General features: G+C 42.5%; 3 protein-coding genes across 4 annotated transcripts; 1 reads left to right on the plus strand and 2 right to left on the minus strand.

The window, feature by feature from the left end:
* Positions 1 to 4,972: 4,972 nt before the first annotated feature.
* Positions 4,973 to 35,961, minus strand: CKAP2L (cytoskeleton associated protein 2 like). 2 transcript variants are annotated; one of them, XM_079941621.1, is made up of 9 exons: positions 35,895 to 35,961; positions 33,945 to 34,011; positions 32,408 to 32,459; positions 24,610 to 25,856; positions 20,561 to 20,768; positions 15,260 to 15,415; positions 9,647 to 9,710; positions 7,726 to 7,915; positions 4,973 to 6,300 (listed from the first exon to the last, which is right to left on the minus strand). In XM_079941621.1, the coding sequence occupies exons 1-9, from the start codon at positions 35,923 to 35,925 to the stop codon at positions 6,075 to 6,077; spliced, it is 2,241 nt and encodes a 746-aa protein (XP_079797747.1). In that variant the 5' UTR covers positions 35,926 to 35,961; the 3' UTR covers positions 4,973 to 6,074. The 2 variants fall into 2 exon arrangements, with proteins under 2 accessions (XP_079797747.1, XP_079797748.1); XM_079941622.1 differs by lacking the exons at positions 4,973 to 6,300; positions 7,726 to 7,915; positions 9,647 to 9,710; positions 15,260 to 15,415 and having other exon boundaries at positions 20,566 to 20,768; positions 25,094 to 25,856.
* Positions 35,962 to 42,174: 6,213 nt separating this feature from the next.
* Positions 42,175 to 53,146, minus strand: IL1A (interleukin 1 alpha). Its single transcript, XM_079941341.1, has 7 exons — positions 53,108 to 53,146; positions 52,411 to 52,465; positions 50,985 to 51,033; positions 49,428 to 49,650; positions 46,890 to 47,063; positions 44,727 to 44,848; positions 42,175 to 42,439 (listed from the first exon to the last, which is right to left on the minus strand). The coding sequence occupies exons 2-7, from the start codon at positions 52,455 to 52,457 to the stop codon at positions 42,257 to 42,259; spliced, it is 798 nt and encodes a 265-aa protein (XP_079797467.1). The 5' UTR covers positions 52,458 to 52,465; positions 53,108 to 53,146; the 3' UTR covers positions 42,175 to 42,256.
* A 4,982-nt stretch (positions 53,147 to 58,128) lies between these two features.
* Positions 58,129 to 58,731, plus strand: LOC307196157 (5'-deoxynucleotidase HDDC2-like; the record flags this gene model as incomplete). Its single annotated transcript, XM_079940908.1, is given in 2 exon segments — positions 58,129 to 58,158; positions 58,162 to 58,731. Coding segments are annotated over 2 exon segments (600 nt in total).
* Between the last annotated feature and the right edge of the window lie 12,570 nt (positions 58,732 to 71,301).

Consider the following 71,301-nt stretch of genomic DNA (forward strand, 5'->3'; position numbering starts at 1 on the left):
AAGCACATCAATACTTTAATCAGTGCTTTGCAACTATTTTTCCCTCCCAGACCACCAGAGGGCTGGACCCACTCCCATCTGCAACTGCGTGTTCTCTGGGGATGTGTTGGTTTCTCTACCCCCTCATCTCCATCCCAGCCCAGGCTAGGGCATTTTGACACATTTTCTACCCCTGGTTGAGAGTCACTGTGTGAACCTGGGAAGGCTCCATGACCAGCTTTCTTTGTTTCTTAGAAGGCTGAGGGCAAAGAGAGAGGCAAGGACCAGGAGGGCTGCACGGAGGCAGACTGAACCCAGGACACAGGCTGGCATCACGGTCGTCTTCCACTTGAAATATTCTTCAGATAACGGGAAAAATATGGAAGAGAGAAAAAGCAACCATATTGAAGTCTCCTAAATATAACAGGTTTGGAGCCCAAGAGCACTTCTTTTAGGTAGGAGGAAGGTGTCTTGCTCTCATCCTGGAAGGCAACCCTCCCTGGCCTCTGGGCCATTTGTGTGTAACAAGTGGAATTATTTTGCCCAGTTCCCCTGAGTGTATCATTTCACATCCCATTTTATTTCTATCCATTTCTTTTTAAAAATAGTATTTCCGGGACTTCCCTGGCGGTCCAGTGGTTAAGACTCTGCACTTCCAATGCAGGGGGTGTGGGTTCGATCCCTGGTCGGGGAGCTGTGATCCCACATGCCTTGCGGCCAAAAAACCAAAACATAAAATAGTAGCAATAGTGTAACAAATTCAATAAAGACTTAAAAAAAAATGGTCCACATCAAAAAATAAATAAAAATAATATTTCTGTGCACTTTTGATTCCGTCACTAGTAACAATACCTAATCGGCTATAGATGACCTCATTAATGTTCTTTCCAGGTCACTATGAAAGACAGCGAGATGCCCAGACATCTTTGAACTTGATGTATACATGCATTAAAAACTGTAAGTCCTACTCATGATTTAAAAACTTGATTCTTTATTTTAGTCGGAGCTCCTCCGTGGTGTTAAGCCCTGGCCTTTCTTGTTCTGTCATTAATTTGAGTTCACTTTTCGTGTTAGTGTATCATCTGGCATTAATATTGGAGGCTCAGAAGGAATATATTTACATGTTTGAAATGACAAAACAAACTCTTGAAGAAATTGGTCTGTGGCACAGTTCACTAGTTTTATTTTCTGTGGATAAACAAGGGAAACATTTGGAATATCTGAGGATAAATAAGGGACAACAGGCTGCGTGCTCAGAGAGTTCACAGTCATTTTTTAAAATCTGTTTATTTCAGAAGTTTCCAGGCCTTTCACTCTTCTTCCTGGGTTGACTTTTGGGCCTCAGAGTCCGGCAGGGGTAGGTTCTCCAGGCAAGAACCGGGTATCCCTGGCCTTTTGTCTTTAAACACTAGATTTTTATTCAAGAGGTAGACGATAGTATTTTACCGGGAAAACTGCTCAGACCCTAGGGTCCATGCTTTTCTGGAAAGGTGCTGAAATACAGTAGTATTACAAAAAGTATTTTGTAATGCTACAAAACTGAACCCTTAGAATTCCCTCCCAGGGTGGAGAGAATGCAGAAGGGCCTGGGGGTAATCGGCCTGGCAGCAGACCCCTAAGGGGTGTGAGGAAGAGAGTGAGGGAGAGGGAGAGGGGAAGGGGGGAAGGGACAGGGAGGGGAGAGAGACCTGCAAAAGGAAGAGGTGGCCAAAGGGCCCTTCCCGTGTTTTTCCTTCTGCCTGAAGCACCCCCATCTCTGCCCCCCACCTCACATCTCCGGGGGCCTCCCCACCTCCCTGACTGGATCAGTTCCTTCTTTTAGTCCCTCCCCCAGGGACCTCTTTCTCAGAATCATCACACTTCCCCCCCCCCCCCCCGCCCCCGGTACGCGGGCCTCTCACTGCTGTGGCCCCTCCCCTTGCAGAGCACAGGCTCCGGACGCGCAGGCTCAGCGGCCATGGCTCACGGGCCCAGCCGCTCGCTCCGCGGCATGTGGGATCTTCTCGGACCGGGACACGAACCGGTGTCCCCTGCATCGGCAGGCGGACTCTCAACCACTGCGCCACCAGGGAAGCCCAGGATCATCACACTTTGACACTTGTGATTCTTTAACATGTGTCCCCTCCGGACTTGACGCTCCTTAGTGACAGGTCGTTTGGGTCATTATATCTCTGGCTTCCAGTGTCCTGTATGTTTTATTGAGTGAACCGTGTAACCTGATTTATTATTACTCTGGGTCAGCTTGTAGAACTGCAGGGGAAAGGGTGGGGCTAAAGACCTATCATGAGACGGACGAGAGGAAGTGGGGAAGGGCTATACAACTTTGGATTAGAACCCTCCTCAACTCTTAGGAGCTCATCTGAGGCAGGGTAGGGTGGGAGATATTTCTAGCTCGGGGTTGTTCATTTGATGCAGTATATATATTTTTAATCCTGTGTCACCTCTGTCCTCATTTATCTGCACCTTAGAGATGTACTCCATTACCCCTAAGACTGTGGTAGACACCGAGAGTCATATCCCGTTTCTGGAAGAAGTTTTAGTTGGGCATGTGGCCACCCAGAAGACATTTCCCAGCCTTCTTTGAAGATGAGTGGGGACACGTGAGCAAGCTGTGGTCCCTCTCACCCTAAGCAGAAATAATGCATCCAGCTTCCAGGTCGTGACCTTAAAAGGAGAGGGTGTGCCTTCCGCCCCCTCTCTTGCCCGTTCCCACTGGCTGCCATGTGAAACTGCTCGGGAGCCACGCTTGTCCATATGGGTGAGGCTGCACCCTGGGGATGGCAGAGCCCCGAGACAGGTGTGCTGTGGGCCTGGCACAGCTGAGCATTGGCTGTTTCACCAGGGTTGCTGATGGGAGAGAGGTGCATTTCTAGTTGTGACTAGTCACACCGGCTGAATCGGGGTCTGAATTCCGGCACCCAGTCCCGAGCGGGCAGAAATGACGAGAAGCACCATCCCTGGGGCGGCGCTCTTGTGGTAAAAATGTGATCGATCACCTCATCTGGAGGATAAATGACAGCACTTTGGCTATCACAGTGATTCTTATTTGGTAAGTTGGGAACCGTTCAAGAATGTCTTTCTCAGATTTGCTCTTTCCTTGTCACCGTCCTAGTTCTCATTTCCATACTTGAGAGACAGGAGTTAAAAGCTCTGCACTTGGAGCCAGGCAGCTCTGAGTTTGAAACTTCAGTCCTGCCTGTCATTTACTGTCTCACTCTGTTTCCATACCTATGCCATAGGGCTACTGTGAGAATGTAGTGAGACAATATGCCTGGAAGGCAGCCAGAGCAAACATGAAATAGGAGTTTCCTCTACTACTGTATATATGTGTACTAGTCAGGATTTTTCCCTAGCACCTGACAGAAACCTAAATGAAACTGGCTTAAGAATAAGGGAATCAATTGTCTCACATCACTGAAAAGTACAGGGCTTGGCCAGCTCCAGGCTTTAGCCAGGGATCAAATGATGTCACTGGATGTAAGCTTACTCTCCAGCTCTCAGGCTTATTCTGTGTTGGTGCCATTCTCTAGGAGGTTTTTTTCTCCATGGTTATAGGAAGGTTTACAGATTTCCATCCTCTTTGCAGCAACTCTACCAGGAAAAGAGTCTCTCTAACAAAAGTCTGGGAAACGAGTCTCACTGGTTTTGAGTGAGAAATAACCCCATCGTCCAGTCAATGCCGCTGGCCAGGATATTGGGCTCTGGTTGGCCTAGCCTGGGTCACATGCTCATGTGGGTGGAGTCCGTTCCTGTTAAGCGACAGATTGTGAGTGGGAAAGAGGTGGTCCTAAGGAAATTAGGGCACTCTTACTAGAAGAAGGACTACACGCCAAGCAGGCACAACAGATGTCTTTTATAGCATGAGTACCTGTACCTAGTAAACAGTCATAAATGTGAACTGTCATGCCTCCTCCTCTCCTCGTCTTCTGGGTCATGGTCATTCTGCACCAGGATGCCAGTATGTAGCCATCCTTATTTATCTTCCTTTAACACTCCCTTTACACTCCCCCCTTCAAAGAAGTTGGACGTTAGACTTAATTTCTGCCGAGGCCCATATCTCCCCTGCAATTCCCTAAGAATCTTCCTCCCAAGTGATTAAGGGCCTGCTTCTTACCTTGCCTCTCTCCCTCCCTCCTGCTCCAGGTATCTAGGAACCGCTATTTACTAAACAAGAGGGTTACTAAGAATCTACAAAGAGCTCCAGAATCACGGTGCAGTTTCCTGTAGTTGCTATACCATCCCCATCACTTCCACATCCTTTTATATCCTGAAGATGCTACCTAGTCCAATCAGGCTGTTTAAAACCTCCAATTTGTCAGTTTGAAATCTACACGTTATTCAGTGCCAGTGGTTCAGCCGACATTGTTAGTACCCAGGGTGGTACTGTGAGAAGTCCTGCTGGGAACTGGCAATAGCGAAGGTGTTCTTTTGAGAACTGAGCTGTAATACTGAGACGATGTTCTGAGGAGAGAGAGACGTAACATCACCATAGACAGCTGAGTCCCAGTCTGGGTGGGGGGATGGGCATTAGGTGGCAAGGATGAACCGTCTGAAGCCAAAGAACAGGTAATGCACAAAGGACAGCAGTGCAGGCCCAGCCAGAGGACTGGTCCACGGACGTGAGCTGGAGGGCCTGAGGTCTGAGGCAAGGGCGTTCCTAACAAGGAGGGGCGTGCTTCAGGCTCTTTCTGTCTCGTGATTTTGAATATTTGATTTCCCCAAGTCCCATTTTCAGCTGCCAGGACTTCTAAGCAACCCCTCGGGCATGATTTGGCTTTAGAGGTAAAGTGAGTCTGTCTAAAGGGAAGGGAACGCCTAGCTGTGTGGATTCCTGCGTTTTGGTTGTGGTGACAATCTATTTCTCATCCAAAGTTAGTCTATGAGCATTATGGGTTTATACCTCAGCTTTATGAACCTCGTTTTTGTAAATCAGACTTGGAGAGATGGATCTGCTTCCCTCACAATGGAAAAATCCACATGAAGGTGAGCTCTCCAGGGTAGTGGGTGTTCCCTGTGAGGCCTCTTGGGATAGCCTATTGGCGTTCCCCAGACAGACCCCTAATTCTCTAGGCCAAGCCACCAGCACTGTTTTCTGTAATAAATATGATAAATGAATACGCAGGAATGAATAAAAGTCAATTGTTTTTTAGATGATACATAAGTATTAAGAAAACTAAAATCTCAAATACATCGACTAGGTTTTCCTATACATTATATTTACACAACGATTCTGATTTTACCTTTCCACAGGCAGTTGCCCAGGAGGAAGGAAAGGCGACCTATGATAGTCTCTGGGGCTCAGATGTCTTCTCAGGCCAGGTGTCCCCTAGCAGAGCAAAGAACTGAAGAGGCAAGGGTCCTTTCCCCGCCCCTGTCTGCTGCTCCCTTTTGTTTTTATTTGAAGCATTTCTCAATAACAAATGCAAAATTAGGTTTGAATATAAAAAGCTAGATGACCACTCCAGTGCAGGATTGTGTATCATTAAGGAGGCCAGGCCCAGAAAGGATGTGAATTACCTCTCATCTCCAAGGATCTGTGACGGAAGTCAAAGATCACACATAAAAGTCATCTGTGATCTCTGAGCGAAAGGCACAGCCAGCATAAACTCAGCTGCAGAATGAGAGGATCTGACCAGATGGTCTGTCACGTCCCACCTAGCGGGGAAGGCTAGTTTCTACACTCAGATCTTCCATGCTGGAAGGATTTGCCCTCTCTGCTAAGGTGGATGCAGGAAGGAAAGTCTATCATATTGTGGAATTGACCTCCTGATATAAAAAATAACTATGTTGGGATTAAGGCAGGTCAATAAAATTCAAATTGTTACCATACTTGTGGGGTAAGTTAATTTTCAAAGTTTGAGATTTCTGTGTGCTGTAAAGCTGAGGCAAACTACAGTCTTAAGTAACCAGACTTTCCCATGGGGGTGTAAATCTGAGAGTAAGCCCAGGGAATTACTTCCCAGGCCCTGGGCCCACAGTCTGCACCCACGATGCCCCTCTATTACAGTTTCTCCCAGGCCACCCAGGTAAGTGCATTTCTTGTCTTGTGGAGGCTCTGAAATGTCTCTCTTTTTTAAAAAAAAAAAATCAAGAAATTACGACTCAAGGACTTGAAACCCTAATGTTACCGGCAAAGCCTCATTTTTGCGGAATATAAAACACTCTGTCTCTTCCACTTCTAACAGTTCGTTGAGAGAAGCCACCACTAGGTCATGTTCCTGCAGCATTTCCGGGTAGCGGGACACTGCTCGCTCGATCCTGGCTGAACGCCGTACAGGAGTGATAAGCTTCATGTCTTGCACTTCCGGCATTCCGTTTATTCTGAGAGACAGCAAGAGATGCATTCAAAACCTTCTAACTTCTTTCAAAATTCTACTTGTTAGTCTTTATTTTTTTCTTATTCCCTAATAAAACACAAGAGAAATGTCTATAGCAGCTCTCGTCCTAAGGTGGACTTGCCCTCATTGTCAGAATGAACTGGGTGGTGTCCATCTGCTCTCACATGGTGTCAGCACAGGGATTTAATTGAGTGAATTGTTAAGTGTGCTTTTATTTGAAGTCAGCTACTTGGCAGTTGGTGTTTGTTTATTCCATAAACTTTCAAAGAGCTGACACGTTTTGATGAAATTGGGCCTAACACCAAATGAGGCTGGACTAATGAATTCTAAGATTCTTTCTAGCTTTGACAGTAAATTATTCAAAAAACATCTTTTAAGATGGTGGACCAAACCACAAATTGAAACTGGAACAAATCAGGCATCTTCCTGGTAAACCTGAATGCATTCCAATCACAGGCAGCCTGGAGGGTACGTTGCAGAGACCTTTCCAGGCAGTGAATCCTGGTCACACATCACAAAACCACTGATTACATTAGCCTCACAAAACTCGTGGCCAGTCTGCTGAAAACGCCCATCACCAATTCCGGAGACAGTAAGAGGTGGTCTTCACGTCAGCTGCCTGCTTTCATCCACCCACGAGCTGACTACAGTGGGGAAATGACAGGTCTGAGACAGGAGTTTAGACTGGAAGAGGCCCAGCTGTGCTTTCCAGAGAACGAAGATACAGAACTGTGGTCTTGGTGCTTTTGTTTGGAATTTTCCTTTCAAGAGCACGAACAGAGACTGATGTGACACTAATGTTTTAGAAAATGACATCGATACCCTGACACAGTTCCTTAAATTACCATGGATTCTTAACCTTACACTTGTCTCAAAACCAAACACTTCTGATGCTGTGCGCGGTCTCTAACTAGCACGTGCCTGCCGCCTCCCTGTTCTCACAGGGCTATTCACAGCTCCCTCCTTCCCACAGCTCCAGAGGCTGCCTGCTTGGCAGTTTGCTCCTGCCCCCCAGGACTGGCTGGAAAGGTGGGTGGGATCTGCAAATGCAGCACAGATGAGGGTGAAGAGGGAGGACCAATGCCAGGAGGGAGGGGTGACTCCACTCCAGCAGCCCTCCTGACTCTGGCAGCTCCTTCCTCATTGCAGGTCAGGTCTCCTTGGGGGTGGTGTGAGGGGGGATGGTGTGTGTACTGAGAAAGGACACAGCTCTTCCTGGCACTGGTTCCAACCCCCCCCATCACCCTCAGCTCCTTCCCTTAACACCAAAGATGGATTAGACCACCTGGTCCTCGTATGAGGCAGAAGGTATCACTAATCTGATGGTATCCTGGATCTGGGGAGGAGAAATTGAGAATTGGACTTGAATTAGCCCTGTGAACACAAGCCTGCTTTAGAGTTTGCTTACCTAGGGATCGGGGCGATCTGTAATTTGATACCAGGATGATTATCCTGTTCTGACTTGGTGATTTGGGGTGTTGCTGAAACCTGTTCCCTCTCTTTTGGAGAAAGACAAGACGTCCCAGACTCCATCTTCTTGGCCAGCATTTCTATTGATGTTATATTAGTTTCAGCAGCTAAAGAGTCAGAGGTAATTCCTGTGTATACAAGGTCAAAAAGAAAAGATTTAGCAATTTAATACTGAAGCTAAAAAATCAATAAAATGAAACAGCAGTTATCTACAATGATTTCTCAGTGATCCTTACGGATTCCATATACTCAATAAAGAGTAATTGATTTGGAGTGGGACCTACAACTAGTTTTTCCTGCTACATCAGGCCATCCTCCTAACCAGCCCTCCAGGCAGCCTTGGGGCCTGTGAGAATGGATCCCGGCTACCCTTTCAACATTGTGAACACATCCCCAATCTCTTATTCACTCTCGAGGGAGCTCCCTTAGTGACTAATCATTGGCCTCTTCTTACCCTTACATCACACCTTGGTTCAATTTTCCTGACTCATTAGAGTTAATTCACTTGACCTTCTGATCCCTCCCTACCCAGGTGTGACCATATGGCTATCACCTTGGACAGTAGGTGAAAAAATGTCTTGTGTTGACACAATTTGCATGATAGCCCAACCATAACAACCAAAATTAAGGGAAGGAAATCAGGCTGAGACAGACAGATACTGTGGCTGGAGGCTGAGACCCCAAGAGAGGCCAACAGGGGCCAAGAGGTGGGAAAGGCATGGATTCCTGTCTCCTCTTTTTATCCCTTTGAAGAACACTGCCACACATTATAAACAAATACCTGAATTGTAGCATCATTCTCAGCAAGAGGACCACTGAGTATAGGTACTCTACAACCTTATTCCCAAAAGTAATGGGTTAGTTGGCTGTAATTCCTCATGACGTGATTGTTCCCCAAAGGTCGATCTACCCCTTTGTTTTTTTTGGCTGCGTGGCACGCATGGGATCTTAGTTCTCCGACCAGGGATTGAACCCAGGCCCTTGGCAGTGAGAGCGCAGAGTCTTACCCACTGGACCGCCAGGCAATTCCCTAAACCTACACTTGAAAAAGATTTGTCACCTTCTAAGATTATAAAAATAATCCATTTTATTTTCTCAAGGTAGCTTTTTTTCCCCCATTCATATAACAAATATTATAATTAACGTGTCACTCACTGTATTTGGCACATTTTTCATAGAAGAGTTCTCTAAAGGTTCTGGCCAATGACAGTAATGGTGAATTAAGTGAAATGATTCCTGAGATGGGTATGATTTAAAGGTATAACATGAATTTGGATGTATACGTGTTGGTGGGCTTGTTATGATGAAACATGTAACTTAAACCAAAGCACCTCTCCCATTTGCCTCAGTCTCTTCTGGTAAAGAGTCACTTGCTGGGCTTCCCTGGTGGCACAGTCGTTGAGAGTCCGCCTGTCGATACGGGGGACGCGGGTTCATGCCCCGGTCCGGGAAGATCCCACATGCCGCGGAGCGGCTGGGCCCGTGAGCCATGGCTGCTGAGCCTGCGCTCCGCAACGGGAGAGGTCACAACAGTGAGAGGTCCGCGTACCGCAAAAAAAAAAAAAAAAAAAAAAGAGTCACTTGCCTTCTCCTCTCACCTTCTCTCCAGGGAAGCAATACACCCTAGTCTAGGCTGCTCTGGTGGAAACCTTTGTTTGGTGTTGAGCAGTATATTTACTTGTAATAATAGAATAGAAATGAATCAGCTGATGATGAAGGCCAAAAGGGCAGGCCATGGAAACCAAGAAGCAAGAGGCATTTCAGGGGACTTACAATTCTTTTTTTACCCGCTATGTGTTCCTCAATGACTTCTACTTGAGTGGCTGGAGGGAATGAATTTAAATACAAAATAGTAGTACCTTCTGTGGTTCTGTCTGGGTCTTGCAAAATATTAAGGACAACTTTCCGCAACTCTTGTATTGGCTGGAAGGAAGAAAATACATGAACAGTAGTAAAAATATTCATGGAAAAAAGTGATCTAAGGAACTTACGCTGTTGTTCAACATCAAATAGACTTTTTATAACAGAAACATTTCCCTTTTTATCTCTTGTCTAACTATAAATAACATTTAAAAGGTTTCAGTTTTAGCTTTATGGGAAAAATAAAGGAACAAAGAAAATGTTGGTTAAATGCTGGCATGCTTGACTTTTTTTTTTTTTACACAAAATTGCAGATTTTATATGAAATCACACCAAGAGATACACATTAAACTCAATAAAGTTAACTGTGGGAGGAAGAGAATGATAGTTGGCTACAGGAATAAAAGAATAAATAAAATGAGAGGCTTTGCATAGAACAACCATGACGATGTGTCATGAATGTGAAATATGATCAGACCTCCGACACTTTGAGAGGTAAATAGGTACCTCTTATTTTTGCATGGGGGCTCACGTTCTCAGAAGGCTAAGACTAGTACGTATGTGGACAATGTGAAATCTCTTCACGTCCATCCTGGGCATAGAAGTCTGGATATGGCAAAAGCCGGACAAGTCCATTTTGTGGATGCATACTATACTGTAGTCCAAAAGTTAAATCTAGTCTGTGTTTGGGGTGCTGACCCTTAGCAGGCTGGACAAGTCCATTCTATGGATGACATATTTAGAGTCTCTGAGGGCAAACTAACCCATTCCTTCTTTTTTTTTTTTTTTTTTGCGGTACGCGGGCCTCTCACTGCTGTGGCCCCTCCCGTTGCGGAGCACAGGCTCTGGACATGCAGTCTCAGCGGCCACGGCTCACGGGCCCAGCCGCTCCGCGGCACGCGGGATCCTCCCGGACTGGGGCACGAACCCGTCCCCTGCATCGGCAGGCGGACTCTCAACCACTGCACCACCAGGGAAGCCCCCATTCTTTCTTGCTGGCGAGTTCAGAAACGAAAAGTCTGTCAAATCCATTCATTGGAAAGGTAGCTCACACACTCAGAAGGCTGAACGAGAACCAACCATGGGGAGTGGGCTCAGACACTCTTTGCTTTGCGTAAGTGCATTGATGTATTGTGGAAGTCCTTTCTGGGGATCAAGGGTTCAGCAACTCTGAGCGACAGCAAATAATCGTTCTGTTGGATTGGGATTTACTCCTGTAGACTGAAGCATCCTCTTCTGCAGAAGGCACCTCAGACGGTCTGCTGGTGGGGAATTCGAGAAACTGGCTTCAGGAGGGCTTTATCAGGAGTCTTCCCAGTCTCTCGGCTTCTTGGCGGTAGCTGCCTCTTTGGCCTTTTTACTTAATTGCCAGGTAAGCAGCGTGCATCTTGCGGAGCGACTGCTCCTCGCCCCACTGACGTGTGCCACGCAGGGCGAGAGCGAGGTGTGCGACTGGGGGGAGTGCCGGCTTCCGACACGTAGGCTTGGGCTTCTCCGGGGTGGTGGGTCCCGTGCTCCGAGGTGACACTTTTTGGTTGGTGCGAAGCTGGCGCGCTATATGCGAGCGCGAGGAATGCCGGGAGGGGCTGGCGGCGTGGGTGGTGGCAGTGACCACGACAGCGGAGACCTGGGTGGGGGGTTTGCTCATGTGGCCGCCGCCATCTTGTTTTTGGCATGCTTGACTTCAATGAAGAGATGTATTTATGGAAAGTTGTCTATAATAAAATTTCTCTAAATCAATTTTCTTACTGACTTATATAATCCCACTGAAGATGTGTTCCCACATAAAGATTCTGATCCAAAGATGTAAAGCGAGCCATACAGAAAATTTGGCATATGTTTTTAGTGTTGTCTTAACTGAATTTTTGTTTTTATTATAAAAGTCATATATCTTTTTTATTTTATTTATTTTTGGCTGCATTGGGTCTTTGTTGCTGTGCGTGGGCTTTCTCTACTTGTGGCAAGCGGGGGCTACTCTTCATGGCGGTGTGTGGGCTTCTCATTGCGGTGGCTTCTCTTGTTGCGGAGCACGGGCTCTAGGTGCACGGGCTTCAGTAGTTGTGGCGCACAGGCTCTAGAGCGCAGGCTCAGCAATTGTGGCGCACGGGCTTCGTTGCTCCACAGCATGTGGGATCTTCCCGGACCACGGCTCAAACCGTGTCCCCTGCGTTGGCAGGCGGATTCTTAACCACTGTGCTACCAGGGAAGCCCAAAAGTCATATATCTTATTACAGAAAACTGAACAATAGGTCAAATTTGAAAAGGAAAACCACCCATAATCCCATCATCTAAATATAACCTTTAGTTGGCATTCTGGGCAATTTCCCTCCAGCCTTCCCTTTCTTCTTTTATTTGGTAAAATAACGTAAAAAACAATAAAAAAAACTATTATAGAATAGTAATTTTCTGATAAAATTATCTGAGATAGCCATCCTTTTTTGTTTTTTTTTTTGTTTTTTTTCGTTTTTTGTTTTTTTGTTTTTGTTTCTTGCGGTACGCGGGCCTCTCACCGCTGTGGCCTCTCCCACTGCGGAGCGCAGGCTCCGGACGCGCAGGCCCAGCGGCCATGGCTCACAGGCCCAGCCGCTCCGCAGCATGTGGCATCCTCCCGGATCGGGGCACGAACCCGTATCCCCTACATCGGCAGGCGGACTCTCAACCACTGCGCCACCAGGGAAGCCCTGAGATAGCCATCCTTTTTAAAGCATGTTAACCAGGCCATGAAGCAGAACATCATAAATGAGTTGTACGTTCTCATAGGAACATGATACTTGGAGCCTGGCCTTCCTGACCTGGGACTCTGTATCAAGTAAATAACAGATACAAACTGACAACAGAGCATAAAAGCAAAGCTATCTGTACATTTTTACAAAATCTAAAAGGCTGTAAACTTAAGAATGGGAATAAATGTACAGAATATACTGCAAAAGGTCTTAATTATATGCAACACTCATCAAGTGTATTTTACATTTTCACAGGCTTCTAGCTAAAGACGATGCATTGAGTACACATTTCTTTTTTTTTTTACACATTTATTTCTAATCACTCTTGAAACTCTACTGAAATTATACTAAAGGGATTAAAAAGGAGGCAGTAACCACAGGGAACAGAAGAAACAGCAACAAGACTTTGGAAGCTCGAATGTGGAAGGAAGAGGTAAGCAGTTTGACCAACTTGAAAGAGCCAAATTCTAAGCTGGCAGTGTGGCTAAGAAAGAACCTGATTCGACCCCAGAGCCCCTGAAAGGCTGAGGAATGGATGGAGGGGTCAAAATCAGGAGGGCTCTTGAGCATCTGTCAAAAAGCAGTCAGACCTGGGAATTCCCTGGCAGTCCAGTGGTTAGGACTCGGCGCTTTCAGGGCCACGGCCCTGGTTCAATCCCTGGCTAGGGAACGAAGATCCCGCAAGCTGCGTGGCTTGGGAAGTAAGCAAGTAAATAAATAAATACGGCCAGACCTCCAAATCCACCCTGCATCCCTAAACTCCATGCAGCCCGGTGACTGTGCCCCTCCCACCTTCATCCAAACAGGACACTGGGCATGTATCCTCCAAGTCTCTGGGGGATATCATGCAAGATTGAGGGTGGGAGTGCCTACTGAAAAAAGGGATAAATGAAAGTTTCCACACTGAAGGTTGAGACACCCAGCTCTCTCCTCCCCCATAACACCTGGTAGCCTGGCTTCTAGTTCCTGGGAAGAAGACTGGATGAGGCTTCTTCAGAGAATATAACCAGTCTTAGAAGGAAGACCTGAAGACACTGATATGGAGGGTTCTTCAGTCAACTGACTCAGCCAAATCACCCTATGGTAAAGCCTCATCTGTGTCCAGAGTTTTTAACAAGCTTTTTAAAATCCACCTCTTATACTGAAACAGCCCAGTTTCACTGGCATCTGAGTAAAGCATTTAATGAACAATAGAGAACAACCCCCTACCCACCAAAAAAAAAAAATGGTGAGAGAAGAAAAGTATTGGAGAAGAATCAGGCAATGCAGGAAGAAACGGGAATCTGAGGGTTTTGGTGAAAGGAGATCCCAGAATGACAGGCAATAAAGACAGGGGTAAAGAACAACCTGTTGAGCCTGGAACAGATTAAGAAGGGTCTGGGAGAAAAGTCTCTGAGAAAAAGAAATCAACAGAATATCGAATGTTTTGAAAGTATGGAGAAATTTAGATAATTATAGAAGAGTATGGGAATTAATTATATAATAAATACTCAGAAAATTAAGCAAAGGGAAAACAAGAAAATAATTTCAGGAAAATTATGAAAACATACTTGAAAGGCAAAGTAATCACAGTGTATACCACATGGCTCAATGCAAATTTCTCACATAGTCAATAACAATGTGAACACTGAATAGTGACCAGAATGTCCATATGACTCTCATGGAAATATGGAGGACAGTAAAAGTCTGCAGGGGTGATAGGGGTGTCTATGTGTGTGTGTTGGGGATCTGTGTGGGTGTGTGTGAGAAAGAAGGTTAGATCCTCATCCTGTATAGTTGGATGTCTACAAATCATGTCTAAAGAGAGAAAAATCAAGAAATAGTAATATAAGCATGTTATCTGAAACTATCAAGGTAACAAAATACTCAGTTTGCTCTGGGAAGTGGGAAATGGGAGGGGAGGGAATCAGGCCTTATGGAACAGACCTTATCAAATTATTTATTTAAACTATGTCCATGGACAAGTCTGATTCTGAACAATCATGGAAAAGGTATGGTAGAATATATGATGACATGGAAAGTGATATTATAGGGAAGAGTTATGAAACTATTTAATGCAGTCTGTGTTAAAAAAATTATATATAGGGCTTCTCTGGTGGTGCAGTGGTTAAGAATCTGCCTGCCAATGCAGGGGACACGGGTTCGATCCCTGGCCCGGGAAGATCCGACATGCCACGGAGCAACTAAGCCCGTGCACCACAACTGCTGAGCCTGTGCTCTAGAGCCTGTGCTCTAGAGTCTGCGAGCCACAACTACTGAAGCCCGCGCGCCTAGAGCCCGTGCTCCGCAACAAGAGAAACCACTGCAATGAGAAGCCCATGCACCGCAACGAAGAGTAGCCCCTGCTCGCCGCAACTAGGGAAAAGCCCACGTGCAGCAACGAAGAGCCAACACAGCCAAAAATAAAGAAAAATTTATTAAAAAAAATTATATATAGACATTGGTTTTACTAGGTTTTAGGATTAAAAGTTATTTCATAAAATAGCCCTGAATTATTGATTTATGGACATTGATGTGTTGGGTTTAATATATTTTTAGGTTCTTTAGGTGAGGTATGACTTTCTTAGTATTGGCTATTGACGTTACATTATAATTTTCTATGCTATTACTTTTCACAAGTGCTTATTTCTACAGTGAGTGTACAGTGAGACATATTCGCTTGACAAGAAAGTGATTCTATTGGTTTACATGTAACACTATATTCTACAAAATAAATATTTTAATTAAAATGTTCATAAAGGACATATCGTACTTCATATTTTGCATATAACTTAATGAAGTGAATTAGAAGCTTCAACATTACATTACATAGCCGCCATTTTGCAAACAGCAGAGAAGTCGTATTAAAGAGAAGTTTTAAGAAGTCACCCACTCAAGGTAGATACTTACTCTGGCCCCATTTCTAATGGCCTCTTCATATAGCCCAATGACATCAAAGGTGCCTTTACTTGCCAACAACTTGGCTTTGCAGATCCAGAACTGAGCAAACTTTTCAGCCTCAGGAATACTGGACAAAATGGCGCCTATTTCATTAGAATGTACACCCTGGAGAAGAGAGAAATACCCAGAGGTAATTATTACTGTCTTGCTGTTATTCTCTCCTAATATTTATCATAGAAGGTATGCAGAAATCAGTCTGGTCAATATTTTTTTGAATTAAAAAAAATTGAATTTTATTGAAGTAGTTTATATAAAATGCACCCGTTTAAATAGCATGTTTTGATGAATTTTGACACTGATCATTACATTTTAAATTAAGAGACCAAATAGAAAAATATTTATCATAGTTGAAAGTAAGAAATATGTTCTCCATTTTTATGCAAAACCAAAACCAAACCAAACCCAACCCTGGAGTAATCAGCCATTCATGTATTTCTTACACATTCATAATAATGTGAACACTGAATGGTGACCAGAATTTCTGCTTGACCCTAACAGAAGAATGAAGGATGGCAAAGGTATGCAAGGGTCATGGGTGTATATGTGTGTGTGCTGGGGATCCACACAGGTGTATATAAAGATAAAGAGGGTTAAATCCCACAAAAAGGAACTTTATTTTTTTTTATTTATTTATTTTTTTAAAAAGGAACTTTAAAATGGCTTCACTGGTTTGGTTCCCTTCTGCCTTGTACCAAGAGCAGCGCAGTGACCTGGACCAGGAGGACTATGAAGAGCCACATGCCCAGAAACCCAGGCACTGGCACACTCAGCCAGGCAGCACCTCCTACTTCTCCTGAGATGGGAAAGACACAAGGGTAAGCTCACAGTCAAGAATCACTAATGTTTGAGGAAACCAACACTACATGAAAGAGGCATAAAACTCAAGAACCAGAAGAATGAACATTGGAGCAAACAGCTGAGGGAGCAAAGAGAAATACATTTTAAGAGTACTGTAGTCAGGACAGGAATAAAGACGCAGAAGTAGAGAATGGACTTGGGGACACGGGGAGGGGGAGGGTAAGCTGGGACAAAGTGAGAGAGTGGCATGGACTTATATACACTACCAAGTGTAAAATAGATAGCTAGTGGGAAGCAGCTGCATAGCACAGGGAGATAAGCTCAGTGCTTTGTGACTACCTAAGGGTGAGGGTGGGATAGGGAGGGTGGGAGGGAGACGCAAGAGCGAGGAGATACGGGGATATATGTATATGTATAGCTGATTCACTTTGCTATAAGGCAGAAACTAACACACCACTGTAAAGCAATTATACTCCAATAAAGATGTTAAAAAAACAAACAAACCTGTAGTCAATATCTTCAGAGTGATAAGAGAATATTGCCATCATAAAACTAGAACTAATGCTGTGAAAAAGAACCAATAGAAAGGCAGAACAGTGGCATGGACCCTGCTGAAGAATAAATCAGTGCGCTGAAAATTTGGCTGTGGAATTCTTCCAGAACCCAGTGCAACAGAACAAAGAAATGAAGAGTATAAAAGAAAAGTTAAGAGTTCTGGAGGATACATCTATTACTCAAGAATTCCAATATCCATGCAATAGAATTTCTAGAAGAAAAAGTAGAGAAAGAACAAAGCAGAACATACACTCAAAGCAGTTGTAGAAGAAAATTCCCAAGGACTGAACAAAGAAACAAGTGTTCAGACCGCAAGGTCCTCAGAGAGCTAAGCAAGATGGATGAAAAAAGACCCGTACTTAGAAAACCAAGGAGGGAATTCCCTGGTGGTCCAGTGGTTAGGACTCCATGCTTCCACTGCAGGGGGCGTGGGTTCGATCCCTGGTCGGGGAACTAAGGGCCTGCAAGCTGCATGGTATGGCCAGTTACAAAAAAAAAAAGGGATAAAAGGAAAATCTTAAATCCTTCCAGAAGGGAAAAAAAGGATTACCTATAAGGAATGAGAATTAGATTGACATGAGACTTTAATAAATCAACAATTTCAGATGTAAGAAAGAAAATGAAAGAGTAACTTCAAATTTTCCAGGGAAGATCATGTGAATTTAGAAATTTCCCCCAGCCAAACTATGAATCCAGCAGGAGGGTGAAATAATGACATTTTTACAAGCATAACAAACTCAGAAAGTTTACCATTCGAAAACATAAAGTTACTAGTGAACAAACTTTAGAATTCAAGTGGAAGACTTGAAACAAAAGTAACCATGAGAAGAATATATAACTTGCATACCATGTTTGAACTCACACTTACCACTTTCTTTTGTGATTTCAATTTATATGCTTTCGTTATGAAATAAAGAAAACTGGATAAAGAGATGAGGGAAAATAAACCAAAAAATAATTCATTGATGTGTTGAATGAATTGAATTACAAAATAATAATATTATAGGGAAGAGTTATTTATTATTCAATAAATTGAATTACAAAATAAAACGGCAGAGATAAAGTTAAACATATGCGTAATTATTACAACAGATGTATATGGGTTAAATGCACTTTTTTAAAAGCAGGGAGTTCCAGATTTGGTTAGAGAAATTAAAGTTGTATGTATTCATGAGACATACCTTTAAAAATAAAGGAATAGAAAAAAATTTACTAGACAAATTGTAAGAACAACAAAGCAGGTGTGGCAAGATTAATATCAGACAAAAGAAAAATCAAAGCAAGTCATGAATCTTTAGTACCTAACAACGTAACTTTGAAAAGTAGAAAGTAAATGTTGACAGAAATACAAAATGAAATTATCAATCACAAATCACAGTGCCAGTGCCAGACTCTGGCATATTTCTTTCAGAGAGCAATGGATACCCATGTAGAATTTTCTGTTCAACAGAGAATACGTATCCTTTTCAAACACTTTTGGAACATTCACCAAGACTGATCAGACATTAAGACCAGAAAGAAAATTTCAACATTCACCAACCACAATGCAGTATAATTAAAAACTGACACCCAGAAAAAACAAAAAAAGAACCCCCCAAAACCCAACACCAACAAAACCAACTACATATCTGGGAGTTAAAAGATACTCTTCTAAGATAACTTTTGGATTAAAGAAGAACTCAAAATGGAAATCTCAAACTAGAAACGAAAATGAGAACATGTCAGTTATTAGGCTATGATCTCTTAGCTCCAAACCCACCTTTTATCCTCTGCTTTGTTGTGCAGAATTCTGTAAATGTGCTGGAATTCTATAAATCACTTTCTGCTTTGACAGCAGTTCTCTGATGGGCTCGGCCAGTATGGGGCACTAGAGGGAGGTTGCAGGGCTGGAGAAGAGAGGGGACTGCCTCTTTCCCATTTGCTTTCATCACCCCAGCAATGGTCCTTCACTGTGGCAGCAGCAGTTGGTTCCAGCCTCTACCTTTTTACCCTGGCATTCACAGACTCTGCCTCACTGTGCTCCTTCAGAGGCAAAAGCACCAACCGGCTAGCTAGCATCGTTTTCTCAAGGTCTGAATCCCAGCCCTGCAGGGCCCCTCCTCCAGCTCCGGTGGCACCAGCGTTGCTAGTAGTATGCCCTCCTTAGAGCTGGAGTCCCACTTCCACCAGGGTTTGTCTCTCCTAGCTGCTAGGTTCTGATATCCCCAACCTCTCTTTGTTCCCCTTTCTTCCTGGAAGGGTCTGCTTCAAGGACACTCACCTAAGACACTGTGAAACCAACCTTCATATTCCATTCTTTCTATTGAGATACCTTGTGTTTCTGTTTTTCTGACTTGACTCTGATACAAAACATTACCTAGTCAAACATGAAGGATATGACCAAAGCTAAATTCAGAGGCAAATTGACAGCACTAAAAAATATTTTTAATAAAATAAGAAAGACTGACATAAATGCTCTAAGCTTTCAACTAAAAAAGCTAGAAAAGAAAAATAAACATAAAAATAGATGCAGACACTGATGCAAGAGAAAAAAATAAAACCCAAAAGATGGCCTTTTAAAAAGATGAATAGAGAAATCTTTAGCAAGTCTGATTTAAATAAAAGGCACAGAATTACTAAAATTGGTTCAAGAAATACAAAACCTAAATAGACCAATGACCATGGAAAAAATTGAAAAAACAGAAAATTATCCCCCAAAGTCCAGATGATTTTAGAGGTAAGTTCTTACCAAACCTTCAAAGAACAAAATAATTCTAATGAATCTCAATTGCAAATAAAGTATTTTCAGGGTACAGGAAAAAAGGAAAATACCCAACTCATTTGACAAAGCCAGCATAATACTGATACTAGGAAAACACAAGAAAAGACAACCAAAGAACACACATAAAAATCTGAAATAACTGCAGCTCACAAAACCATATACTTCATTTCTCTACATACCTATACTGTTAAGCAAATGCATAAAAACTGTCTGGAAGGATAATGGGCAGTAGTGGTCACCTCCAGGGAGAAGCCTGGGGTGCGTACCTTGTGTGTGTGCGTGCACCTGCGCAAGTGCTGGGAGTAATTTACCTGTATTATCTGAAATGCTTTTAATAATAAAAATGTATTCAGGTATTTTTTTAATGCAATGAAAACAAGAGAAAGAACAAACAAAGAACTGAAGTTTAATTCCACAAAAGAGTAGTTAATGTTTAACTGAATCTAATGAAAAAAACTGCCCAGAGTAGACCTAATTTGAAGGTTTCCTTTTTTTTGCTGATATACAATACTACCAGTCAAACGACAGAACTGAGTTTGCTTCAGGCAAGGACCTTAGTATAGAAGTCTATCCAGTTATTTTTTATTAATATATTTTTCCTTCAAGGAATATCCTAAGGATCATACCCTTTGCTTACCATTTACTTTATCCTTATCTGCAAAATCCAAGATACAATTTGGATGCCATTCATAGCTACCTAGAGACCTTAGGATAATCTAATTCTACATGAGGCCTTGCCTTTTGACTTCAGCTTCGTATCTAAATGTCAGATGTTTACTCTTTGGACCTCAGTACATGAAGAAGGCAGAGTTCCTTTTGAATCCCTCTGGAGCCAGGCTACTTGGGTTAATTTCCCAACTTCTCTGTGCCTCAGCTTCATTTGTAAAGTGAATATCATAATAGTCATTATGTAATTGTATGAAATAATATAAGTAAAGTGCTTAGAACAGTACCTGGCATACAAGAGTCATTATTTAAGTACAGGTTTTTTATTATTACTATCCTTCCTCTCTATTAAAAGGAGGAGCTAAATTTCTGCTTAGACAGAGGTTATCTCCCCTACACTATATTTAACAAAAATGTTTAAAAAACTCTAAGATTCAGCAAAGCTCTGGGAGCTTATTGTCCTCACTCACCCCTTCAATGAGCTGCAGACATTCTGTCAGAGTGTTGTTAATTTTACTGGATAGTTCAAGTTGTGCTTTCTTTTCTTCCTCTTCTTTTTCCATACTCTTCCAGAATGAAATATTCATTTCCTCTATTATTTTTCTTTTTGTTTTAAGTTCCATAGGAGGCCGTTTATAGATCCTCCCCTTAGATTTCTGCCATTCTTCCAACTGTTTCCTGTTATACAATTAAAAAGGGGGATGGTTTTAGGGGTCTTTTTTGGTACACGGTTAAGCTTCTAAAGTATGACATGCATAGATTATCACTGAACACCTTCAACTAGAAAGTCAGGAGAATGTTTTAAAAATAATTTACCAATTGGTATTGGAAGCACTGGTTGCCCCCACCCTTCAGAAGGCAGATGCCAGACGGATTAGTTGGATTACAACAGGCGGTTAGCATCTCAATCTTCAAACTCCTTAATTTCCTGTTTATTTTTCAATATTTTTCTGTGACAATTTTTACCTGTATGCTACTCCTGACAAATTGCTGTCCTAAGACATCCCTCCATCTCTGAGATCGTTAACTCAGCACTCCATTTCTCTTATCATGAGCTTTGTATCTGCCACTCAGCCAGACTCCCCAAACCTGTATTCTGCCCTCAGTAGGGTCGTGGCCACTCAGTGCCCCACTTTGCCCAGTTCCTTAGCCCTCTCCTACCACACATGACCCCCTCTTCCCCAATGAGATCAATAATTTCAGGGCTCTTTTCTTAAGTAGCTAGTCTCTGATGGTGCCACGTCCTAATCCTCGCTCTCCCCACACTGTTCACTCTCCACTCCTGCTCCTAGGCAGTCCACAGACTACTGTTGAAGGAGTCACCAAGACATGTAGGCCCAAGCATCTGAATGTAGGCTCTTCAGTTTCTTTAAATTACAACTACATGTTTATGACTCACAAACGTACATTTCAGCCCAGATCACTCTCTAGGGTCCCAAGCTTTGTAAACTCCAGTGCCTAACTGATAACTTTTATCTGATGTCTGGCAGGCATTTAAAATTTAATATTGTTCAAAACGAAGCTCTCGATTTTCATCTCCAAATCTTTTCCCAAACAGCCTTCCCTACATTGGTAAACAGTGCCCCAATCTACCCAGTTGCTAGGGCCTAAAACGAGGAGTTGTCTTGAGTAGTCCTTTCTTTTCCCCACGTCCAATACATCGTCATATAATCAGTATTGATTCTATCTCCACTACCACCATTCTTGTCCAGATCACTGTCACCTTCTGCCTGAAATGCTGCAGCAGCCTCCTAATTCATCTCCTTCCTTCCACTCTAACCCTTCTCAAATTCATCCTGTGCACAGTAGCTAGTGATCTTTATAAAGTAAACCAGTCATGGCCAGGTACTTTCCATGGCTCTTGGAATAAAATTCAAAATGTTCTCTGTGGCCGAAGGTGAAGTGCAGGTTGGTTCCTGCCTACAACCTCATGTTACACCACTCTCCCCCTCACTCACTGCCTTCCAGGAGCTCTGGCATTTTTTCCGTTACTTAACCCAAGCTCATTCCTCCCTCAGGGTCTTGTATTGTCTGTCTTCAGTCCTCTGCTCAAATGATAACTCCTTGAAGAGGTAATTTTCTGTAATTATGCTGTCTTAATCAACATGTTGATTTTCTATCTTTTCCACTAGAATCCAAGGTCTATGAAGACAGAAACCTTGGATGTCCCAGTGCCTAGCATAGTGTTTAGAACACGTGTTTAATTACAGTAAAATTCACCTTTTTTGGTACACAGTTCTGTGAGTTTTGACAAATGCATGAAATCATGTGACTGTGACTACAATCAAGATATAACACCCTCAAAAATGCCCCTGTGTTCCTCAGTGGTCAGCCTTGCCACCCATGCCAGCTCCCAGCAGTCACTGATCGCTTTGCTGTCCTTATAGCTTTGCTTTTTCCAGAAAATCAGTAACTATCAAAAAAAAAATTTTATTTATTTATTTTTGGCTGCATTGAGTCTTCGCTGCTGCACACAGGCTTTCTCTAGTTGCATCGAGCGGGGGCTACTCTTCGTTGCGGTGCGCCATGCTTCTCACTGCAGTGGCTTCTCTTGTTGCAGAGCAGGGGCTCTAGGCGTGCGGGCTTCAGTAGTCATGGCACGTGCGCTCAGTAGTTGTGGCTCATGGGCTCTAGAGTGCAGGCTCAGTAGTTGTGGCGCACGGGCTTAGCGGCTCCGTGGCATGTGGGATCTTCCCAGACCAGGACTTGAACCCGTGTCCCCTGCACTGGCAGGCGGATTCTTAACCATTGCACCACCAGGGAAGCCCCCGAGAAAACCAGTAACTATTAACTCTCTTGTTTCTCCCTTGATTTCTCAGCACAGTCCACACAGTGCTTATATCAGCCCTAACTGCTTCCCCTTTACCTTCACCGGCTTCATGACAGAAGCTGAGTCATCTGGCATGTGTTTCCCCTATGTTCCCAGCATTCTTCTTATCTCCTTAGCCTTGCTTCTAATCATAAATGAAGAGGGAACTTGCTTTTTCTAAAGCTAACATATTCCTAGGAGCTGGCTTTATTATTCTAGTACTTTCCATATATACACCAGAAAAAATGTTCCATAATAGTAGACTATGACTGTATGCTGATCACTGTATCTCCCAGTGTAGGTGCTAAAGGAACACTCGAGGAATGAGAGAGTGATCTATCCTTCTCCACAGACTCCTCCTATTTTTTGTCATCAAACTTGGCCCAGCTGTAATCTGTCTTAGGATCCATCGTCTGTTATCTGGTCTACATTGCAAAGCTCCAGGGTAGGGACCCTGACCTCCTCATTCACCAGCTCAAGGCCTTTTCATTCAGTTTTCTTTTTGCTCAGAAGACTCATCCTTCTTCCTGTCACTGTCCTTTTTTTTTGTGGTACGCGGGCCTCTCTCACTGTTGTGGCCTTTCCCACTGCAGAGCACAGGCTCCGGACGTGCAGGCTCAGCGGCCATGGCTCACAGGCCCAGCCGCTCTGTGGCATGTGGGATCTTCCCGGTCCGGGGCATGAACCCGTGTCCCCTGCATCGGCAGGCGGACTCTCAACCACTGCGCCACCAGGGAAGCCCTCTGTCACTGTCCTTTTCCCAGTCCAGATGTCACTGTTCAAAGTACCTCCCCTGACCTTTCTATCTAAAGTCATCCCAGCCTCCCTCTCTCAATCGCATCACCCTGAATTAAGTTATTTTCTGTCTCTTCAGGAGGGCAGAGAGCTTGTCAGTGGTGTTCAGGGCTGTATTCAGAGAATAAATCCTGCCCTCACTTCACTCTGCTATACCTTTTAGCTACCATCTAATTTTACATGTTCCTTTTGCCCTTGCCAGGAATCTCCTTATTTTCTACTCCAATCCAGTGTACAGAGGTGCTTCTCCTGGGAGGTTCACCACATCATCAGAATATGTCTGGTCCTGTTCAGAAAGTGTATGAAATCCTTTGGCTCAGTTTCAAGCATCACACATGTTAATGTTAACTCCCAGCAGCCTGAGATTCTGACTTCTAACATCTGAACTCTGTATGTGAACTGATTACTTCTCTCTGCCTTAGCGTACTTTCCAAAACTTGGCCTGTTCAGACTCATAGAAGTTTCCTGCTCCTTCTTCTCTGATAACTTTTCGGATTTCACATTAGTTGGCTTGACAAGGGGCTACCATGTCCGCACTTCCTAGCGGTGTAAGTTCACTACTCTGGCTCCTCCTACCCTGCCTCTTCTGTTGCTGTTCAGTCCCTGCAGGGCACTTCTTGCATGAATGGTCTACCTCTGCAACCTCTACTTCTTATCCAACTATTCTGTTTCAATTTCTTTTTTAAAAAATAAATTATTTCAAGCATACAGAAAATTACAGAGAACAATTTGAACACATGTATGTACCACCCAGCTCTATCAAGTCTTCATATTTGCTTTGTCTGTTTTTCAGAGTTACAGCTAAAAATTACTCAGGAGCCATTATTTATGACCCATCTCCTGACTTTAGCACTCCTGATGGTCAATTTGCCTAGTCATCTTACTTTGCAAAATTTTGGAATTAAAATAAAGTACCTTCGATCCTCTGCTGTGGTCTTCTTACTTGGATTAGTTTGGGTCCCATTTGGGAGTCCTCTTCCATTTACGGTTGTGCCACCAGCTTGAGTTCTGGGAGCTGTCTTGTTTAGAAAACAGTTCTGGGGAAGAGCCCTTTTCAACTTGGAGTCCAAAGTCCGTGCTTTTTGTTGACAGCTGTTGTTGCATTTATTCCCTTTGGCTCCATTTGCTCTTATGCTAGGGGTGCTTGGAATGACTGAGTTAAAGCTGCCAACTGTCAAATTAGGCCTTTGGCTTATGGCTTTTGATTTTTGCAGTACATATGATGTCCGACGTCTACAACAAGCTTGCGTGGGTTTATGATCTTGCTTTGTGTTTGGATGTCTGTTGTTACATCCTCTTTGAAGCACTTTGGGGTATGTGCTGGGTTTGCTATGTTTTACTTTCTGTTCAGTAACAGTGCGTGACTGTAACTTAGTTTCATTTGGTCTTTCATACTTACCCCTATTAACCTTTATATTCTTTATGTCCTTAACCACTGTTTTCTTTGATGCCTGAGTCCTGTTAAGTGTCTGGACAAAGTGAGAGGAAACTGTTTTTGGGGGTTTTCCCCCTGGTCTTGCAAGATCTGTTCCTCTAGAGAGTTGCTGAGCCTTCTCTGGTGGAATCCTGATCTGTGTGTCTTCGAGGAATTGTTTGTTGGCTCTGTCTTTCAGAACAGCACTGTGCACTGACCTTTTGCCCAAGACTTCTTTAGTAGGAGCCACACTGCTCTTGGTTTGATTAGTTTTCGGCTTACTGACGGTGCCTAATTCGGGATGTGGCTTCCTCCCAGAGTCTGGTAAGATCTGGGGCGAGCTCTCCTTGTTCGTCTCTTTTAGACAGCTGCCCAAGGATTCATCTCCGACATGGGTGTTGTCCACAGAGTCTGTACATTTAGCAGTTCCTTGTTGTGTTACCTGCTGCTTTTTAGTTTTCAATTCCTGTATATTAAGTGACCCCGTGGTTTCTCTTGACAGTTCTCTAGTAGTGGATGATCCAAATTCATGGTGGTGTTGACTACTTCCGGAAGGCTTACGGTTTGGGTTAGAAGAAACACATTCTGAAGTGAGCCTTTTTCTGCCCAGAAGTTTTGGTGGCTCCAACTTTGGCCTCTGGGACCCTGTGATACTGGCAGGTCTGGACTGATGTTTAATGCTGATGGGTCTTGTAGCTTTGACAGGCAAAGCAACATGGTTGGTAACATCCTTTTTAGGTCTAATAGTCTAAAAAGACAGAGAAAGATATAAAAAAAGTTAACTCATAACAACAGTCCACTGTTTTTAAAATAAAAAAACTAGTTATTTTGTTTATAATTTCATTTAAGAGAATTGAACCCTGAGAAAATAAAAGACTCACTAATAGATGATTTTTATAACTGGAGCTCCTATTAGAAATACATTAGAATCTTTTAGCTTGATAGAATTCAGCAGAGATGCAGTGAACACATAAAAATTGCTGTTTAAAAAAATAAATTTGGCTCCATCAAACAGGTACTTGCTGAATGCCCATTATATCCAAGTGAAGTGTCATTCTAGGGACTCTGGAAAGATACATACATAATAGACTTATGTTAGGGTACCTCCCAAGTTCCTCCTAGTACTTTGCATTGCTACACTAATTTTCTTAAAACAACACTGCCTTTGTAAAGGTCAGAGTGTCACTCAAGAAACTTTGTCTCATCCTGGAGATCAGTGGTATGGATATGCTGGGAGTCCTGAGATACTCTGGAACAGTTCTGAATAAGTACCTAACATCTCAGCAGAAAGTCAGTCATATTTGTGAAGTCAGGAAAGGGTTTTAAGGTTAGATTGTACATTATTAACAAGTAAATATTTCAGTCATGTGATTTAATTTTGGATAAGAAAGGTAGGACTAGGTTGCAGAGAACTTTTAAAACTAGGGAGGGGTGTTTAGAATTAATATGGTAAATAACAGGGACAGGCCACTGTGGATTCTGCAGCGTCTGCATTGAACGCAGTTACTCAGAAAGGAGAATTTGGCAGAGATTTGTAGACTATCCAGGGAAAGATATGGCAGTGCTAGAGTTACTGTCCTCTATTTTTGGTTTGATAATATGATGAATAATTACTATGTAAGCTTTGTGAACGTGTAAAGGACGTCTGTAACTAGAACCACTTGTCCTTAAGGGCGAAGAGATGGCCACCCTAGGATGGCCTGGGCATGTGCACTGTTGCTCATGGGTACTCTAGGGGAGCGCAGGGGGCGGGAGGCAGAGAGACAGACGGTGTGCTCACGCGGCCACAGCTGGGTTACTCCTTGAGCCCCAACATTTACATCAACCTCGGCTCTCCCCATTATTGCTCATTACTGCTTACTGAAGAGGCAGGGATGTTGGTATAAACTTTCCAATTATGTGCTATTCCTTACTCGTTCTTTTTTGTATATTAAAAAAAAATCGGCATATAATTTGTACCCCATTCACCATTTTAAAGCATACAATTCAGTGGGTTTTAGTATATTCAAAAGACTGTACAACCATCGCCACTAATTCCAGAACATTTTCATCACTGCAGAAAGAAATCCCACATTTGTTAGAAGTCACTCCCCATTTCCTCCTCCCCACGGATCTGGACAACCAGTAATCTATTTTCTGTCTCTATAAATTTGCCTATTCTGGACATTTCATATAAATGGAATCATATAATATGCGGCCTTTCGAATCTGGCTTCTTCCACTTAGCATAATGTTTTTGAGATTCACCCGTGTTGTGGCATGTATCAGCACTTCATTGCTCTATTTTTTAAATAATAAACTTTAGGGCTTCCCTGGTGGCGCAGTGGTTGAGAGTCCGCCTGCCGATGCAGGGGACACGGGTTCGTGCCCCGGTCTGGGAGGATCCCACGTGCTGTGGAGCGGCTGGGCCCGTGAGCCATGGCCGCTGAGCCTGCGCATCCGGAGCCTGTGCTCTGCAACGGGAGAGGCCACAACAGTGAGAGGCCTGCGTACCTAAAAAAAAACAAACAAAAAAACCCCAAAAAACAAAAAATCCAAAAAAACCAAAAAAACCCACTTCATTTGTAGAGCAGTTTTAGATCAAAGCAAAATTGAGTGGAAGTACAGAGACTTCCCCTATATTCCTCGCCCCCACACAGGCACGTCACTTCTTTTTATGGCTGAATAAATATTCCATTTTATGGCTATGTCACATTTTGGTTATCTATTCAATTGATGGACATCTGGGTCATTTCCACCTTCTGGCTATTATGAATAATGTTGCTATGAATATTTGCTATAAGTTTTGTGTTTGTGTGTGTGTGTGTATCTCTGTTTTCAACTCTCTTGGGTATATATCTAGGAGTGGAATTGCTGGGTCATACGGTAGCTCTATGATTAACTTCTGAGGAACTGTCAAACTATTTTCCAAAGGTACTGCACCATTTTACATTCCCACCAGTAATGCATAGGGGTTCTAATTTCTCCACATCCTCCCCAACACATATTATCTGTCTTTTTGATTATAACCATCCTAGTGGGTGTGAAGTGGTATCTCACTGTGATTTTTATTTGCATTTCCCTAATGTTGAGCATCTTTTCATGTCCTTATTTCCCATTTGTATACTTTCTTTGGAGAAATTTCTATTCAGATCCTTTGTCCATTTAGAAATTGGGCTGTCTTTTTATTGTTGAGTTGTAAGAGTGCTTTATTTATCCTGGGTCCTAGATCTTTATCATATATAAGATTTGCAAATATTTTCTCTCTTGTACAGTTTTTATATCTTTATTTTAGATCAGCCTGGCCTTGCTAACTTACTGTAAGTGGTAGAACTGGTCATGCAGTTAGTTTCAAGTACTTCATTGAGAGAAAAACTAGGCTTAGAAGAGTCATTAGGCTAGCAGAATAGCCTGCAATCAATAGGCAAATACACACCATTCGAGCTGGAAGGGATTTTGGAGATCATTAAATTGAGCCCCTTCATCTGAGAGGGAACGTGAGCTGCCCAAGGTCAGGCAGGGTGTTAAGAGGCAGGGTTGGGGATAGAACTTCAGTCTCTGACTCCTGGCCTCAGACAACTCACGTCAAATAGATCTGATTAAAAAAAAAAACAAAGAATGTACAAGAAGGAACAAGTGACACAAATTGAATTTGGTCACTTCATTCTGTACATATGAAGCCAGAGAAGGGAGAAAACTCACAAAGGATATGACTAGGGTTTAAATCAGGAGAGATTCACTGCATCTGTACTAGGCACTGTGCTAGACTGCAAGGGGATACGAAGATGACAAGATGACACATGCCCCTGAGGAGTGCTACCAGAAAATTATGATACGAAGACATGAGGGCTGTAATAGGGCTGGGAGGGATTATAAAGCTCATCTGATTGGTGGTTTTCAAGCATTTTTGTTCATATACTCCCAACATAATTTTGACAAACTCTGTGCCCTCCTATACTTTTAAAAGTTAATAGCTAACATTTTTCATCATTAGTTTAAATAGCTGCAAATATGTAGTTTCAGGCACACTGTCAATACTGACATTTCAAGATGAAATGAAATTTGATACCCACTATAATCCATTTAAAAACTATAGAAACACACTCTTCTTTAACAACTGAAAAGATAATACCTTTCTTTTTTCTCCTGGTCTGTTCTCATTCCAGTTCACCACAAAATTTTTATACTAGATATTTGTGCTTGGAAGTTTATAATCCATTACCCTATCATACTTCTCAACAAATATATGTCTATAAGTTTACCTTAATCTGTATTTACCATAACTATAAGTAATTCAGCAAAAGAAGATAAATGTTACCAATTTTGATCAATAATTATTAAGTATAAAGAGTAAAATACTTTTTCATAAAGAAATGGAAATATCTCTTAGTGAGTTGGCTGGAGGTTTCCCCCCACAATTAGTTCATGTATTCACTGGAAGACATTATATTATTTATTGCTAGAATGAGACAGAGGTCTTCATCAGTTTTATTCCTTTGGCTTTTTAAATAAAAACTCAGAAAATTTGTGCATATTATCAAGTAGATGGGAATAGAAGATGTTTTGTTACAGCAATTACAGTCAATTCTTTGAACTCATCCAGAGGCATATGCTAAAAGTCATGCAGTGATCTCTCAGCAAAAAATTATTTTTAATGTTCTTCCACATGACAATGTTGAATGCAAAGAACTGGAAGCTGCTTGAACTGCAAAAGGCTTTCTGAACATCACCACCATTATTTCAAATTGTCCCTTGATTTTGTACTTTGGAGGTACATATTTCCATCCCTGGGCAAAACAAGCAGAGAAAGAACTGAAAAGTGGAAGAAGGATGACAAGGGAGTGTCAAGGGAGGTGGGAAAGGAGAAACTGAAGCACATTCGACGACAAATCAATTTTGGGCAAAAGCACATACGGAAGTTGAAGATGTGGAAATTGGTTCTGTTAAAATGTGTACCTGCTGGAGATGCTTTATGCACCTCCAGAGGAACATATATCCCAATATGCAGACACTTCTAAATGTACTTCAATCTGCATTAACTCAATCCTTTCAAACAACTCTATGAGAAACCTCCTATTGTTCCCATCTCACAGATGAAGTTAAATAACTTGCCCAAGGTCCCTGAGCTAGAAAACAAAGGAGTCAAGATTTGGACCAAGGCAATTTCTTAACTATTATACATTACTGTTTCTCAATAAATCCAAGAGGATGGCTCCAAGGAATCTTTTCAAATATGTTAAAACTCCTAATAGGAACAGAAAATGAAAAACTTCTTTTGTGTGTTCCTTTGTGTGCCAGAATGAAACCTGAAACAGTTATGGTGAGGCTGTTAATTTCAAAAAGTGAGGCATGGTAACAGTACACTAAGAGTATGCCAGAAAAGCTTTGTTCAGGTCCTTATTGGCTGTATAAATGTGGCCAATCTCCTTGAGCCTCAGTCCTCTCATTTGTAAAATGGGAATAATAATATCTATAATCTGGGGAAGGTGCTATAAAGTCCTGGCTTTTGCAAGATAGTTTTGATTTATGCCTGTTGGCCCAACATATTAATAGCACTTCCTTTTACTCTCAAAAGGTCTCTGGACATTAAATCATATGACCACCCTGCTTATAGCGTTGTTTTGAATATTAATTGAGATATTGTATGTAAGGTGTCTCATCCAGTATCTGCATAATAACAAGTACTCAAATGTTAACTCTTACGGTTATATATAAAAAATGTTTTATAAATTGTGAAGCCTTATACAATTGTAATGATGAGTTATTTGCCTAGTACGTTGAGTTTCTCCCAAGTCCCATAATTGCCTTCCCCACTTCATTTTTATCTTCACTACTGTGATATCTACCGTAAAGGGTAGGTATCACCTCATTTAAGAGATGATTTACTGAAATCAGTATTGTCAGCTTCGAGCGAACCTTCTGGGAGCTCTTAATGAGGGCCCCTTCCAACAGAGTTTTTAAGCCTTGCATGCTATACCAGTTAAATCTTCCTAAAGCAGAAGTCTAACCCAGGGGCTTCCCTGGTGGCGCAGTGGTGAAGAATTCACCTGCCAATGCAGGGGACACGGGTTCATTCCCTGGTCCGGGAAGATCCCACATGCCGCAGAGCAACTAAGTCCATGCGCCACAACTACTGAGCCTGTGCTCTAGAGCCCATGAGCTACAACTACTGAGCCCACATGACACAACTACTGAAGCCTGCGCGCCTAGAGCCCGTGCTCTGCAACAAGAGAAGCTACCTCAATGAGAAGTCCACGCGCTACAACGAAGAGTAACCCCCATTCTCCGCAACTAGAGAAAGCCTGCGCAGCAATGAAGGCCCAACACAGCCAAAAGTAAATAAATAAAAAATAAAGATAAAAAAAGAGTCTAGCCCAGTAATTCTCAACTGTTCACATCATCATGCACCACTTTTGCTTTCTATGCATTTCCTATCCTCCACAGTGTCTAATGATGTCACGTGTACACATAACATATATAATCTATATATGATAGATACATGCCTATGCATATAGGTATATATGTATACGTGTGTGTGTCTGTGTACATTTAATGAACGAATCATTAAAACTTATGAAAATTGGCACCAGTGTCACACTTTGGGCAACATTATTTCAATTACACTTGAACTTAGATAAAACTATGGTTTTAAAAATTAAAGTTGGGATTTTTATTGATTATTTTATTGCAGATGAACAATTTGTGCCATTTTCAGGAGGATAATTTCTCCCATTTTAAAACCTTAAGTATGTTAGGATCTTTTTATCATTCCTTCCAGTCTAGCTGAACCGAACTGATTGGGAAGCACAGGTTTGCTAAGTACCTTGGAAGATCCAACACAGATGTTCTCTTTTAATGACTACTGAGCTATTTAACTTCATGGCAGCATACCAAAGTAGTTAAGACCATGGGCTCTCAGCCTATCAACCTATTAAGAGATTAATAACTATGTGACCTTGGGAACTTAACCCTTCTGTGACTCAGTTCCCTCATCTGTAAAATGGGCTACTAATAGTCCTACCTCATAAGGTTGTAAGGACTCAAGGAGTTAATGCAAGTCAGAAAAGATCCAGACACATAGTAAGTATTCAATAAACGTTAAGAGGACAAAAGTGCACTTAAAGATTTTTTTTGGCTAATAAACTGAACTATAGTATGTTGTACTTTTCAAAAAATGATACTATTGCTTACTAAACCAAACTGTTCTTATATTTATGTAAATACCTTTGAAAAACATGTTCTTTAGGTTGTTAACATGTTTGTTATTTTTATTGCTAATCATCCAAAACGGATATTTTTTAAAAGACTAATTTCTACTTACAGATTTAGAAGGTGGTGGATTCGGGCAATTATTCTTGGCTTTTAGATAAGGCCTATAAAAGATGAAAGATGATTAATTCTTTGTACAGAAGAATCAGCAAGGCTTGGGAAGTACAGTGCTTAACAGTACAGTGATTAAAAATTTTTATGGTTAGAATTTTAAAGCATTAGAATTTCCATATATGGTAAAAAAAAATTCAAAAATTATGATTGATAGAAAGTCTCCTTATCATCCCTTCCTCAGTCCTATTATTCTACTCCTCAGCGACCACAACCACTGTTGCCCGTTTTTTTCTGTGATCCTTTCATAGATGTCCTATGCATAAACATAACATTCTAACAGTATTAATAAAATATGTGTTTTCTTCATATCTGCATAGCCTTACTCAGTGGAACATCATTCCGGGAACACTGCAATGTGCCAGGCACTAGAGATTCAATGCCAAATAAGATAATTAAATGCTCCTTTAAAAAGCTTGTTTTCTATGACTGTGAATCTGTTTCTGTTTTGTAAATAAATTCATTTATATTAAATCAACTATAAGTAAGAAAAAAACTTGCTTGTTTTTTAAGTATCTTCACATAGTGAATTTTCAGGTGGGGAAAGTGATATAAATAAAAAATACTGAGGCACATATGAAATCTAGCTAGTGAGAGATAAAATGCAAAAAAAAGAGAAAAACAGAGAATTTAGACTCAGTCTTCACAGATCATAAACTGACAAGACTAACAGGGACTTTGATCACGACTTGACGCTTGTTTCTCCCATCTTGGATGTATGTAAGTCCTGGGAAGGCAGGGAGCGCATACCTTCAGAAGCAAGAGTGACTGATACATTATAGGTATTAAATAAATATATGTTGACTACATGAATTAGGTTTATTTAATCAAGGAAATAGAGTCGAGTAAAAACCCAAAGTAAAAAGAAACTAAAACAAAGGGTGAAAGCTAACTTTGTAAAAATTGGTTTTCAAATAAAAATTTAGCAACATGTTGGGTAGAAAAACATATCAATGCTAAGGCAAGTGAGATAACACCATTTAGATGACAAGATGTTGACAAAAGATCAAAGTGAAGCAGTCCTATTCCGTTTACCTCAAGAGTAAGTGCTAAGAGGGAGACCAAAGAGCACTGTCAGGCTGGAGGATGTGGGTGTGCAGCTTATGGAGGATGGACTGAACCGGCTCTCCTGCTTTAGAGAGAGGCACCAGAACCAGGGTCACTCAACTCCTCGGCCAAACATTGCCTTCACAAGAATCGCTCTCCCAGGAAACGCAGCAGGGACAGGAAAAGCTTGCAGCACTGCAGGTGATATTGTAGACCCTCCTCTCCCGCCTCTGGAGACTGTCACAGTAGTAATGCTTAAATCTTTGCCAACATCTTTGTCATGGCTTGCCTGGAAATGCCCTTTTTGAATAATCATAGGATCCCAAGGCAAGTCTGAGTAGACTGCAAACAAAAGGGCTATGTTTTGAAAAGGCTTTAAGTTGCTATTAGCAACCAGGGCAAACGTGCATAACCGCGGGAGACAAACTCACTTGGCGTTTTGGCACTTCAGTTTTCCCTTGGCTGCTAGGTACTCCTGGAGCTTTCTCTGCCGCTCTTCTGCAAAACAGGCGAGCAAACAAACGCGTGAGATTCTAACCAGTTCATTTATATTCTAAAAGATGACACCTCTCTGTAATGATTCTGGCTTTGGACCATAAAGCTATAAAGTCCCTAGCCCTACAAATGGGCCTCCAGGTTAACACTAACATCAACAATATCATTTATATGCCACGTACAAAGGTCGTCACACACACTTCCTTTCATCTGCACTACAATCCTATGAAGTATTTTACAGTCCGAAATTTAAAGAGGATAAATGATATGCCCAAAGTTACCCAGATAACATGTGGCTAAGCCAGGATTTGAAACCAGGTTTATCCAAACCCAAAGCCCTTGCTCGCAGCCACTGTTCTCAGCTCCAACACATCAAGCTTTGCTTGAAGAGATTCTGTTACTGGCCCATCTAAGCTGGCAAGCCCGGGCCTTGTTTTATTAATCCCTTCTAACAGGGATGATGACTTTTGACCCCAAACCTTTACACGGTTTCCTTTGGTACTAAGGACAAAATAGGCCAGGTTAGGGGGTTCATGGCAAACATCTATCCACATGGTGACTTTCTAAGCAAGGCATCTGTGAGGGAATGAAAAGTCAGTATTTCCATCTTCAAGAAGTTTCAATCTAGTAGTGGAGATAAAATAAACACAATAATAATTACAATATAAGGCAAAATCTAAATGCCATAAAATAGGGTCAAAGAAAGAACTATGGGAGTCCAGAGGCAGAGACTCAGTGAGGGGACTGGGTGGTTGGAAAAGGCTAAAATTCAGTAATGGTTAAAAAAAAAAAAAAAAAAGCTATAGGGGTGCAAAACAACTCAACCTCATTTAAACTGAGTTGCCCTGTGTTTTTTGGGGTTTTTTTGTTTTTCGTTTTTGGAGTATAATTGCCTTACAATGTTGTGTTAGCTTCTGCCGCAGAGCCAAGTGAATCAGCCATTCGCATACACACATCCCCTCCCTCTTGGGCAGCCCCCCCCATCCCACCCAACTAGGCCATCACAGAGCAGGAGCTATCTATTTTCCACGTGGTAGTGTATTTATGCCCTGTATTTTGATATCTGGCTCTGATGCATCCCTAGGAGACAGCTGTGTCAAGAGGACTGTTGGAGACTGAGAGACGGGGCTGGAATCCCAGCTCTGTGACTTCTAGCAAGTTACCAAACCTTGCTGCTGCTGAGCCTTTAAAATGCGGCAGAAATGCCCATCTTGAAAGGCTGCTGTGTAAAGTGCCTAAACAGTCAACATGCATTATTACCGAAACCAACAAAACACTATACGCATTTTGGAGCAGGTGGCAGGCACCTGAGCAGGAGTATGCTGAAAGTCAGCAAAGGGCTCCAGGCACATCTAAGAGGTCGGGGAGCCCTTCAGCCTCCGCGCACGTTTAACCCATCAGCTTCCACCAGGGCGCGCAGGCTTGCGAGGAGATGAGCTCCGCGTCGGGGTGAGACCCTCCTTGACAGCTGTCACTACTCGGGCGGCCGGCGCTGCCCCGAGGGCCACACCCGGGCTCCGCCTGGAGCCAAATATGGGCCGCAGGAGCGCCTAGCTTCCTACTGACTGTGCCACCCCGGGCAAGGGGCCTCAGGTTCTTTACCCAAACGAGGTGACAATGACAGCTTCTTGCAGAGCTGCTGCGGGAGTCACTGGGAAGATGCCTGGGAGGCACATGGCCCCGCGCACACCCTCCCCGACCCCCGGCCCCGACTTCTCACCGGGGCCTAGGGCCTGGGCTCGGGTCAGCGCCCCCTAGACCGGAAACGCCGACGGAGGGGCAGAGGCAGGCAGGCGAGCGGACCAGCCACTTCCGCCTAAAGGACTCACTCGGGGGCCTCCCTTCGTCCCCGGCCGTAAGACACAGCGGCTCGAAGTCATACTCACCCGCGGCGGCGGAGGGCCCCGGCTGCACCATGACTCCCCAGCTACAGTTCTTCTTCAAAAGGCCGCGCCTGCAGTCAAGGCCGGCGCGTCGGGCGTGCGCCCACTCTCATTGGCTCCCGTTGTTTTGAAACCCGCCAGTCGGAAGCAGGGGAGGGCGGGACAAAAGGAAATAGACGCGTTGTGGTTGGCTCTGCCAGTCAAATCACCCAGGGGGCCCTTTGATTGGAAGAACGTACAGTTGAACGGGCAGTTGGCACTGAGGGCGGCTGGTTAAGTGGGAGAAGCCCCCTTTTTAAGGATGCGGTTTCTGGGCCGTTGTGCTGTCACTTACGCTGAAGGCAGCGGGGATGGGCGATGGGGGAGCCCCCGGGCCCCATAGACAACGCCTCCCCAGCCCCCTTAGATGCTAAGGTTCACATAAAAATAAGATAAAACCAAAATGATGAATTTGGCGACTCCACATGAGTGTACATCTCCACTTGTTATGGGTCTCTGAAGCTAAAGGATCTTAGTTTTTAGTACTGCAGCGTGTCTCCTTTTATGTTTTTCAGTGTGCTAAGATATACAAAACAAAGTTTACCATTTAAGCCATTTTTAAGTGTACAGTTCAGTGTCATTATGTTCATTTACAATGCTGTACAATCATCACCACCGTAAAAAATCAAACATGTACCTCAAATAGAGTAGGGAGATCAGAAGGGGGAGTTCTCATATTCTGCGACCACAGGGAGCCCAGTCATAAGAAGAAAGACTCCTGCTTCCTGGCAAGGACTCGCCAATGAAAAGCCAGGGACTCTTTGTTTATTACAGCTCTCCCAACTTCCGTTTCCCCCTCTGTAAAAGCCTTTTCCTTCCCTCGACTTCAGTGTGGCTCGTCATGGTTGCAGATCCCAAATTGCAATTCTCTGCTGACCCTGAATAAACCCATCACTGCTGGGAAACTATCTGGCAGTCTATTTCAGGTCAACACCATCATCTGTCTCCTGAGCTTTCGCATCCACCTAAACAGAAACTCTATACCCATTAAACACTAACTCCCTGTTGCCTTCTCCCCCCAGGCCCTGGCAACCACCATTCTACTTTCTGTCTGTGATTTTGACTACTCTGGGAACCTCATTTAAGAGGAATCATACAGTATTTGCCTTTTTGTGACTGACTCACTTCACTTAGCATTAAGTCCTCAAGGTTCATCCATGTTGTAGCGTATGACAGAATTTCCTTCCTTTCTAAGGCTGAATAATATTCCATTGCATGTATATACTACATTTTGTTCATGCATTCATCTGTCACGGACACTTGGGTTACTTCTACCTTTTGGCTATGGTGAATAATGTTGCTTTGAACATGAGTGTACAATTATCTGTTTGAGCCTCTGCTTTCAATTCTTTGGGTATATAACTTGAAGTGGTATTACTGGATTATGCAGTAACTCTATTTTGAATCTTTTGAGGAACCGCCATACTGTTTTCGGGATGGCCCCTTTTTGATGTATATTTTTGATTAGACCTTATCAGCTGGGTGTATGCCTAACCAAGGAAGGGACAATGGGGGCAGGTCCAGACCTCCTGAGTCCCTAGACACACCTCATTCCTTTTATTTCTGTCCTAAAACTTTTCTTTCAAAAATTTCCCCAGTTTGGCTAGTCCACAGTTTCATGAAGAGGTTTGGGAAATGCTTTTGGCACTCTATGTGTTAGGGTTCCACTTCCCTAGGTGCCAGAGAGGTGGTGGATAGAGAGGTGGAGCTGTGTGTGGGCCCATTTTTGCCAGGTTTGCTTCACCACTTGGGTGCTCAGCTGGGCATGAAGCCATTGGGGCAGCTCTCCTCTTTGTTTCCAAACAGGGTGTTCAGGAGGGAGCCATGCTGGGGTTTCTGGATTTATATATTTTGACACACTAGTAGTATACAAATATGTTTAAAATAGGACAACTGATAATTATTTAAGTGAAAAACTTGGACTCTTTGTCTAGTGCCATGAATCCTTGCCTAATGGTTAAATCTAGCAGCTGGGCAGAACATTTTTGGTTAATGAGTAAGAAAGTGGCTCATGTACAGTTTCAGAAAAGTGAAAGGAGTTCTCTTGGTCTTTATAGAATCTTAGTGATCGAATGGGTTGCAGATTGAGAAGTCATCTTGTCCACCACCCAGTGCTAGAGTATTCTGCAGGTCCCATGTGTGCATTGCATCTTTGCAGGAATACTGCTTGGGTCAGGGAGCTGCTTCACCTGTCCTGTTTTTAGACAACTGCTGATTATTATGAAAATTAAAGAAAAAAAAAGAGCTCAAATAAGCCTCTTGCTCATTGATCCTTGTTCTCTGGAGCAACATGGGCTGACTCTGCACCCTTTTCTAAATTCTTTGGATATTTGAAGAACTATTTTGTAGGACACAAAATATGGAAAAAAAGCTAAATAGGTTTAACAATTCTCAACTCATCTAGCAAAGTATCCATCTTGTGGCTTGAATGGCTTCCCATTGCTCTGAGGCTAAAGTCCTACAACTCCTGCAGGGCCTAGCCTTTGCCTACTTTTACAGCTTCAGCTCATACCACTCTCCCCTTGGTCACTGTAGTTCAGGCACCTTGCAAAAATGTTTGTAACCTATTTTTTATACTCTATGATATACTATGTACAAAATGAAAACATGCTCACCAAATTACAGATGTCACAAAACTAAGAGGAAGAGTCAGTGTATAAAAAAAAAAATCAGAATCTGGAACAATCTAGAAAGATCTGGGGCCAAATAAAGATTAAAATTGAACAGGGATATATGTAAAGTTTTGAATTTAGGATGAGAACCTATAGGTTTTTGTTGCCTACAAACCCTATATGAATCAACAATGTCACTTGCTTTCAAAAAGCTAATGTCACTTTCTAAAAACAGCATGGTGTCTAAAATTGGAAGGACAAGGTCCCACTCTAAGCTGTGCTGGGCTGGCCGTATCCTGAATAGTATACTAATTTCTGGGTAACAAGTTTTATGAGAGATATTGACAAGCCAACATTGGCCAAGACTCAAGAGGACAATTTTGACAAATGTATATGGTCATGAAACCACCACACAATCAAGGAATAAGTATAGATACACAAGGATATTTTACATCCAACACAGTACTTACTGTTATCCCGACTATTTCCATCATCCCCCAAAAGTTCAAGTGTAGGTATATGTAAGCATCAGAGGGATGATTTAATTGGGGGGAGGGTTAGGGAAATATCCTTTCCCTTTTCCTTCCATACCTTGGACTTACAGGTGATATGGCTCTATACTCATCAATTTGGAGACTGATGTATAAGACCATATTAAAGAAATAGACTCCAACAAGTTCAGTGCTAGGATTGTTGAAGCTCATCATGGTGACCTTCTCACTGTTTATGCAGCTGGGGAGTAGGGAGTAGGGGATATGCATAGCTGATCCTGTTAGAATAATACTTGAGGCCATTTCTAGAATGATTCAATATTTCACTGTTGAAGACTGAGCAGCTATTATGCTTTTTAAGGTTTCTTGAATTGGTATTGCTTGCTCAGTGTTTTGTATTTCTCTATTTCTTAAAATATTGATACCTAGTCTTACTCTAGCCAGACTCGGGGTATAGAAAACCTAGGAAAGTAATGGCAACTAGAAAGAACAGTGTGAAACAAACAAGAGAACAGGTTTTTTCCTTTTCTCTCTGTTTTTCTGCAGTGTTCTGTATCTGTGTCTGTATTCTGTGGTGCTCAATTAGGCTGAGTTCGGCTGTAAGTAATAGCAAACCAAATGTAAATGATTTAAAATCACAATAATGGGACTTCCCTGGTGGTGCAGTGGTCAAGAATCCACCTGCCAGTGCAGGGGACATGGGTTCGAGCCCTGGTCTGGGAAGATCCCACATGCCCTGGAACAACTAAGCCCGTGCACCACAACTACTGAAGCCCTCATGCCTAGAGCCTGTGCTCTGCAACAAGAGAAGCCACTGCAATGAGAAGCCCGCACACCATAACGAAGAGTAGCCCCCACTCGCCACAACTAGAGAAAGCCCGTGCACAGCAACGAAGACCCGACGCGGCCAAATATAAAAAGAATAAAATCGCAATAATGCTTCTTGTGGTCTTAAAGTCTGGCAGTAAGTAGATTCTTAGTGCAACAATGTCATCAGAAATGCTGACTCTATTTCTCCTTCCATTCTGCCAGCCTCAGCGTGTGGCTGTGTCTTCCCAAGTGCAAGTTGGTTAGCACAGTTCCAAGCTCTACATCCTCATAGAACATGTCTCATGCAGGAACGAAGGAAGAAAAAAAAGACTTTCTTCTACATGGCTCTTTTATCAGAGTAGAAAATCTTTCCCAGAAATTGCCCCCAGCAGACATCTCATTAGGCAGGACTAACTCAACGTGACTTAGTCATGGGAGGACAGAATGACCATGATTGGCTCAGACCAATTGGACTCATTCTTTGAGTCCAGTTGGTCTAAGCCAATTCAAGACATATTTCCTTCTGAATGAAGTCAGGGTTCTGTCAGTAAGGAAGATGGGGAGATGGTGATTGGGTGGACAACCAACAGTGTTCATCATATTCTTCTCTTCTCTCTCTGATGTCATTTTTAGGATTTTACCTACTAAAAACCTGCTGATGTCTTCCAAGTCTGTATCTAGTTCTAACTTTTCTTGAGTTCCAGACACATCATCATCTGCCCATTGTACATCTGCATCTGGGTGTCCTGCCAGTAGCTCAAGTTACGTGTCTAAAATGGTACTCATTATATTTCATCCTAGAACTCCATATTTTCACCAAAAATACTGATTAAGACACCACTGCTCACCCTCTCTCCAGTAGCAGGAAACTGAGAATCATCTTGGACTACTCCTTCTCCACTACTTCCCACATCTAATTCCAAGTTCTCTTGATTTCAACTTTTTCCAACTCAACATACTTTGTATCTATGCTTTCCGAAAGGATCCATTAGTCCTTAATGTGGCTCTGAATGTGTGAGTTTGTATGGACATATGAACACAAGTGTTGTGTGTAATATGAGCTTTAAATGAACCTGGGAATATTATCATTCTTATGCCTTTTATGCATACTGGCAAGCTAACAAAGGGGAGAGAAAACCCATAAAATCTTGGTATGGTTTTGTAACACGACTTATCGTTATTTACTTTTATTATCTGTTCCTAATTACCATGCTGTAAAATAATGATTAAGACAACATGTAATTATGGGCCAGATTTACTTTTTTCTAAATTATATTCAATTATGATTGATAATAATGTATCAGTTCACATTGTTGATGGTAATGTAACACTACGATTGGATCACAACTTCTAGAACCTAGAAGAAACGTTGCTCATGTTCCAGAAAAGAAAGTTGAGATAACAGTTGTCCTGTGGTTGCCAAAGTTAGGTTCATCCCATTTTAGCTAGTAGGACTTGAGAGCAGGTGAAATTGAATGACACAAGAATGACAAAGGCGGAGGAGTGAAAGAGTTTGGCCAGTTATCAGTTCAAACGAACAAGGTAATTAATACAAATTTATTATCGTAATTACAGAACTCCCAGGTACTAGAATACAGAGCTTCACAGCAATGGAAAAAGCACAACTTGGATCAAAGTGCCTTAGTGCCTGAAACTCATTCAGCCTGGAAAACACTGTCTACTATTGTTGAAGATACATGGGCATACTCAGAGACTGCAAAGAAGTGCTATAAATATAATAATGTTACAATTATCTTAGAAATAATATTTATAAATATATAAGTGTAATAAATAATAATTTAAAATAATATTGCATCCTTTGCCTTCTTCTTGAGGCTCAGCTTCAAGAAGTGTTTTACTAAAATGAGCTCACGGATTGGCATAAAATACTGTTGAGGCAGGAAGGATATAGCCATCATTCCCTCCATTTTGAAGATGATCAAACTGAGGTCCCAGAAACTTACAGTGTTTGATAAAGGGTCCATCAGCAACTTAAAAGCAGAAGCTAAGCAGTTGGAATGAAATCCTGGGTCCATGGCTTCTCATTCCAAATACTATGGTGGGTATTTCTTAGTATTCTTATGCCTTAGTTAACCCATCTGTAATATGGGTAGAGCTTTTTTGGTAGCCAGAGTCAGTAGCCCTGGCCCTCCCAAGATTGTATGCATCATAATAATTAAAATGATTGGTAATTTGCAAAGCATGGGGTGTTCTTTAAATAACAAGCAACATTATATGTTAGTGTTGGTTCTACTAGACCTTGTGCCCTCTCTTAGAAAGAGAGTAAATATTCATTTAGAGTTACAAAGGCTCAGCACATGCTCAGAGAGTGACTAAGAGTGCAGGATTTGACTCCTTCATGTACATGGTACATACAGATTGTCAACACTTCACAGGTAAGTAGACTCCACAGTCAAAGCTGAAAGTCAATGATAGAGGGCGGGCCCCTTGCCAGGTGCACCAGTTTTTCTCCCTTTGTGGCAAAATACAGCTTGGGATGGGCAACTGATTTGAAGTGTTGCATACTTCCATGGTTGCTCCAGAGGAAGAGGAGATCGGTCTCATCTTTGATGGTTTGGGGTGTCTCAGGCATCTCCTAGGATAAGGAAAACAAAGATCTATTAAAAGAGAAGAGGAAGATGGTAAAAAAAGAACTGATGCTCAATTCCTTGGCGTTTGGTCTTCATGAGATACACAGTACTTTAGGACTATGAGTAGGTAACATGATGATATAGGTTCTTCATTCATTTTTTCATTCAGAAAGCATTTATTACATGCCTGTTAGATGTATGGCCCCATCTATTCATAATAATTGGTTTCCTCAGTTAACTGGAGAGAAATCCAATGTCATCATGAAGATCGCCAAAGACACTAGTGTCTCACTGTATCCTGACAGGTAGGGCGGAACATTCTTCTTGTCCTGCCTGAACATGGGAATAGAACATTTTGCATCAGATATGAGCACTAAGGACGCTAAGACCTGGAAACCTTTTGACCTCTAAATGTACAAAACATACTTTGGGAAAATAACTTAGAATTTAGACATGTTTATCTCTGTATTTAAGTCAACAACTGAAGACTAAAGAAACCCAAATCTCACACACACACATACACAAAACTTTCCAGACATATTAGAAGCTGAATCCTTTCAATACAATTTTTTGAAAATTGTGATCCCTTTAGACGACACTCCTCTTGTTCCTCTTGCGAGTATGAAAAAAACTTAAGACGCGTCTTCTCTATTCTTTTAATAGAAAAGAACTAAATATCCTTTTGAGGTTTCCTTGGGTTTTTCAATGTCAACAAGGATTTTATTTCTCAAACCTATTTCTCTCCCAGTTTCCCCCTCTTCCTCTTGTTGGTTCTATCTCCAAAATATAACCAGATTCTGTCTCCTTCTTTCCACCTGTCTCACAACTCCCGCCCCCACCCACCCCGACTGTTACTACCACATCTTAATCAGATTTTCTCTATTGCCTCCTTTCTGATCTATTCTCTGAGTTAGAAAATATAAGTAAAGTCAGGATACTTCCCTGTTTGAAGTCCTTTCCTCTATTTATCTTTCCTTTTTTTCAGGGTGTCCCAGCTCCTTGGGTGTCCCTTCTGATCTTTGAAGCTGGCCTTGTAAAGCTCTAGGGCTGGGTGCACCCAGATCCCTCTGTTTGGAATGCCCCCCACCCCCCATGGCATGCTCCCTCCTGGCAGCAGCTCTCATCTCTAGGGAGCTCTGTGTAAAAAGCATGCTCTCATTTTCTCTATCTCAGCGCCCTGTTCATTGGCTTTACAGCATCTTGCACTTTTTGCTGGTTGTTTGGCTCGTCTATTGTCTGTGCCCTTCAGAAGAGTGAGTTCTATAAGGCTTTGGCTCACCACTGTCTACTGAGCTGTTGACACTGCTTGAAAAATAGAAGGCTCTCAATAAACAACGTTTGTTGAATGAATTCACAAATGAAGCTACTGCCCTACTCTATAGACATCACTTTCATCTGACTTGATCCAGGAAGAGAGACACATGCATCCACGTAAATCCTAGTTAGGGTGGGAGCAGGGGTTGGGTTTTACACATTTACTGAATAAGAGTCACCCACTAATCAGTGGAGAAAACATCTGGCTCTAGTGGGCATGTGTGTGCGTCTGTATGTTTGGAGGGGAATGTGGTAGTAGAGATGAGGCTGGGCTGAGAGAGAAAGCTGGCACCAATGGAGAGAGAGAGGCACTGCAGTCAGAAAGCCAGGGTTTGAGCCTTGGCTCCCAGCTTTTGCTTTGTACCCACTGGCAGGTGATTAATCCTCTGTGATCTCAGTGGCTTATTTGACACTCTTGGAGGCAGGCCCCCTGGTACTAAAGCCTACTGTCATGTAGGTCAGATAGTAGATGTCAGTAGAGCTCAAAGAGGGATGGAATAAACAGATGCCCAGGGATGGGAGGTGAATAGGACCAGGCAGGGAAAAGAGAAAGAAGAAGAAGGCAGTTTGCCTTTTATGTCATTTTGCCACCTCCACCTCCACAGATCCTGCCTAGAACTGCCTCTGAATATAGTGGGTAAGAAGTAGGACGGGGGCTTCCCTGGTGGCGCAGTGGTTGAGAGTCCGCCTGCCGATGCAGGGGACACAGGTTCGTGCCCCGGTCCGGGAAGATCCCACATGCCGCGGAGCGGCTGGACCCGTGAGCCATGGCCGCTGAGCCTGCGCGTCCGGAGCCTGTGCTCCGCAACGGGAGGGGCCACAACAGTGAGAGGCCCGCATACCGCCAGAAAAAAAAAAAAAAAAAGAAGAAGAAGAAAAGAGGACTGTGCCATCCTGCTAGGGGTGTCTGCCTCTTGGGATCATCTACAAATGCATGGGTTGTAAATGAAGGTAAATTGGAGACTGAGAACAACTGACCTTTAGCAATACGGGTTCGCCTTCGTTTTGAGCACAAACAAACAGTTGAGTTTTTGAGATTCTTAGAGTCACAGGAAGTTGAGTATCATCTCCTGATGTATAAGCAGCTATGTCAAATTCCACTGGCAAAGAGAAAAGCCAAAAAAAAAAAAAAAAGTAAATCCATTGTATTTGTGTAAAATCAAGTGTCTATGAAGATGCTGTGTGTGGGCTTCCCTGGTGGCACAGTGATTGGGAATCCGTCTACCAATGCAGGGGACACGGGTTCGAGCCCTGGTCCAGGAGGATCCCACATGCCACAGAGCAATTCAGTCTGTGCGTCACAACTACTGAGCCTGTGCTCTAGAGCCCACGAGCCACAACTACTGAGCTCACGTGCTGCAACTACTGAAGCCCACATGCCTAGAGCCCGTGCTCTGCAGCAAGAGAAGCCACCGCAATAAGAAGCCCGTGCACTGCAACGAAGAGTAGCCCCCGCTCACCGCAAATAGAGAAAGCCCGCACATAGCAACGAAGACCCAATGCAGCCAAAAATAAATAAATAAGAAATAAATTTATATATATATATATAAAAGATGCTCTGTGTGTGTGTGCAGTTATGTCCCCAACTATGGTGTAAGTACCCGAAGGTCAGGAATGGAATTTATACATCTTTGTGTCCTTCACAATGTCTGCCTTATTCACTAGGCAGGTAAATACTTGCTTAATGGCTTTAGAATTTTCTATGTTGAATGAATGCTTGGGGGTTGCATATTTATTGAATCTCTTATAATTATATTAGTGGGATAAGACCCTGAAATTTGTGAAGTCATGAGTAAAATGGAGGGGTTTAGAAGCTGATACACTCATATGTTGCTAAGGATAGTGAAAAGTAGTTCAGTTTTCCTTAGAGAACAATGCTTAATAAGAGCTGTAAAATTATTTATGCCTAGAAATCCAGCATCTGGGATACGTTCCAAGAAATAAGCTCATAGAGAAAGAAATAATTTAAACAAAGACATTTGCAACTGAATTATTTAGAGCAAACCCAAGGCACCAGCATAGCAACATGATTGAATATTCTAGTGCCATTAAAAATGGCAAATATATATACTCTGTCAATATGTGGGAAAATTGTGTGAAATAATATTAAGTAGGAAAACAGAACACAAAATAATTTGTAAATGTCTTAGAGTGGAAAGCGTGTTAGCTGAAATATATCCAATCAGAAAGAGCCCTGCTTGTTTATCACAAAGTAGCCTCTTTGGACCTCTGAAGATAATTTTGTTTACTGATGACATGTCCTTAAGCTAAAATATGTACACCATGGAAATTGGATCGTTGTGACAAAATTTCTTGCATCCTAAATTTCATTCTTCAGAACATATTTGCAGCTTATTGGCTACTTTGCCTCACAATTATGTTATCAGAGATAATGATTCTTGGGCTTCCCTGGTAGTGCAGTGGTTAAGAATCCGCCTGCCAGTGCAGGGGACACGGGTTCGAGCCCTGGTCCAGGAAGATCCCACATGCCACGAAACAACTAAGCCTGTGCACCACAACTACTGAGCTCACGTGCTGCAACTACTGAAGCCCTCACGCCTAGAGCCCGTGCTCCACAACAAGAGAAGCCGCAACAATGAGAAGCCCGAGCACCACAAGGAAAAGAAGCCCCCTGCTCGTCGCAGCTAGAGAAAGCCCGTGTGCAGCAATGAAGTCCCAACACAGCGAAAAAATAAACAAATAAATAAATTTATATATATATATATAAAGATAATGATTCTTCCTAGTTTGGTGTTATTTGGAAGTTTGATCAGCAGGCTCCTCATTGGCTTCTGAGTAAATTTGCATAAGTCACTGAATATTTCTGAGGCTCCGTTTACTTACCTTTAAAATCAAGGATAAGACTATCTCAGAGAAACAAAGGAGACAGTATCTCAGAAAGCTTTAAACTGCACTTAGAGCTTTCATAGCTAAGACACTTCTCTCTTGTTAAAGCTTCCAGATTTGGCTGAAGTTCCTGTCCTTGCCCAGAATTTTTACGAGGGGTGATGTGCTTCATCTTATTCTAGATAAATCGTGCAAAGCCAGGAATCTAGAGAGGTTTATTCTTTAAAAGCAGAAAGCTTAAAAGAAATACAGAAATAAAAAGGGTGGGGGAAGATGACAGAATTGTCCATTTACCTGCCTCATCCAGATTATTTAATGCAGCAGCCATGAGGTGTTGACCTGACGGATGTAGAACTATACTTTGATGGAGGGCGTCATTCAGGATGTATTGCTGTTGGATGAGCTTGATAAAGTTGTATTTCATGTTGCTCTGGAAGCTGTAATGTGCTGATCTGGGCTTGATGATTTCTAAAACCGTTATCACGAGCTCAGATTAATGTCCAAGTACAAACATAGATGATATACATGCTCTAATACAAGGTATTGAAGGGACATGAAGAATATCCCAGTCTAGGTGAGGAAACTGAGAGAGAAATGAAATCACCCTGTCAGCAGAATTGGTTCTAGAATTATCCCTGTGGTTACTTATTTGTTTCTTTTTAAACTTAGATTCTTCAGGCAATAGTTGTTTTTTTTTTTTTAAAGATTACCTGTACAACTTTTTGGTTGTTTGGAGGTTTGTAAGGAACCAGGAAGACTCCTTGTATATTCTCCACCTATATTTTCAAATGAATGCACTCTGAGAAAAAAATGAATCCACTAGGAATTTTATATGTCACTGAGGTGCAGGTCTAAATGTCTGCCACCTTTTTTTTTTTTTAAATCTTTATTGGAGTATAATTGCTGTACAATGGTGTGTCAGTTTCTGCTTTATAACAAAGTAAATCAGCTATACATATACATATATCCCCATATCTCCTCCCTCTTGCATCTCTCTCCCACCCTCCCTATCCCACCCCTCTAGGTGGTCACAAGGCACCGAGCTGATCTCCCTGTGTTATGTGGCTGCTTCCCACTAGCTATCTATTTCACATTTGGTAGTGTATATAGGTCCATGCCTCTCTCTCACTTCGTCCCATCTTACCTTTCCCCCTCCCTGTGTCCTCAAGTCCATTCTCTACGTCTGCGTCTTTATTCCTGTCTTGCCCCAGGTTCTTCAGAACCATTTTTTTTTTTTTTTAGATTCCACATATATGTGTTAGCATACGGTATTTGTTTTTCTCTTTCTGACTTCACTCTGTATGACAGACTCTAGGTCCATCCACCTCACTACAAATAACTCAATTTCGTTTCTTTTTATGGCTGAGTAATATTCCATTGTATATCTGTGCCACATCTTCTTTATCCATTCATCTGTCGATGGACACTTAGGTTGCTTCCGTGTCCTGGCTATCGTAAACAGAGCTGCAATGAACATTGTGGTACGTGACTCTTGTTGACTTATGGTTTTCTCAGGGTATATGCCCAGTAGTGGGATTGCTGGGTCATATGGTAGTTCTAGTTTTAGTTTTTTAAGGAACCTCCATACTGTTCTCCATAGTCTGCCACCTTTCTTTTTATTTTTTGAAAAAAATTTTTTTATTTTGTTTTTTCTATCTACCACCTTTCTGAACAGGGGTATATGTCAACAGCTTCACAAATCCTCATGGCTCTGAATAATTCTACTTCCAGGAATGTTTTATTCTAAGTAAATAAATGATAGAAATGAAGATTTATTGATACGGCTCTTCATTGTCACATTACTTATAATGGTAAAAAACTGGAGCTCTAAAATGTCTTTTATTTATTGACAAACGAAAAAAGTTGGATATTCAATTGTATGTAATTGACCTAATAATGTTTAACATGTATATTCCTGTGTGTGCAGGCACATAGAAGACTTTAAGGAAGGTAACATAGTGCTGGCAGTGGTAAACCCTGAGGGGTAGTATGCGTATGCGTGGTTTTAATTTTCATTCTTGTATTTTCCAATTTTCTAGGTGAACATGTGTTAATATTTAGCTGTTACTTTAAAAATATTAGGTTTATATCTCATGTGGAGGCTTGTATAGTGGAGGCATGGGAGAAAAATCATGACTTCTATAGTCAGATAGAACAGATTTAGTTTGACACTTTACTACTTAACACACTGTGAGATTTTGGGCAGGTCACTATCTCACTGAGCTTACTTTCCTCATATATAAAACAAGAATGTAGGATTGTTGTGAAGGTTAGAGATAATGCAGCCATTAGTAAGTTAGTAGTGTCAGTAGTATTAACAAAATAGTAGTAGTAATAATGCTAATGATAGCTAACATTTTTTAGGTATTTTCTACGTGCCAGGCATTATTTTAGTCCAGAAGCTTGCAAGTATCGACTCATTTAATCTTCACAACAGTTAGGGGATTACCCCCATTTTACAGTAGAGGAAACTGAAGTACAGAAAGGTTAAGTAACTTGCCCAAGGAGACATAATTAGTATGTGGAGGAGCATAACTTCCACAGTGGAAGTCACCCACTAACAGTATATAACTGCTTTCTGTCGAAAGGCGCAAAGTCACATGACCTTAAGAATATGGCCACGAAGTGAGCCTGTGAGCAGGTATGCTAAACTCAAGCCACTGCTGACCTCTTCCCACTGGAGAAGGCTAAAAATTAATTTTCCTTTCTTATAGTTACAGACGAATGGTTGGTTGCCCTCTTGTTACTCAAGGTTTTATTTTTCCCTGTACTCTGCTGTCCCCATTTGCTTAAAAGTAGAAAACAAAGATATTATTGCACTTGACCCCTTACCTTCTTCTGTATCATTGGCAATGTCTTCCAGGTCATCGTCGGTGAGGAACTGATTTAAACTCAACCATCTGTTCTTCAGAATCTTCCCGTTGGCTGCCACCATCATCACATTTTCCTTGAAGGTAAGCTTGGATGTCTTAGAGGTTTCAGGGGTATTCAGAGACATATATTTATCTATGCAGTCCTGATAAAGTGGTTCATAGCTTGCATCATAGAAGGACTTCTGTGAGGAAGGAAAGTGAAAACTGAAAAGCTGCCCATGGCCATAGAATGAGACTCCTTTATAATAGGAGTTTTATTCAACAGACTTAGAGAGAAGGATGTCCATTTTGGTCTCGGGTAACCCATGTTTCATCAGTCTTTTCCTCCTTCCTCCTTTCCTCCTTTCCTTTCTCCTTCCTCCTTTCCTTTTCCTCTGCCTCCTTCCTCTTTACCCACTTCCTCCCATCCCTCCTTTGAGGATTTCCCTGAAAAGATGTGATCTCTGGGAAGGTCTTTGTCATCCAACCACAGACTCAAAAATGAGATCTTGTTATACTTAGTGAAGTAAGTCAGAGAAAGACAAATACTATATGATATCACTTACATGTGGAATCTAAAAAATAATACAAATGAACCTATATACAAAACAGAAAAAGACTCACAGACGTAGAAAACAAACTTATGGTTACCAAAGGGGAGATGTAAGGGGGGAGGGGCAAATTAGGGATATGGGATTAAGAGATACACACTACTGTACATAAAATAGATAAGCAACAAGGATTTACTGTATAACACAGGAAATTATATTCAATATCTTGTAATAACCTATATCAGAAAAAAAAACGGTATCGCTATGCTCTCCTCCTGAAACTAACACAATATTGTAAATCAACTATATTTCAGTAAAAAAAATGACATGTTGTAATGAAACAGGTCTACAAGTGATCTTAGTGAGTGGTAGCCTTCTAGTCAGTTCCCCCTCAGGAGGTCAAACACCTACTTGACAATGCTTAAATATTTTAGAAATACTCCCCTAGGTATAGCTTTTAGAACTAGTACCAAAGACACACAAAGCAGTACCTATTTGTGGTCTCCTAACCAAATAACATAGCATGTGAACGGCTGCAGATTTTTTACTTTCAACTGGTCTGCTTCTTCCACCTCAGCTTCATGGGCTATTACACTTAGAGGGCTATCTCTAATCTCTGGAGCTGGTGTTAGAGAAGATGTCAACAACACGTCACTTAAGGAGACAGAACCCTGGTGAAGTGGCCCAAAGGGGCTGTCCCAGGATGGCAAAACCAACATTCTGATTGAAGGCTGACCCAGAAGACTCCATTCTTGGAGTTTCAGGTGAGTTCTGCTCTGTTCTGGGAAAATCTGGTGACCATGAATGATGCCATCAACTGTTAGTGCAAAGAGGCAGTTGGTCTCACTTATAATGAAAAAATGCATGTCTCTGGACTTCTAGTGAAGGTAAAACAGAAGCATCTAAGATTCAAGCCATTGTTATACTAGTGGAGAAAATACTGCGTAAACACAGCAATCTTATAAGAATTACAGTCATATGCTTACCTGATTCAGAGACAGATGGTCAATTTCGGAACTGTATTCTTCATTTTCACTGTTAAACAAGAGGATGAGAATTTAATTCTGTTTGTTATATCACTACAGTCACTGGGCAACATATTTTAATAACTATATTAGCTTTGGGTAACACACACACACACACACACACACACACACACACACACACACACACGGCCATTACTGTCATCTTTGAAAATTAAGGGCCTCTGTGCATACACACCCACACAGTAATTTGTACTTGATAATTTGGAATTAGTAATCATCGGGCCAGGCCTTGAACTCTACCTGCTCTCTACCTATAAAAACGAGACTTGGCTAACCAATTGAAGAGTTGTAATCGAATTTCGGGGAAAAATTTTAAGCTCCTCAAGAGAGAAGAAACACTTTTGAAGCACCTCATTTAAATTTGAACCAAATGGGTTATACGTTACACTTTGCTTTCATGTATTTACTAAAACAGATTTAATCATTTATACTTTGCCAAATATCCAGGCAACATTTCCGTAGTCTAGTTTGTGGTTAGTGTATCTTAATAGGTAATGGGAATACCATGTCGGCTTAAAGTGTTACACAATTTTAACTTTTTATTCATTATCTTTCTCCTGTGTCTGAATGAGATTGACCGTGTATGTTTCACATGCTCAAATTGCTGTGAAGCCATTTCCTATTCCAGACTGAGATCAAGAAGTTTTCCTGAGAAAGGTTTCTCTTTCTGACAATCCATTAAAACTCCTTACTGTATCAGGGCATGTGAACCAGACAGAAGCTGTGTCTAAGTAGATGTTGAAAACCACTAGGACTCAGCAGCCCTTAAAAGTGATCTTTCGGGCTTCCCTGGTGGCGCAGTGGTTGAGAATCTGCCTGCTAATGCAGGGCACACGGGTTCGAGCCCTGGTCTGGGAAGATCCCACATGCCGCGGAGCAACTGGGCCCGTGGGCCACAACTACTGAGCTTGCGCGTCTGGAGCCTGTGCTCCGCAACAAGAGAGGCCGTGATAGCGAGAGGCCCGTGCACGGCGATGAAGAATGGCCCCCCGCTTGCCACAACTAGAGAAAGCCCTCGCACAGAAACGAAGACCCAACACAGCAAAACTAAATAAATAAATTAATAAACTCCTACCCCCAACATCTAAAAAAAACAAAAACAAAAAACCAACCTGATTAAAAAATGGGCAGAAGACCTGAATAGACTTTTTTTTTTTTTTTAAAAAGTGATCTTTCTAGAATGGCTGCCTCCCTGTCAATTCACCTCAGTTTAAATTCTGGGTTCTGTTTCCCTGGGTCTTCACTGAACCTGCCCTGACTTCAGAGGTAGGACACATCTTTACAGCCTCTGCGGGTCTGGCCCAGCTGGATTCTAATGTACCTTGATCCCCTCATTAAATCACAAGAGACAGAAGCTCTTTCCTACCTGTAACAGTTCTTCAGGTCTTCAAAGAGGTCGGGGACTTTGGCCATCTTCACTTCTGCAACAGAGAACACCAGTAGCTGTCAGTCCTGCCAGCCTCTGAACCAGATGCCAGCAACGAGAACCACCTCCCCTTTGTGTTTCTTGAGACATTTAATGAATGACTTAGCTCACACTCAGCACTCTTCTTTTCACTCCCTTGAATTATGTGCATATGTATCTGCCTCCTCTGCTACACAGTAAACTTCTTTTAGAATCTTGGTAACCCTTATGTGTCCAACCCAACGCACCACACATGGTAGGCATTCAATGAAAGTTTGAATAAGTAGAAAACAAGAAACAGAAAACCCCCAACAAGGATGAGATATTTACCTTACACAGATGCAAGAGAGAGGCAGCATTAGAAATTCCCAGTTTTCTCCTAACAGTTTTTGGTTGTAGAGATTCCCTTCAAGGAAAGCCCTGGCTGCACTCTCCAATGCCCTCATATGTAACCAGTTCCTCTGTCCCTCAATTTCCCACCAGAAGAGAGAAGCATTTTCTGAAATCTGACTGTGATTCTAACTCACACACCAAACCAGAGAGGGATGGGAAAGGAAGGAAGAGGCTTTAGCTTCAGAGGAGGCAGTTTGAGAGATCACAGCCAAGGAGAAAAACAAAAAAAATGTGTTAATATCCAAAGATGTGATAAGGACTTTACCTTTGCTGACTCGAGCGAGCGACAGTGAAATGACTTGCTCTCTTTCCGTGTGGAGACTGTAGCCCCAGTCAGCTTTCTTCGCCTTTTGTCTGCTCTGGAGTGGGCGTGGCCATGATTGCACCACTGGAAATTCACAGGGAAAAATTCTGCTTTGTATTTTTTTAAGTTCATTCAACCTTATACTGGCCAAAATAATGACAAACCATATATTTGATCATAGTGTTTGCAGAGATTCCAGGAGTTTCTGACTTGGTTCATTTATTTATTGCTTTGCTCTAAACAGTGATAAACATGTAGTCTTAGAAAAAGGGAAGAAGAACAGGAAACTTAAGTTTCTAAAAATATTTGGTGGGGGATGGAGGGAGAACTCCTAAAAGCAGAATTGTAGATGGTTAGAGTTGGAGGGGCGCTTAGGAGTTGTAGTTCGTGTTTTCGCTTAATTTGTTTATTGTGCCCCAGGGCTGAGTATGAATTGATGGAATACTTGGAAGCCCCCCGGCAGCTAAGGGGTGGCTCTTGAGAGAAGACGGTCCATCTTTTCTGAAGAGGGAGGTCTGCTTGAGTAGGCATCCATCACTCGAGTATGGGGTGACCACTTCTCCGTTAGGGCAGGGTAGAGGAGAGAAAAATCATAGTCAACCACAGAAGTCAATCCTTTTACTCCTCTGAATACTGTCAGTCCATTTCAGACAGAAGTGACAGAGCTTTAGGAGAAAACTCTTTTCCTGGCCATGTTTGGCTTCTACCAGAGCCCAGAGAGAAGCATGGTCTTCTCTAGGATAAACCCAAGGTGTGTGAGGATAGCTGCAGACTCAGGGAGGTATGGACAAGGCTGGAAGCCAGTGGCTGGATTCAAGAATGGAGATCGGGGGACTTCCCTGATGGTCCATTGGTTAAGACTCCACGCTTCCACTGCAGGGGCCTGGATTCCATCCCTGGTCGGGGAGCTAAGATCATGCATGCTGCGTGGCACGGCCAAAAATAAAAGAAGAATGGAGATTGAGAAAGGAAGGGACTCAGGGACTCTTATACACGACCCTGATTCAGTGTTACCTGGCTGTTATCATCAAAGACTTTTTCAGTATACTGAGGCTGGCCCAGTTCAGGTGGCAGAACGCCAGACTCTTAGCAGATAAATGTTTCAGGTTTCCTGGTTGGAGTTTAAGCCATATAATTTAAAATAAAGGAGATGGATGGGAAAAGAGGGTAGAGGAGGAATATAAAAAGTAAAGAGAGGAAGGCAAGACACCACAATGCAACATGATATTAAAAAGCAAAAAAGCTCAGAAGGGCTAGGAGTAAAGTGGTTTGGTGTGAGTTGAGTAAAGCATGCTGTGTGGGCCTTGTTTGACATAAATCATGAGGTTGGTTAGGTGATCATTAAGGTCTGTCCTAGGTGCAAAATCTCTGGTACTGATTCTATTGTCCAGTTCAGTTCCTCCTGCTCACAGACCTGGTGTTATAATAGTTATAAATAAGAACCACAGGAATAACTGGCATCCTGGATGCAGGCAATGTAGATGGAGGACCAGACTGGGACGAGCTTGGATGTCTCAGGATGGATCCTTTCGTGAAAGGTGTTGGCAGTCGGTGCTTCTCTTTCAGGCGACACAGAAATATTAACACTCGTTACCCCCTCTGCCTCCTACGGATCTCGTGAAGACTATTACTAAGAAACAATTGCAAAGCACATCGTGAACGTGGGCTGCTATGGAGATGCAATTAAACAAAAATAATAACAGCGCTAACGATGGCTTCTGTCACTTGGGACCCTGTAGAGTCATCATTGTAATGCCTTAGTTCACTGAAGATAATATAGTTGTTACGAAAATAATGACTTGAAACTTCAACAGGGAGGACATTTTCAGGTGAAGGCCTCCACTGAAACCTAGGGTGGGTTCAGTTTCTGGGAGGAATACATACCACCTCTTTGGTAATCCAGGAAAATACCCTTGGTTCCACCATCAGTGGCAACACCCATCCTGGCCCATGTCACATCTCTGTCATAGAAAATTGCTCAAATGTGGTTGCTGAATTTCTCAAGGAGGGTCTGAACTGATTTTCTAGCCAATCAACTCAGGTTGTGTCTCACTTAACTTTTTCCTGGACATGACCTTTTTGGAAACTGGTTTTTAAAGGAAGAACAAAAATGTGGGTGAGGTTTAGAGAGTGAGGAGTCCTTGCTTTGTTTTGGGGAACGTGCTTTTCTGTGAGTGTGAACAAAGCTTGACTTGCAAGTAATTCTCAACACCACACCATCTCTTTCTAGGAAACAGAGAGAGGAACATACTGGAGCCCCAAGTGTGTTTGTGGGTTGTCCTGTGACTGAGAATTTGGGTGGTTTCCTGTATCCACTTCTTGACTCCGGGGAGGCCTCAAAAATCCTTCTTTAGTCCTTTTAATCTAAATCATTCAGAAAAAAGTTATTGTGCCCTTATTCTGTGCCAGGGGTTTTGCTGGGCGTCAGTATTTTTCTTTCATGATTCACAAAATTAGACAGGTATTGGGACTTCCCTGGTGGCACAGGGATTAAGAATCTGCCTGCCAATGCAGGGGACACAGGTTCGAGCCCTGGTCCGGGAAGATCCCACATGCCGCTGGGCGACTAAGCCCGTGCGCCACAACTACCGAGTCTGGGCTCTAGAGCCCGCGAGCCACAACTACTTAGCCCGCGTGCCTAGAGTCCGTGCTCTGCTACAAGAGAAGCCACCACAAATGAGAAGCCCACGCACTGCAACGAAGAGTAGACCCAGCTCGCCACAACCAGAGAAAGCCCGCACGCAGCAACAAAGACCCAATGCAGCCAAAAATAAATAAAATTAAATCTTAAAAAAAAAATTATAGGGCTTCCCTGGTGGCATAGTGGTTGAGAGTCCGCCTGCCGATGCAGGGGACATGGGTTCGTGTCCTGGTCCGGGAGGATCCCGCATGCCGCGGAGCGGCTGGGCCCATGAGTCATGGCCTCTGAGCCTGCGCGTCCGGAGCCTGTGCTCCGCAGCGGGAGAGGCCACAACAGTGAGAGGCCCGCGTACCGCAAAAAAAAAATAAGTAAATAAAAAATGCTATAGGTATGCAGGATGAGAGGATGTAGTATTTTGGTAGGTGATTGGATACGCTTTATGAGCTTGGAGGCTGTGGGTCTAACAGTCACGGTGGTGCTTTTCACTTGAAAACTGCTTTACATAGTTCACAAAGAACTCTCACCCGCACTGTCTCACTGGCTCCTCACTTTACCTATGAGAGACAGTGATTACCATGCCCTTTCACAGCTGAGGACACTTGAAGAGGTTAAGTGACCAACCTATGGTCGCTAAACTGCCAGAGCCAGCACTTGACCTCGGGTTTCTGATTCCAAGTCCAAGCTTCTCTTTCCACTGCATATAGATGTGCCAGTCTCTTATCACCACCAACGCCAAGTGACAGAGCTGAAACTGATTGTCCTTAAAGGTCTTTCCTGCCTCAAACAGCCTATCATTCAGTGATTCTAAGGTTCTTTGTAAAAAAAAAAATAAAAAATAAAAAAAAGAAATGGTTTGAAATAGCTTTCCTCTCTTCTTCTATGAAATCTCACTTTTTTCTTTGGAAATACAGGAAAGGGGTGAAGGCAATCGGCGTAATTGAGTACATGATCGTGGTGGAGTCTGAATGGGGACTTTGGTGATGCTCTTGTCATTGTATCACGAAGACAGGAATCATCTGTAAACATCTTGGGAACCAACTTTAAAATCATTGCATGTAGTTGGATGTGACAGGGTGAAAGAGTGCTTGATTGAAGGGAGATAATCAAAACTGTGAGGTCGGTATTCTTATCACATTTATAGAAGAGGAAACCTAGGTCCAGGGAGGTGGAGCAATCTGTCTAAGATCGCAAGGTAACCAAGTTGCCGAAATGGAATTCAGATTCCAGAGTCGAGGCTCAGTCAACCACCAGGGATTCTCTTTTTCTTAGTGGGTGACCTCTTTCTTTCTTTTGCTCTTGTTAATCTCTAATTTCTTCTGCTTTGTCTTGTTAGTCTTTTGAAGGGCCTAGAACGATATGTTGGAGAAGGATGCACCTCAGACACTATGTAGATTAAACACTTCCTAAAAGAGAAAGTAGGCTCAGAGAAGGGGGAGCGTCAGTGTCCCGAGGTCACATGGAGAGTTCATGATGAGAGTGGGAAAGAAAAATGAAAACTCGCTGTTTCTTGATTTCTAGTTCAAAATATCCCACTACCTAGTGACACTGGCTCTGTAGTAAAGAAAGGGAAGGTGAAGATATAATCTCTCCATGGCTCCTCATTAGTAAGTAAAAAAGGAGTTAAACAAATGAAACCCCATTCAGTGAGCGAAACCAGCTATGGTCTCTGCTCTCCTGGAAGCTGACAGAAAAAGTGCTCATCAATAATCCCCTATATGAGTAGATATGTACAAACTGAGATAAAAGTGTTGTGAGGACATTGAACAGAGGAGCTAGTCTGAGATCGGGAGTGGGTAGTTCAATGGGAAGGGAAGAGGGAACGTTCCAGGCAGAGAAAAAGTCATGGGGGTCAAATGATGACATGAAAGCAGGGCATTGAGGCTGGAGCCCAGAGTTGAGGGGAGTTGAGAAGGTGGTGAGATGAGGCGGGGAAGGGAGGCAAGAGCCAGCCGGGCAGCGCCTTGTGTCGACCCCACTAAGGTCTTTACGCATTTAATCTTGGGTAAACTTTGGGCAAGTGCTCTGAGAACTCGGAGAGCATAGAGATGGCTGTGGCTTGGAGCAGATGGAGAAATTCAAGTTGACAGGGTGAGGAAGGGACAGTTTCCTGGTCAGCCAGCAAATCCCCATTTAGCTGTGATCCCCTGTCTTCCCCTAAGCTTGTTTGTTCCCTGATGTATGTGCTTTTATTGTTTCTAAATTCTCTTTCTTTCTTCTCTTGAGATGGTGGTAAATAGAGCTGTGCCCCCTCTTTGCCTTCTCCATTGGCTCTGTGTCCTTTTTTCTCTCTTTCACAGACACACTTTAAAAATCATAGTTCACTGTTGGGTTGGGTAGCCGCATGGCTGCGCCCATCTCGGGCCACGGGGCCTAGAACCTGCTGCAGTTCCTGCGGCTGGTGGGACAGCTCAAGAGAGTCCCATGTACTGGCTGGGCATACAGAAATGTCCAGAAGCCAGAGAGCATATCAGGTCACATGTATAGGATGGCAATTATGGCTCTGGTGACCAAAGATGAACATCTTAACAAAGACCGATGTGTACGCCTAGCCCTGGTTCATGATTTGACAGAATGCATCGCTGGGGACATAGCACCAGCAGATAACATCCCCAAAGAGGAAAAACATAGGCGAGAAGAGGAAGCTATGAAGCAGCTAACCCAGCTACTCCCAGAGGATCTCAGAAAAGAGCTCTATGAACTTTGGAAAGAATATGAGACCCAATCTAGTGCAGAAGTTAAATCTGTGAAGCAGCTGGACCAATGTGAAATGATTCTTCAGGCATCTGAATATGAAGACCTTGAGAACAAACCTGGGAGACTGCAGGACTTCTACAAGTCCACAGCAGGAAAATTCAGTCACCCTGAGATAGCCCAGATGGTTTCTGAACTCGAGGCAGAAAGAAACGCTCACATAGCTGCCGCCGCCAGCGAGCCACACTCGTGAGATGCACTCCTGTAACAAACATTTTATTTTTCTGTTTCATGGTATTGTGTTTTGCCACTGTTGGTCTGTTGATTCCCCAGATGTGAGTCTGTTTATTTTCAATTGCCTGGACTCCAGCAAGAAACATGATACAATTTGGACAGTAAAAGAAGCTACAGAACAGGGTGTGGTCCTGAAAATACCATGGATGAAGACTTGGAGGGTGGGGAACTTTTTATGAACTGAATAAATAAATTTTTAAAACCTTAAAAAAAAATCCTAGTTCATCAGAAAGCTTCCTGTGTGGCACAGTCATGTCTATGCTTCTCTCTCATTTTCTTCTTGCTGGCTAATTGTGACTGTCTAATTAGACTGTCTAATTCATGTCTAATTAGAAGTGCATTCTTAAAAGATTTTCTTTTCTTTTCCTTATGGGAATCATAGTTATCTCTGGCCTGAACTTGTTTCTCAATTAAAAAAAAAAACACTTGTATTACTCTTTTGGGTTCTAAAACATGTTGATTAAATATTGCTAGGGAAATACAAAAAATACAAAAAAAAAAGAGAGAAGAAGAAAATAAAATCCCCAAACAATTGAATAATTATTCAAAAAAAGTATTCACTATTATTATTTTGGTGTATTTCCTTTCAGTCTTTTTTTCCTCAAGGCATGTATACATTTGTTTCGATACAGATGAGATGCTCCAGCATTTCAATATTTGCTCTCTTGAAATCTAAGGAACATATATTTGGTAGACCATGCTCATCGAACATCCATCTACTCATTGGTGGGATTACTTGGTAAATGTCTATCGTCATGCCCTGATCTCCCTTGCAGTTAGATCAGGGACACATGGTTTGTCTGGCCAATGCACTGTGAGCAGGAAGTCAGACGTGACATTTTACACCTCTAGGCTGATGCAATCGAGGGTCAGTGTGTGCCTCTGTCGTTGCCAACTTCCCCTGACGCAGCAACTTCAGAGGTGGTGTGTTCCCGAGGGTGTGGCTGTGGGGTGTGGCTGTAAACGTATGAGACTAGAACAACCTGCATTCGTGTTTAAGTTACTGAGATTTCAGGGTCTATGTGTTACTCTGGTACAGCCTAACCTATTCTGACTACTGCCGGGGATGACTGTCCTTCCTTTATCACAAACCCCAAAGTGACACGCATTTTTTTCCTCAAAATTCCTCTTTCACATAATCGATGTCTTCTTGGACAGAAGTGTGTCTAGATTAGCATTCTTCTTGTCACATTCTTTACCCTCTGGGAGATGAATTTTCCACTAAGGTCATGTTGGCCAAGTTTCAATTCCAGATATAAAGATCAATTAACTGTGAAAACAAAATAGCCAATCATAAAGTTGAAGTAACAGCCCAGAATCAAAGCACATAATAATTACATTCAAGCTCTAATGTTTATATGGTACTTTACAATTTTTCAAAGCATTTTTTATAAACAAAATACGGGCATCTAATATGATGCGAGACTGACTTATGCATGCAGGTGGTCAATTGCAAAGGTCCCATGCCCAGTGCATGATTCTCTCCTCCCTCCCTTTGTTATGAACTCCTGGCTGCTGGAGAAGATGGGCCCCTGATTAGAGCAAATGTGGCCCAGGCAGGGTGTGGAGTGGCAGGTGTGGCAGACAGTGTGGTGGGAGAGGCAATAGAGTTGGATCTGACTCTGACCCTGACCCTAACCAGTTGCGTGACCTTTGGCAATTCCCACACATTCTCTGGACCTTCCTTATCTATAAAGGGAGGAAGTTGTACTGAATGACTACTAGGCTTCTAGCCCTGGCTGTCCATTCCATATTTCATGACTACCCTGAACATGACCATGTTCTGCCTCATGGCAGCTCTGTGCTCTTGAAATGTTATGTTTGGTTACATAGAGCCCACACTGAACTCATTCCTCACTATCTTTTTAAAACTTTTTTTAAAAAATAAATTTATTTATTTATTTTTGGCTGCGTTGGGTGTTTGTTGCTGCGTGCAGGTTTTCTCTAGTTGCAGCGAGTAGGGGCTACTCTTCATGGCGGTGTGTGGGCTTCTCATTGCAGTGGCTTCTCTCGTTGCGGAGCACGGGCTCTAGGTGCTTGGGCTTCAGTAGTGGCAGCGCTCGGGCTCTGTAGTTGCGGCACACAGGCCCCTAGAGCATGTGGGCTTCAGTAGTTGTGGCTCACGGGCTCTAGAGCTCAGGCTCAGTAGTTGTGGCCCATGGGCTTAGTTGCTCTGAGGCAGGTGGGATCTTCCCGGACCAGGGATTGAACCCATGTCCTCTGCATTGGTAGGCAGATTCTTTTTTATTTTTTTTTTGATATTGGGGGTAGGAGTTTATTAACTAATTTATTTATTTTTGCTGTGTTGCATCTTCATTTCTGTGCTTTCTCTAGCTGGGGCAAGCGGGGGCCACTCTTCATCGAGGTGCGTGGGCCTCTCACTGTCGCGGCCTCTCTTGTTGCGGAGCATAGGCTCCAGATGCGCGTGCTCAGTAGTTGTGGCTCACGGGCCTAGTTGCTCCGCAGCATGTGGGATCCTCCCAGACCAGGGTCCCCTGCATTAGCAGGCAGATTCTCAACCACTACGCCACCAGGGAAGTCCCCTCACTATCCTTTGTAGAATCTTTCTCAGTCACACATACATTTGAGTCACAAAGACATACCTGCTTTTTCATTACTTCAATGGCAAATTTGATTTACCACTCTGAGTGCATATAGAAAAAAGTTCCTTTTCTAGTACAGAAATATATAACAGTTGCTGATAAATTAGAAGGAAATGACAATTTTACTCCATCTGTTAAGTGATGATGACTCAGGCTTGTTTTCTAGAAAGCTTGATATACATGGAGGACCATCTGAGCCCTCGATGACCCTCCAGAAAAGGAAGTTTAGGTTTCTGAGCCTGAAAGGCTGGACAAGTGTTGGAGTATTTTGGTAAAAAAAGGAATATCCAAGGAAAAATTATGATCTTAATTTCCCCTTTTCTGGACTCTTCCATCCAGGAGGTCTTCCATCCAGTGCTGTCCACAAGTAGGCCGTTATATTCCCTGCAGGGTTGCTCAAAGCACTGTGGCTTCCCTGGAGGAGAATCCTAAGAGAGCCTGGACTCAGGAGCAAGACTTGGAGGCAGAGGGGAAAAGGTGATCCTATAGAGCCTACTTCCGTGAAGCCCTCCTGGAGCCCTCTTGACAACCTTCTTCATGGTTCCATCATGTGTAAGGCATTGTACTGGAAGCCATGGGAAAGAGGTGGCAAAGAGAGCCACTGGCCCTTAACAGGCTTGGAACTTGTGGGCAAGACCCGTGTAGAAGACAATAGCATGAGCAGAATAAAAGAAGTGCTGTAGTAGAGACAGAAACAGACGGAAGGGAAGGGAGTGACTGAAGCTAACACCAAGAATTAAGGAAGCTTCCCGAAGGCTGCATTTTAGCCGTGTCTTGAAGAATTAGATTTAGATAGTGGAGAATGGATAGTCCAGGCTGAGGAAATAGGCTGGGTGAAAGCATAAGGAGTAACATTTCATGTCTGTCTCTCCTACCGTGTGGCCCTGGGCAATTTCCTTAACTTTTAGAACTTTGGTTGCCTCATTTGTAAAACTGGGCTAGTAATTCTTCCTTCGCAGGATTTTAGAAAGATTAAATGAGGTTGTGTTTGTAAGAGTGTTCAGTTTAGTGTCAGTTTCCTTTCCCTTCTTTCCAAATGTCCAATGCTCTCCCATCTCTCCACATTTGCTCAGGCTGCCCCTTCTTTGGGATCTATCCGCCTTCCTCCATCCATGGAATTTTAGACCTTTTTCTTACTAGTCCCGGTCTCTCCGTGATGCAGAATGGAAAGCATAGATTTGCTGCAGGGAATGTCAAATATGGCTAGCCAAAAATCAGGTTACAGTCAAAGGAATTTAAAGTGGAATGCAAGCTTGTCTATAGTGAGCATAGTAGACTGGAATACTTATTAAAATTATCAGTTCTTTCATTCATGCATAGAAGATGGAGATCTTTGGTCCAGGAACGTGTTTGGAGCTGAGGAATGAGGCATGATGAAAAGAAACACTGTTCTGAATCTCACGGAGCATCTCTGCTAGCAGGGAAGCCAAAGCTTGAACAGATGATCACGGTTGGGGGTGGTTATTAAGAAAAGGGTTGTATGGAAATACCAATATATGCAGTGGGAGGGGAGAACCTAATCTATTCTGAAAAGTCACGGAAAGTCTCTCTGAGAAAGCAACCTAATGGATAGGAAGGGGAGGGTTTAGCCAGATGAAGGTGCAGGTAGACGTATGGAAAGAGATTCATGTCTCGGGCAATGAGAACAGCATGCGTGGAGACCCCGAATCTAGAAGGACTGTTGTGTATTAGAGAAACTGGAAAAGAGCCAGTTTGGCAGAAGCCAAAAGAATGAGGGGCAAAGTGGCACGAGTTCAGGGTGAAGGGGTAGACAGGGCCAGGTCACTGACAACCTTGTAAACATACTAAGGACATTGGATTTATTCTGAAGGCATTTTGAGATATTTTTAAGCAGGTAAAGTCAGGTTTGTGTTTTTAAAAGATCAGGTTTGTGTTTTTAAAGGGGAGAAAGCAAATGAGGGGAGAAGCCTGTTGAATCCTCCCAGTGAGAGATGAGGATGGCTCGGACTTGGGTGGTGGCAGTGGAGGTGGAGAGAAAATGATGTACTGGAGTTATTAGAAGGCAGCATCTACATGACTTGGTTATTGGTTAGACGTGGGGTGTGAAGAAGATAGACGGCCCTAAGAAAACTGCCCACTTGGATGGCTGATGTATTTGAGTTATCCATATTCTGGAAGGAGCAGCGAGGAATACCAAGGTACCACATTCTGAGAGAAATGGTGGCAGACTTGGACAAGAGGCTGTGGGGTGGGAGGAGCTTATGAGGCGGGAGTTGCAGGCATACGTTTAGAGCTCAGAAGAGACAGTGGGCTGGAGCTGGTGTTGTGGAATCCTTAGCAGTGGAAGGCTTGAGAGCGGGTGAGAGGGCCCGGTAGGCAAACCGACTGGTTAGAGGGCAGGTGCCCAGGAAGGGGCAGGTAAAGGCAACTGGGAAGCCAGGGAAGTAGGGGAAGCATGGAGAGTGTGGGGTCCTGGGAGGCAAGGGAGCTGCCGGCTCTGGTCCATCCACGTGAGGATACAGGTCCCAGTGCAGCCAAAACCATTGCCAGCTCACCTTTGGTGTTACCGCTCCTTCCAGCTTGTTCTGACCTATTTCAGCCCTTTCATTTCAGTCACCCAGTGCCCTATTCTGATCCCAGCTCTTTCTTGGCTTGGAGGGAAGTGGTCTGATAAAATCGTCGACGCAAAATTTCCGGGACCGAATATGGTGCAACTTGCAGACATTTATGTCTCTTAAAAGAAGAGCTTGGAAAAGGCAAGGCCTTACGTTGGGACTGAGAACTGTGCTTTTGTGAGGGCTACTGACCCACTGAGAAAAGTAAATACATGGGCATTAAGGTGCAGTGTAATTTAAAATTTTAGAAATTAACAGTGGGCACTGTCATACTTTATTCAATACTTGAATAAAGATCCCTAAATCCAGTTGAGACTGGAGGTAAAAGAGGAGAGAAATAACGAAATATTTACGAGATAGACAGAGAGCTCGTGTCAGAGGAAGGAGAAAAGATTGAGGAGGTGGGTGGGATTCCCAAATTGCAGCGGGCATCGCTGAGTATTGATATTGTTGCCAAATCTGGCTCCCTGTGCACTGATGCCAAATAAAAACACTGAGACAGAGAATTGGAAGATAAGAAATAGAGAGGCTTTTTATTTTCTTTGCCAGGCAAAGGGAAGACACAGTATGCTAATGCCTCAATAACTGTGCCACCCTCCTTTGGGAATCGGAGAAGATTTTATAGGTGGGGCTTGTAGTCTGGGGTATATGATAAGGATCAATTTGGTGAAGGTCTTGCATTTCTTTTCTTCTGCAAATTTATGGCCAAAGCTGGCATCCTTGAAGTTATCTGGTCTGGTGTTATTGGCCCGTGACCTTCTTTCTGAAATGAAGAATGCTACAAGGGAATGCACGGGGAGAAGAAATGCCAGGTGCAAAGGGTAATTTGTATGGAGTCAGAAGGTAATCAGCTTTGTGAAGGATAAGTCTAGCTACAAATGTTTGTTAGTAGTAACAGCTAAAGAATAACCAAGATTGCTTAACTCTTTCAGGCCTGTTTATGTTGTTTCCCCAGCCTGTTCATTTTTTCCTTGTTTATCAGAAAAATCTCATTTCTGGTTTTGCTGCAACAATATGATATCTGGACTGTCGTTTATGAGCAAGGAGGAAGCCCTGGAGCGTTTGGAGCAGAGCGATGCTGTGATGGAGAACATTTTGACAGTGATTAGAACAGGAAATGAGTGAGGCAGGGAGACGAAAGGTGAAAGGTGAGCAAGGCGTGGGCTGAGAGAAGCCGTGATGGGACCAGATGAAGGGGCGGATCTGAGAGGCCCGAGTGGGGAAGGAGGAAATGACGTGCTGGGTCCTGGGTGTGTGAGAGAGAAGAAAGAGGACTCTAGGGTGACATCAAGATCTTGAGTCTGGACAATAGAAATGGAGAAGTCTTGAGGAGGAAATGGTTTGGGAAGGAAGATGATGATTTAAGCTTTAGACAGTTTGAGTAACAGCTTAGGGTAGGTTGAACCAATAGCGTTTCCCAGGTTTCCCCATTTTAGTTAGTTCTGCTTTGTCTGTAGCCCCGGGAATTTCTATACAATGGAACCAGTGGCCTTTCCTTGCAGAATTTGGAAAGAAGGAATTCATAGAACCAAAGTAAAAAGAGAGGAAGTGACATATTATTTGTCTCATAGGTTTGAGGGAGGAGACAGGATGTTCTGACTTTCAGTCTAGCATTTCCTGAAGTGTAGCCCGAACGGCAGTGGATTACATGTCAAAGCCAAACTTCCGGTATTTGCAAGCAGAGGGGGAAAGCATGGATTAATTAATAAATGGTGCCTTGGGAACTGATAATGCATTGGAAAATAAAAAATGAAAAGGTTGCATTTTTTTCCTCATGCCAAATTCAATTCCAAATAAATGAAAGACTTAAACATTAAAAAAAAGAAATCATAAAATTATGAGAAGAAAATAAAGGCAAATACTTATATAATCTGGGGAATACATTTCCATAGGATAAATTTTCCTCTGGCTAAATTTCTGAAAGTGGAATTCAGTGTCCAGAAGTTTATGGACTCTATCACCAGATTGCCCTCCAGAAAGGTTGTGTCCATATACACTGCCACTAGCATTGTATGAAAGTGCCCATTTTCCCACACTTTCACCAATGTTATTTTCACTTTAAAAATTTCATTAATTTTCTGTTAATGATTTTTACCTTTTCGATTTTTTACTGTTAGCTTTTAAAACCTCTTCATAAAATAGTAAACTCATTGACACGGATGAAGCAAATATGTTTTTTTCCTTTTGCCCTGTATTTCAGTTACTGAGCAGTATTTATGATTCTGTTTTATAAAAACAAAAAGACTGGCTGGATATATACCAGTATGTCAACAACAGGAATATTTTGCATTTTGAATCACAGATGTTTTAAATTTTCTTCTTTGTGCTTTTATTTATTTGAAAAATTTCTGCAACAAACCTATATTACTTTTGTTATAATAAGAAAAACATTTAAAAAATGTTTAAAAGATTTAAAATATTAAAAAGAAGTCTTCCCAGCTAGCTTATGAAAATTTTTCAAAGAGATCTTCCTCTGGCCTTCAGTTCTTGGGACTTTTCTGGGCTCTTTGAAGAGGGTAGGTACGCCTCTTTTTGTTGGACACCTTGGTGGATTTTGGGGTAGTAGACCCCTGTATAAAAGTCCTTCCAGTCTGTTGCTCTCCAGCTGAGCTGGCCTCATGCTCAGCATTACTTAATATTCTGGGAAGTCTTCCTACTCAGCCTTTACCACTGTAATTGAGCCAGACCCTAGAACTCATTGCTTCATTGCCATCTACTTGTGTTGACTTTTTTTTTAATATATACATTTATTTATTTATTTATTTATTTATGGCTGCATTGGGTCTTCGTTGCTGCGTGTGGTCTTTCTCTAGTTGCAGGGAGCGGGGACTACTCTTCATTGCGGTGGGCGGGCTTCTTATTGCAGTGGCTTCTCTTGTTGTGGAGCACAGGCTCTAGGCGCGTGGGCTTCAGGAGTTGTGGCACACGGGCTCAGTAGTTGTGGCTCGCAGGCTTTAGAGTGCAGGCTCAGTAGTTGTGGCACACGGGCTTAGTTGCTCCGTGGTATGTGGGATCTTCCCGGACTAAGCATCGAACCTGTGTCCCCTGCATTTGCAGGCAGATTCTTAACCACTGAGCCACCAGGGAAGTCCCTACTTGTGTTGTCTTAATGCAATCTCTATTAATGTCTAATTTGGCATGTCCTGTCTCAACTCTTCAGTTTCATTAAACAAAGACCTTAGAAAACTCCAAGTATGTGACCATACCTTCTACTTCTTAGAATTTTGGAACTGTTTTCCTAGTCCGACTCTTCCTCAGGGTGGCAGTAAGTACCTTCAGCTGCATTCCTGCAGAGATGAGAGTGATTCAAGAAATGGGGTACCTGTAGCTTTGTGAAGGAGCCCACTCTGCAGCTGGACAGCTCTGCTATTAGAATGCTCTCCCTTTTGGTGAACCAAAGACTGTAAGCAACTCTGTGAGTCCCTTCTTTTGATCCAACGTATATCGACAAAGATGCACGGAAGTTATGACACCACAGCAGAGATCTTGAGGAAGGTGACGACATCGATCATGTGCCCCCGAATCTTCTCTAACTGCTTTTCACAGAGCTTGTCTCTCAGACCCCTCATTGAGTTGGTTGTTCTCCTCAGTGAAGACTCAGCTTGTCCATGGCCCTCCTGAAATATGGTTGACCCCTGAATCCTCGAGATGTGAAGGACAGTGTGGGCTGACCTTTCTGCTACTCTTGCTCTGCTCTCTCCAGTAGAGAAGAGGTGAAACACATTCTTCTTCTTTTCTTTTTTAATTAAAATTTTTTTTAATTAAAATTTTTTATTTTTATTGAAGTATAGTTGATTTACAATGTTGTGTTAGTTTCAGGTGTACAGCAAAGTGGTTCAGTTATATATACATATATATATATATATATATATATATATATATATATATTCTTTTTCAGTCTTTTCCCTTATAGGTTATTATAAAATATTGAGTATGATTCCCTCTGCTGTACAGCAGGTCCTTGTTGTTTACCTATTTTATATATAGTAGTGTATATATGTTAATCCCAAACGCCTGATTTATCCCTCCTTCCCCCTTTCGCCTTTGCTAACCATAAGTTTGTTTTCTATGTCAGTGGTTCTATTTCTGTTTTGTATATAAGTTCATTTGTAACACATTCTTCTTCTTTTAAATCCTCAGCAACTTTGTTTCTAGGCCTGATTAAACCATTTGTGTTAAGGATCGGGTTGAGGATGACTGAGGGGATTATTATGAAACTGCAACTCTATTCAGTTTGGGGGACAGAGTGCACATACACAGGGTTCCTGAGTGATGAATGCATCTGTAGGGAACTAGTTGCTTCATTTCTCATTGCAGAAGAAGAACCTGGGCTTTGGAGTCTGACAGATTGGTGTTTTCTAGCATCTGAAATGGGGTAGCTCTCCTTGTAAGGTAGTTGTGGAAATCAAACAAAAGGTGAATTTCCAGGTAAAAAATAAAGACTCAAAAATATTCAAGTTCTCTTCTTTTGCATCTGATGTAGTCCTTAAAATATTTGGAAATTTGCATCCCTCATAAAAATGAAATTTCTATTATATAGAAAAGACTTCTTCACTGATATACATAATTTTGACCACCCATAAACTTTTGCAAATCAGTTATCCTAATGTTTCCCATTTTACAGATAAGAAAATTGAACCCCTGGGAAGTTGAGTGACTACTTAACTAATACTTTACTTAACTAATACTACTACTTAACTAATGGCTACTTAACTAATACTTTACTAGATGATGGGCCAGGACTAGAGCCCAAGTCATCTCCTTACCAATCCCTTGCTTTGCCTTCTATACCTCACTGTCTCTGTGTCTGTGCCTTTGATTAGGAACAGTTTAACCCGTAGGCCTACCAGTTTGTAACTGATTCCATTTACTGAAAAAAACTGATCAATCAAGCAACTAGTATTTCCTCTAGGCCTGGCATTGTTCTTGGTGCCAAAGAAGATACCAGTGGAACTCCAGACTCTTTAGGTCTCATTGCACACCTACAAGAATGTCTGAAATGAAAAAGACTGACCATATCAAGTGTTGATGAGGATGTCGAAGAATAGAACCTTCATGAGAATGAAAAATGGTACAACCACTTTGGGAAACAAGTTGACAGTTTCTTAAAACTTTACACATATATCTACCATATGACTCAGACCTTCCACTCTTCGGTTTTTATTTACCCAAGGGAAATGAAAACATATGTTTATACAAATACACATACAGGAATATTTATAGCAGCTTTACTTGTCATTACTAAAAATGGAAACAACTCAACATCACGAGCAAGTGATTGGATAAACAAACTATGGTACTTCCACACAGTGGAAAACCGCTCAGCCACAAAAAGGAATAAACTAATGATACACACATCAATGTGGCGGAATCTCAGAACAATTATTCTGAAAGAAGCCAAACATGAAAGAGAACATATCATATGATTTCATTTATAGAAAATTCTAGAAAATGCAAACTGACTAATGGGACAGCAAGCATCAGTAGTTGTCTGGTGTTGGGGGCTGCTGGTCGGGGGAGAGAGGGTTACACAGGGGCATGAGGAAACTTTTGGGGGTAATGGAAATGTTCATTATCTTGATTGTGGGGAAAGTTTCACCGATGTATGCCTTTGTCAAAACTATCAAACTGTATGCTTTCAGTGCGTGCATTTTTTAAACTGTAAGTTGCATCTCAATAAGTCTGTTAAAAGACTAGACAGAAAAACAAAACAAAGACGCTTTGGGCCTCACAATTGTGCGGGCGTAAAGAAACTGCAAAAACAAATAAGGACCTACGGTATAGCACAGGGAACTCTACTCAATACTCTGTAATGGCCTATATGGGAAAAGAATCTAAAAAAGGAAGTGGACATATGTATATGTATAACTGATTCACTTTGCTAGATACCTGAAGCTAACACAACATGTAAATCAACTCTACTCCAATAAAAATTAAAAAAAAGAAACTGCAAAAACATAATTGCAGTTTCCCTGGCTCCTGTTTTCTTCTGGCCAAGAACTCAGTCTCACCCAGCTTATCTTAGATTCAGAGATAGCTTTGTCGCTATCTCACATGTAAATCAGCCTGGCAGCGACAGTCCCCACGTGGCACTGCCCCTGCTGTTGTTGGGAGCGGCTTGCGATGCTTCCTGAGGGCATTGCACTGGCCCTGCTGCCAGGGACCAGCAGTGACGTGATGTCTACGCCAGAGGCCCGTCTCTCCAGGAGCGGCTGTCCTCTGAGGACCCGCGTGTGTACAGGCACAAAGGCTTTTCTGCATCAGTGCAGAAGAGGGAAGATCACGTCCCTACCCACTGCCTCTGTGTCCTGGGTATAGCCATGTCTCACGGAGCGTCTGATGAAATACTGCCTCCAAGTCCCTTCCCCGTGATTTCCTGTGCCTGAGTGAGGCATCTACGAAAGAAGGATGCCACGATTTCCTCACGGGCAGATTCCTCTGATTAGATTGCCCCCGCATTCAAGTCAGCTCACGCCAATGAGTGACTTCCTGCTGCTTGCCAAACCCGCTCATCTGACCTGCCTGCACCAGTTGTATCCAACTACTGGCTTGACCTAGGCCTCCGCCGAGCACACCCACCACTCAGGGCAGACTCCGTTTGGCTGGCAAACCCCAGACATGGAAGACTTTCCCTACTGCCACTACTTCTTCCTAGGCTCCAAATCAGGGAGGAAGTTTGGACACTGGAGGGGGGGAAGGAGGAAAGAGTGAAGGAAGATACACACCCCCCTTCCCAGAGCCACAGGCCAGGTTGAGAAACTTTGAATTAGTTGTGGGATTGGTAATCTTCCTTCCTCCCCCTCAATTCTCACCATGGAAAATTTCAAACATTCAGACAAGTTTAAACAATAGCACAATGAACATCTGCACACTCATCGTCCTAAAGCAACAGTCCTCAATGTTTTGTCACATTTGCTTCACACACACACACACACACACACAGAGAGGCAGGCTAACGTTTAATTATTTTCTCTTTGCCCCTTTCAGAGTAAGGAATTGGTGTACTGGCCACATGTGAGACTGACGTTTTGATTTTGAAGGCAAGTTTGAAGTTCTGACTTAGATTGGTGGACTAACCTGGAAGGGAATCTAAAAAAAATTTTTTTTTAATTGAAGTATAGTTGATTTACAATGTTGTGTTATGGAAGGGAGTTTTAATTACTGAAATGAGACTGATTAGACTTTTTCTTCTCCTTTTTAAATCTAGTTTTAAAACATAGTACATGCCATGTGGCATGGCCAAAAAAAAGAAAAAAATAGAGAATCTTTGACGTAAGCCAGTAAAGAAAAAAAAAGTACAGCTTTATTGTTTTTTGTGTTTGTTTTTAAAAGTTCTACATGTAAAGAGTC

The sequence above is a fragment of the Stenella coeruleoalba genome, assembly GCF_951394435.1.
Source record: "Stenella coeruleoalba genome assembly, chromosome: 13".
Taxonomy (NCBI): domain Eukaryota; kingdom Metazoa; phylum Chordata; class Mammalia; order Artiodactyla; family Delphinidae; genus Stenella; species Stenella coeruleoalba.

What these genes read in the sequence shown, in the direction of transcription:
- IL1A (XM_079941341.1), bottom strand. Translation starts at nt 52,457, where the DNA reads ATGGCCAAAGTCCCCGACCTCTTTGAAGACCTGAAGAACTGTTACAG. An exon ending in ACCATCTGTCTCTGAATCAG is followed by an intron (nt 49,651 to 50,984) that starts GTAAGCATATGA and finishes CCTTCCTCACAG; the next exon opens with AAGTCCTTCTATGATGCAAG. An exon ending in GCGAACCCGTATTGCTAAAG is followed by an intron (nt 42,440 to 44,726) that starts GTCAGTTGTTCT and finishes TCCTTATCCTAG; the next exon opens with GAGATGCCTGAGACACCCCA.
- CKAP2L (XM_079941621.1), bottom strand. Translation starts at nt 35,925, where the DNA reads ATGGTGCAGCCGGGGCCCTCCGCCGCCGCGG. An exon ending in GGGGCCCTCCGCCGCCGCGG is followed by an intron (nt 34,012 to 35,894) that starts GTGAGTATGACT and finishes CCTGTTTTGCAG; the next exon opens with AAGAGCGGCAGAGAAAGCTC. An exon ending in CAGATCGCCCCGATCCCTAG is followed by an intron (nt 6,301 to 7,725) that starts GTAAGCAAACTC and finishes GCTGTCTCTCAG; the next exon opens with AATAAACGGAATGCCGGAAG.